The sequence below is a fragment of the Temnothorax nylanderi genome, unplaced genomic scaffold, assembly GCF_030848795.1.
Source record: "Temnothorax nylanderi isolate EJ_2023f unplaced genomic scaffold, tnyl_v1.0 TNYL_tig0015_pilon, whole genome shotgun sequence".
Classification (NCBI taxonomy): Eukaryota; Metazoa; Arthropoda; class Insecta; order Hymenoptera; family Formicidae; genus Temnothorax; species Temnothorax nylanderi.
Window position 1 is genome coordinate 273,045 of NW_027249077.1, and position 71,300 is coordinate 344,344.

Here is a 71,300-nt window from a genome sequence, read left to right on the forward strand (position 1 = left end):
GGTCGTGCGGGGGGTTCCACAGGGGTCGGTGCTGGGCCCACTCCTGTGGAACTTGGGGTACGAATTTGTACTCCGCGTCGCCCTCCTCCCGGGCTGTTGGCTGAACGTCTTCGCCGACGATACAGTCCTGGGAGTCGAGGGCGACAATTGGGAGGAGGCAATCGCACTGGCAAATGTCGCAGTGGCGACAGTAGTAGCCGCGATGCGTGAAGTGGGCCTAAAGGTGGCTCCCCAGAAGACCCAAGCGGTGTTCTTCCGCACTAGGGCAATGGGGAGCCCGCCAGAGGCCCACATCGAGGTGGAGGAAACCCGTATTTCCGTGGAGGCCGGTATGAAAGTACTAGGCCTCTGGTTGGATGGCACCTGGAATTTCGGCGAGCACTTTACTCGCCTAGCTCCCAGGGCTAAAGGAGTGGCCAACAGTCTGGCTAGGCTGATGCCGAACCTGGGGGGGGGCGAGTGGTAGGGCTCGTCGACTCTACGCCGCGACCGTGCATGCCGTGACACTCTACGGCGCACCGGTCTGGGCGACTGCAGCGGAGAAGTCGCGCCTTATCCGCATGAGGCTGCGACAAATCCAGCGTCCGCTGGCCCAGCGAGTGTCACGTGCATACAGCACGGTTTCGCATGCGGCGGCAACAGCCCTGGCGGGCCTCCCCCCGTTAGAGCTCGCGGCTCGCCAGTGCGCCGAAGTATATCGGCGTACAAAAGAGCTGCGAGCTGGGGGAGGACAGATAATGCCCAGGGCTGTTCAACTTATCAGAGTCCAGGAAAAGACGGTCCTCATTAGGAAATGGCAAGATTACCTCGCCAACTGCGAGTTCGGCCAGAGGACCGTCGATGCCATCCGGCCCTGTCTAGCGGAATGGCTAGACAGTCGGAGATACGGTGTGTCTTATCACGCAGTGCAGGTGCTCACCGGACACGGGTGTTTCGGTGTGTACCTGCACAGAATAGGTAAGGAGGCTACTACGGAGTGTCACCACTGCGACGAGGAGAGGGACACGGCGCAGCACACGCTCGAGCATTGCCCGGCGTGGGCAACGCAGCGCCGTGTCCTACAGGGGGAGGTCGGCAACGACCTCTCCCTCCCGGCCATAGTGGCGGCTATGGTCGGGGATGAAACGAGGTGGCGGGCATTCCTGGCCTTCTGCGGCAATGTAATGTCGCAGAAGGAGGCGAGCGAGAGGATCAGGAGGGGGGAAGTACGCCCCCCTTCGACCGACAGGGAAGAAGAGGAGGAGGAGGAGTGGACGCCGGGGCGACCGCCAAGAGTGTCGCCGCCGTCAGAAGAATGGCGGCGGCGACTGCGGCCTCGCGGCGGCGGCGGACCTCTCCTCTCCTAATAAGATAACACTGGGCGGATGTGACATGCACTAATCTGCGTTCGATACATCCGCCCAGCCTGCTGGTTGTTTACAACAGGTGTGGATCGTGCGGCAAGCATAAACATGCCGCACGGGTTCGTACCGTACCTCCGGACTGCCCGATGATAAAAGGCAGTCTGGAGGTTGGGAGGCTCGGCGTCCCGGCGGGGATGACGGGACGTCGAACTATCTTCCCTCAAAACATCGGGAGGAGTGGCGAGGTGGGTGGTCTCCACACCCCGTCACAACAGATAACAGGGCTCTTAGAGCCCGGAGCCTCACGGCTCCTAGGAGGCAGCCCAGTCAGGGCTCGGCGTTGGGGGACGTCGCGGACGCAATATTAATAAGTTCCCGGGCGTCTCCCTTAAACGTAGAGTTGGATACCCGTGGAGTTTTAGTGGGTAAGAATCCCACACTCCCCTCACTCCTCTCCCCGGAGGGTGAGGGGGTCTTCCCCTCTCAACCACCAGAGGGGGGCTACTGGTGGAAACCTGTCCGTCAGGACAGGGATTCCAGTAGCTTAGAAGATTTCTCCACGTAAAAAAAAAAAAAAAAAAGGTACCTGCGGCTTCCCGAACCAACGAAAAAGGATCGAAATTCGTCCCAGTGAGCGAGTAGCGACTGGCAGTTCACATGACAGAGGCGTAAGCGATCTACAGTGTTATTGTCCATAATTAATACTGCTCATTCTGTCCACAACTCTTCTGCGCAGTATCGGGCAATTCCTGTCGTCCAGAGCCGAATGCTCTCGTCCAGCTTGAGGCAGCCATCTCATGCAGTTTCCACACATGGGAGTAGCACTTCTATTTGTACAATTCTTTGTTTCGTGACGTCCAGTACAGTGTCCGCAGATAGCCTCGAAGCGACAGTCCTTCGCGAAGTGCCCAAAAGCGAGGCATTTATAACATTGGAGTACCCTAACGTGGTCCGAGATTCCGCAGGCGAAGTATCCAATATAAGCGAATTTGTTCTTAAGTAGGAAAGTACGAATGTCCGGAGTAACTTCTATAACGCAGTTAGTAGTGCGCCTATCGTTTCTCTGAGGGTACGTATAGATAACCTTGACCGAGTTAGCGTCAAAAGATTTAAGATTCAAGGCAATTAAGTCCGATTTTATCTCGTCCCTTGACATGCTACAGGGCACGCCACGTATTAACAGTCTCGGATTTATTTTGCCCTCCTGCTCGAGTTTGAGCCCAGCTCTTTCAAGTTCAGAGGAATTCGTAATCTTAGGCAGGTCTACAGATAGCGCTTCTATTCGCACTCCGTTGTTTCTGGCAGAAGAGACAATATTGACTCTAAGATTATATTCAGCCGGCTTAATAATTTTTTGGAGCGTATCTTTGGTTTCCCTGGACGTTTTGAATCTCCCCGCGAAGTCCTCCCTGGGAGTAACGATTAAATTCGTAGTTTTTGGTCTTATAATGGGAGGGCCGCGAGCCGCCCTCACCCACGACTGCTCAGAGGCAGCCACAGCCGCATAGGAGGGCATAGAGGGGGGCCCGGATAACTCGCTCGCGCACGCAACGGGGCCTTCGCCAGGCGTACAAGATGCAAATTTATCGCAAGTGTTTCGCACGACATCGCCGACAATGACTCTAAGTCTCTCCTCGAAATTCTTATGCAGGATATCATTTTCTAACAAGCTCAGATATGCAGCGGACAGCTCAACAAAAGCCTCCTTGCAGGCGCGAAAGGCTGTTTCGATGAGAGTTCTTTTTTCTAGAGTCTCTTTACTGGAGAGAAGGAGCTTAGAGACACCGTCGTGATGTGAATTTATAATTTTTCTGAGGGAATTAACCCTAGACGCATTCATATATGAATTTAGTGTTACATCCGACGTTGTTGATGATTCCGATGTCGATGGTATACGTCGTGTAGTGCCCTTAGACTTGTTTGTGTTGTCATTTAGCGCCGCGACTTCCAACAGGTCCGTCATCCCGCCCGCGAGAGCCAATCAACACCAAAGACGCATGCGCACGTCGCTCAGATGGCCGGAGAAGAAACGAGATCCAGGCAAGAATCCGTAAGATCCGCAGAGGACAAATATTCGGCGGATCTCAATCCCGTGGATAAAAGTCAAAGGATAGGCAAGCGAAGAGGCCTTGCAACTTACACTCTGCAAAAAAGGAAGGCCCCGAGGGGCATAGGGCGGCAGAAAATTCACACCGAAATCAGAGCGATATTAGACACGTCTATGTATACTCACGTCGCGCAGAGAGAGAGAGAGAGAGAGAGAGAGAGAGAGAGAGAGAGAGAGAGAGAGAGAGAGAGAGAGAGAGAAGAGAGAGAGAGAGAGAGAGAGAGAGAGAGAGAGAGAGAGAGAGAGAGAGAGACTATTTGCGTGTCTTATTACATATGTCCTCCGGGGCGAAGCCCGGGTAACCAGCTAGTTATTGTATAATGTGAGTGAGTATGAGTAGTTTAATTTAACATAGGTAGGTCCTTCTATTCCGATCAATTATCTACCTGAAGAAGTCATGTTTTCCCTACAGGAAGGCATGCCTTCAGGTTGTGGGTGGCTAGGGGTAGAGATAAGATCGGAAGAAAGATGTGACGTTTTAGCGAAAGCAAAATGGTAGCATCTGAGAAGAAATGTAGTGGAATGAATGAAGAATATAGAGTGTTTAATATTTATGTATGTATATGCATGTATTCATTTTGTATTTTATTGTATTTGTGTTTTATATGTATTATTCATAGTGTTTATTTCATTGTATATTTCAATTGTAATGTATGAATCTGTGTGTGCTTGTGTATAAGTGATGTGTGGGACACATATGTGTATTGCATCATTTTTTTTAACCACACCGGATATTTAATATTTCTTGATATTTTGATATCCGACAGTCCGCAGTCTGTTTAAAGTGGGTCGGAAAAATGTAATGCATTGCATGTATGTATTTATAGAAAAAAATATGTTTAAAATATCAATATAGGTAAAATAATAATAAAATAATATTAGTTATTAATTACATTTGCATTAAATTTTATATATATTATAAAATTGTATATGAAATATGTAGGGGAGACCGGGTCTAGACCGCTAACGGGGTAAATCCGCCAAATCAAATATCTCGGAACCTGTATATTGTGCGAACTCGCTATTAACATTGTAAACGCTGCTTATGGTACCCATGTGACCAACGGAGTTTCGGTAGGTTACCTGCCGTGTTATGATTTTTACGAGGGCAAACGTGTTTTCGGAAGGTGAAAGTGAAATTTTCTGCAATAATATTTGCTCTCCAAATCTCGAGGTACGTGATTATAAAGAGTAATGCATGCTGAACACGAATGCAGTGTAGTTTTTTCATTATCGTTAATGTCTAATATTTCGTGGGCGATCAAACCTGAAACTTATGTTTGGGGCTTATCCGCTAGTAAGCACCCGGGGCTGGTCCGCTAGTCTCGTCACTGTGGCGCGCCGGGCGCACGACTTCAGCTCACGGCGATTTCAGGTTAGATTTCCCTCGAGCGGCGTGATTCTGTCTTCCCTTGCACGTGCGTCAGTTTGTGTAGGAGGGAAATGGTACGCACGTATCGTCGCAAAACGGGTGTTTTGGCCGACCGAAAAGATGGCGGACCGTTGTTTTCGAGATCGCTCGCGCTCACGGCACGTCGGCGAGGTACGGCGAGACACGGCACGGCTCTGAGATCCCGCGATTTCCGCGCGAGAGTTGACATGCCGCGCGCACGGTAGATCGTCGTTGTTGGTCGTTGTGTCAGTGACAGTCGCGCGTGCGACCGCATCGTCCAGCGTTCGCCGCATCGTCTCGGCGTCATTGTCGCCGCCGTTGTAGTGGTGGTGGTGTCGGTGGTGGTCATCGTCGTCGTCGTCGTCGTCGTCGTCGTGGTCGTGGCCGTCGTCGTCGTCGTCGTCGGCGCGTCGAGGAATCGGCGCGAGGACGCCGTCGAGTCGGTAAAATGGTCGCGCTCCACCGCGAGCTTTTCTAACCCCCCTGTCGCTATTTATCGCTCACCCGCGAGAAACGCGGCTTGGTCAGGTTGCTCGAGGGTCCGCGCTGATCCTATGGCACCGGAACGCCGTCACGCGTGTTCCCCGTGGTTGCCCGCGTTGACAATGTGACGTGCCGTTGGGGAGTTTACGATTTGGTTAACCTCTGTATTCACGTGCCTAAATTGTTTTATGGAATAGGTAAAACAATTATTTTTTAATAATGTTTCGCATAAAAATTTTTAATAAATTTTTATATTTTTCTCTTAAAAAACAATTATTAAAATGTATCCTATCATTTTTCAGGATTAGATGTACGTATATGTATTGAAAATGCAGTGTAACGGATTAACCCCGGGAGGGTGGCGGTTCAACCCCGGCATTTTTGAGATTTCAATTTTCGCACCGTTGTCGTTTTTGCTTTATACCGGTTAAACAAAGCAACGTAGATAAAAATTTCCTGTATAAATTTTGTAGCTAAAGGTTCACTCTTTACAGTGGTATACCACATTTAACTACAATTATTTATTTTGTTGTTAAAAATTGGCACCGAAAAAAAACTAACGGTCTAGCCCCGGTCTCCCCTATATATGTTTTATATATGAAATTTTAAATAAAATATATTAATGTACGTATATTTAATATTTAATATAATACAATTTATTTTAGTGAAAATTTAAAGTAACATACATGTATTATTAATATTAATAATTTATATTACTTATTTTAAATAATTTTAGTATTATACATATTTAATATTTATGTAGGGGAGACCGGGGCTAAAAAGTCTACGGGGTAAATACGTCTAATCAAATATCTCGGAACCTGTATATTGTGCGAACTCGCTATTAACATTGTAAACGCTGCTTATGGTACCCATGTGACCAACGGAGTTTCGGCAGGTTACCTGCCGTGTTATGATTTTTACGAGGGCAAACGTGTTTTCGGAAGGTGAAAGTGAAATTTTCTGCGCGTGGAAATTTTGTAATATCTGCAATAATATTTGCTCTCCAAATCTCGAGGTACGTGATTATAAAGAGTAATGCATGCTGAACACGAATCCAGTGTAGTTTTTTCATTATCTTTGATGTCTAATATTTCATGGGCGATCAAACCTGAAACTTGTGTTTGGGGCTAATCAGTCTACAAGCACCCGGGGCTAATCGGGCTAATCTCGTCACTGTGGCGCGCCGGGCGCACGACTTCAGCTCACGGCGATTTCAGGTTAGGTTTCCCTCGAGCGTAATTCTGTCTTCCCTTGCACGTGCGTCAGTTTGTGTAAGAGGGAAATGGTACGCACGTATCGTCGCAAAACGGGTGTTTTGGCCGACCGAAAAGATGGCGGACCGTTGTTTTCGAGATCGCTCGCGCTCACGGCACGTCGGCGAGGTACGGCGAGGCACGGCACGGCTCTGAGATCCCGCGATTTCCGCGCGAGAGTTGACATGCCGCGCGCGCGGTAGATCGTCCCGACACCCGGCCGCGGTAAATTGTCGTTGTTGGTCGTTAAGTCAGTGACAGTCGCGCGTGCGACCGCATCGTCCAGCGTTCGCCGCATCGTCTCGGCGTCATTGTCGCCGCCGTTGTAGTGGTGGTGGTGTCGGTGGTGGTCATCGTCGTCGTCGTCGTCGTCGTCGTCGTCGTCGTCGTCGTCGTCGTCGTCGTGGTCGTGGCCGTTGTCGTCGTGGTGGTCGTGGCCGTCGTCGTCGTGGTGGTCGTGGTCGTGGCCGTCGTCGTCGTCGTCGTCGTCGTCGGCGCGTCGAGGAATCGGCGCGAGGACGCCGTCGAGTCGGTAAAATGGTCGCGCTCCACCGCGAGCTTTTCTAACCCCCCTGTCGCTATTTACCGCTCCCCTGCGAGAAACGCGGCTTGGTTAGGTTGCTCGAGGGTCCGCGCTGATCCTATGGCACCGGAACGCCGTCACGCGTGTTCCCCGTGGTTGCCCGCGTTGACAATGTGACGTGCCGTTGGGGAGTTTACGATTTGGTTAACCTCTGTATTCACGTGCCTAAATTGTTTTATGGAATAGGTAAAACAATTATTTTTTAATAATGTTTCGCATAAAAATTTTAAATAAATTTTTATATTTTTCTCTTAAAAAACAATTATTAAAATGTATCCTATCATTTTTCAGGATTAGATGTACGTATATGTATTGAAAATGCAGTGTGATCGATTAGCCCCGGCATTTTTGAGATTTCAATTTTTCCACCGTTGTCGTTTTTGCTCTATACCGGTTAAACAAAGCAACGTAGATAAAAATTTCCTTAATAAATTTTGTAGCTAAAGGTTCACTCTTTACAGTGGTATACCACATTTAACTAAAATTATTTATTTTGTTGTTAAAAATCGGCACCGAAAAAAACCAGACTGTTTAGCCCCGGTCTCCCCTATATTACTTTAAATTATTTTTTATTTCAACAATTTAATAATATTATATACATATAATTAATTACAACTTTTCGAGTGATGTTAAACTTAACTGTAATTTATATTATTTAAAAGTAGAGAAATAACTTAAAAAATATATTTTTCTCAATATAGAAAATATAGAAAATACAATACTGTTCTCAAATTATTGAGAACATTAGAATTATTATTTCTCTATATAGTTTTAAGCAATAGAAATAACAATTTAATAACATTATTCAAAAACTTGCAATTCACTTTACTATATATTATAGGCTGAGTTCGGAAACTTAACTCGAGTACCTTTATGTTTCATTTTATCCTTGTTTAACATTCAGTGAACAATAAGGATAACATGATACACGGAGGCTCAAGTGATGTCTCCGAACACAGCTATAAGGTATATGCACGCGTATGTACAGTTTAAAGTACCGCCAATTCTCCCACTACTTATTTTAGTTCATATCTCTGGCTGCATGTCATAGACGGCGCTGAAAGTGTCCCCCACTTTTCCAAGAGGGGAGTTTGGACCCACTCGGAAGCACTTGCGCGCGACAAGAAGCGACGCGATGCGGTAACGCCGGTAACCAATAAACTTCTGAGGAGTGGGGGTCGATTATGCATTTTGAAATGAGATGAAAATCACAAAAGTAAGAAAACCCTAAGAGCAAAAAGTCGACTTTAAGTCGACTTGAAGTCGACTTCTACCGAAACTGACTTGGCAGAAAAGTCGACATTTTTAAGGACGAAAGTCGACTTTAAGTCGACTTGAAGTCGGCGAATGTCGCAAAAACCACCGACTTAAAGTCGACTTCCCGTCATGATGAAAAGTCGACTTCCCGTCATGACGAAAAGTCGACTTCCCGCCAACTTTTAAAGTCGATAAAATAAACCGCCGCGTACGTCTGGAGGTCGATTGTGTATCTTGAAACGAAGTAAAAATAACAAAAGTTAACAGATTTTATTAGATTTTGATAAATAAAATCGTAGATACGCTAATGAATTTTCTCACTTTTGTAATTTTTACCTCATTATTTCAAGATACACAATCGACCCCTTGCTGGAGGGCTAAAACTGATGCATTTCGATTTTTTTTCATATATAAAATAATTTAATTATCTAAAAAACTGTATAATTACAATCCTAATGTTTTATTCTTAATTACAAAGGCGGCCATATCTGTGCCACTTCTGCGTGCGCGGATTCCGGCAGCCACTTCTGGTAAGCTGACAATAACAGAACTAAAATTAAAACATTCCAGCGTTAATCGCGAAACAATATGCAAAATTAGCTATATAAATATATATCATATTATTATCATAATGTTGTAAATATATAATAATATTATATATATATATATATATTATAAATATATAATATCCACAGACTTTTATACTAGACCACTAACATCTATGGACGCACTGCCGAAAAGCTGATGCGAGTGCAAGGTGCAAGTGTTAGTGAAGGGTGCGGCCATATTGAATTAACAATAAGTCACTATCGGGTGTTCAGTTGCTCATGATGTGCGTTTATCTGCATTCGTTATTACAGTACATAACGAAGCAGGCGAATGTTTTTGTGTTAAATATTGGTACATGTTATCAATAAGTTTGTAAGTCATGCCTTCGACGTGTAGCGTACTTGGATGCCGAAATCGAACCACTACTCCTGTAGTATTAAACCCTTTCTTTTGGACATTCTGTACATGCCAGACTATTGTATAGAAATCTTGTATAAAACCACTTGTATAGAATAGTAATATAGCATATCTTGACTAAAATCAACATGGCGGCAAGCATCACGGGCGAGATGTCTGTCAGCGGTCTAGTATTGTATAGAAGTCTATGATAATATCTAAATATTATTTTATAAATTAAAATCTCACATTTTTTATCCGAACCCCAGATTTCTAGCAGTTTGTGTTTGGACACGACTCCCTGCGACTGCAGCGTTTGTACTATTGCTTGAGTGCGTGGTATCAACCTGAAAAAATCGTATTGAATTGATGTAATCTATTCGATGAATCAACGTGAAATCAAAAGGAGATAGAATAACGATTTACCTGGCCCATGACTTGGTGATGCTCCCAGGTGTCGTCAGCAGCGACGGGACAAATCGTTTCAGCTTAGGGCACACTTGACCCTCCAAGAAGAAATACGCTAACCACTTGACACCGTCCACGGATGCTCTATATCCATCGATGGTAGTGCCCATTCGGCCTTTCCGAATGTACCAGACACGCGGCAAATGATCTTCCCGGTTCATTGATTATATCTATAAATATCTTTATAAATAAGTAGGAAAAACATTATAAAGCAACAATTGTGATAAAAATACCTTGGCGGTGGATCAACCAATGGTTCACTAAGATGGCATAGCATGGGCGAATTTCGGCAATCATTCGGGTTCTATCACCGTGACACCTCGCATGTACATCTTAGTCGTTTCGTACACCTCTTTATAAACCACCTATTCCGGACTGATTTTCCGTAGAACGCACGAAGAATGCATGAACACAGGTTCCTTTATTTCTGGTGTTCTGAAAGATGATACAGAATGGAGAGGTCGCATTCAATAGGTCTTAATTATCGATGATAATTAATAACACACCATACCTAACCTGTAAGCATGTTTCCACTTGGCCTTATCCTGATCCTCTTTTACCTCGTCGGGCAAAACCTTTCTCGCGACTTGATCCGCCATACCTGCAAGAACTATCTGGCGTCTTATCGTGTCCTGTCTCGCGGCACGTATTCCTCGCACTCGCGTAAACTCTGGTCCACTCATCTGGTCCTCCAGCCTCCTCGAGATTCGCCGCCATATTGATGATGCATGACGCGCCGCTTGACTGTTTTCCGTCTTTTTATAAGTCGACTATTTAGAAGTCGACTTTTAGTCGACTTTCCGCCATTTTTAGAAGTCGACTATTTAGAAGTCGACTTTTAGTCGACTTTCCGCCATTTTTAGAAGTCGACTAGAAGTCGACTTATAAAAGTCGACTTGCCGTCGACTTTCCGTCAACTGTGCTCTTAGGGAATCCACTAGAACATTTACGATTTTATTTGTCGAAATCTAATAACCCTGGTGGAAAAATATCATAATTTTTCATATTATTATTAATCAAAATTTCTATAAAAATTTTCAGATTTTCTCAGAATACTCAGAATACTCAGAATTTTTCAGATTTTTTAATACAAATTGAAACGTTTTTTTAGAAAAACTAAAAAAACAAAAAAAAACAAAAAAAACAAATAAAATAAGAATAAAATATTTTTCGCCAATATATCTCTGTAGAAGTCTGATTAAATGTAAGAAAATCTGTGCAATTTATCAGAAATTTTCATACATATATGGATACTGAAATATTCCGAAAATCTTCATCCAATTATTTATGAAGAAATTGTATCTGAGAAATTTTATATATTTTTTTAGAATTTTATATAAGTCTCAATTCTTGCAAAATTTCTGAAAAAATATGAAAAATTTTTGATATTATTGAAGACCTTCATGCAGTATGTGGTCTTCAATAATACCACAATAAACGCGATCACGGAAGCTCCAAACTTCGAAATATATTGGGTGTTGGAATTAATTTTTTGGTTTTTCTAAGAGATGGCGTAACTAGAATATTCCACGCCGGTGCATACTGTTGCCAATCTTATATAAAAGTCTTGTTATTAAGCTTTAAGAATCAGTAGAAGCCATTTCGTTGAAGTGTGAGTAACAAGTTTTTTTGGTGCGTCAAAAATGTCGAGTTTCGAGCCATCGAAACGCAATTTGCGGGAAGCCATGCTTTTTTGCTTTCACCTAAAGAAAAAAGCTGTTGACTGTCATCGTTTGTTGCTGGAAGCTTATGGTGATTATACTCCGACGGTTCAAGCGGTTGAATACTGGTATCGACGATTTAAAATTGGTGATTTTGACTTGGAAGACACAGAGCGCCCTGGACAGCCAAAAAAGTTCAAAAATGAGAGATTGGAAACATTGTTGGATGAAACCGGAAACAACTCATTAAATTGAAGAGAGCATTAGAAGAAAGAAGACCACAATATGCTGAAAGACACGACAAGGTGATTTTCCAACACGACAATGCACGCGACCTCACATTGCAAAACCAGTCAAAAAATATTTGGAAACACTCCGATGGGAAGTTCTGCCCCACCCGCCGTGCTCTTCAGACATCGCTCCGTCTGATTACCACTTGTTCCAATCAATGACCCATGGCCTGTCTGAGCAGCGCTTCCACAGTTTCGAAGATGTCCAAAAATGGGTCGATTCATGGATAAGTCTCAAAAGATGAGTCTAAGAAAATAACTGAGTAGATCAAATTGTCTCATTATTACTCACATAGCAAAATATAATTCTGATCCAGTTTCTGTCTCAGAAAGAACATAAAATGTACTAGTGCATTTTGCCATCTCTGCACTGTGTGATATCTCGGAGGTATCACAAAAAATATTAGAGCCATGTATCTCACAAGCTCGTCTTTTATCCTAGTGCGTAAGGATTTTTGCTTACGAGAAGGTACTGGGGTATGTATGAGCATGTTACTAGCGCTCGCTTGAGCGAAAATTTTTTAAGTCCCTTCACGACATGTTGCTTTCGCGCTGCGGTCGTTATCTCCGGTGCAGCCCGAGCAAGTTTTCTAAGTTCCCTTGCGGCGTGTGGCTTTCGCCGGGACGAATCGGTACGGCATCCAAGTCCTCTTGGATTGTTTTATTGGCTACGAATAAACTTAATTGAGTTGATCTTTATAAAATATAAGAGCTAACTGTAAATCGGCCATATATTCGTATGCAAATGTTGCAGAGATATCTTTTTCAAAGATATAATGTGATATCGCGTAATGATATCCTGCAGACATTCTGTGAATATCTGAAAATAAGATATCTCAGATTTGACTTAAAATTGTAAGCATAAAGATATCTGGCTATTACTACGTTTACGCGAGCGTTACTTCTGTAGTAACTTACGATATATCACTCGTTTACGCGGAATAAATTATCGTAAGTTACTACAAAATCCCGTTTACGCAAAGGAAAATCCCGTTTACGCGAAGGAATTATCGTAAGTTACTACAGAAGTAACGCTCGCGTAAACGTAGTATATGTCTCAGATATATTTTGCTGTGTGGATAATGTAGTCATTTTGATGTCAACGTGATTAATCGAGTTTTTCCCGCATAACACTCAATTATATTATCTAAAAATTTATTTCCACCTTTTCCTATAATGTTTCATCACGCACAACGTCAATCTACATGGTGTCAATTTTTCGTCATATTGATCTATTCCTTTGACGCAATGACGACAAACGACAGTTTTGACGTCATATTGACGTCATTTTGACTGGGCTGTTTTCACTGGGTATATAAACATCAATTTAGAACTGTTTTATAAATATCTATTTATAACAATATTTTTCATCAACATGGTAATTTTCTTTGCTTTCTACGTTTTTTCTATGTTCATATCGGAAAGACGTTATATATTGCCAGTTACGGTCGATTTAAATTACTTTAATTGTTATGGTAATTTTCTAATTGGTCGGACACTGGGGGTGTTTACGATAACTAATCGGATCTCTGATCGGACTGAGCAGTGGCACTCAACCGCTAGACTTTCTAAATTTCCCTAGACTAATCCGGATCAATGATCCCTGTCTCACAGCACTGATCCACTGATCCCATGGTGGAAGAAAGCTTGACGGAGAAAGAAGACATTATAATTTTATTGAAAGGTAATCTCTCAGGTAATCCTCTTTATTTGTCATAAATAATTGTACGAAATATAAAATAAAGTTAGTAATAGTAATTTTAAATGTATTTATTTTAATATTTTTTGTCTAAACATTGGATTCCTTTTCATAAAATTAATCTATTCCAAAGTTTGAGGTTATATTGGAAAAGCGTAAAATTAATAAAAAAAAAAACATTTTATTAATTATTAGATAGATAAAAACTGATGATTGATGATTGATGACTGATGATTGATCGATGGCTGGACATCGCCTATAACGCATGAAGGTAGTTCGGAAGACACTATACTGTAGTAAGTTATAAATGTAGATAAAAATATGCAATCTGTAATTATTCATGTTACAATATGAAAATAAGAATTTATTTATATCTTTGCAGAAAATATTGAATATATCCGTCGTGCGCAGACACTCGGCGACGGTGTACAAACGAGTGCGGAGCTGATCTGCGCAGTTTGCGACAAGACTGACAAGCTGTCGAGGTGCTCGCGTTGCTAAGTCGTCTTCTACTGCACCAAGGAGCACCAGAAACGCGACGGGAAACGCGTCTAATTCTAAAGAAATATGTGATTATATTAAGTAAATAAGCCATTGGTACTATCTGAATAAATATTGTCTTGGATCTAATTTTTTTTTCCAGTGTATACTTCAATGATAAAATCATCAATAATATAAGTCTCAATGAATTAGGTATGTAAAAGTGAAAAATATACTATTATAAATGTTTATGTTTATTAAATATTATTTATTGCAGACTGGTGCAATTTGTTTTACGTTGTGATTAAACCAAAGATATGTTAATTTACATACATTTTCAATTGCTATATTGTATTTCATACATTATACATAAATATGTATCTTTTTGTTTAATATAATAAAAATTATAAATACATACATTGTTTGATTTGTATTTATGTATTTTCTAACAAACTGATAGAATTGCTAGCAACATATTCTACCGGATTCGAGTTAGCGGATTTAGTTTCTAAATTATAAAAATCGATATTTGCTGATTTTTTCTTACTAGTTAAAATTTAAAAAATTTTAAGTCTGTATAAAAAAATTACATATTTTAACACTGTGGAAATATTATAATTATATAAACAATGATCTTTTTACAGTAAATAACGGAGATTATAACAATATATTAATACTATTATAATTCAAGATTTATAGTTGAATATCAAAACACATTAGTAATGACGTAAACCATACAAAGTATAGTAATTTGAAAAATTGATTGGACATTAATAATAAAGTACATGTTATTTAATCAATAGATAAACATATATTTAAAGAGTAGTAATATATTATTACACGTATATGTAAACAGTTTTCTTTTATATACATCTTATATAAAAACACAATAGGTTTTAAACATTTTTATTTACATATACATATAATGCATTTTATTACATTTTTTTATAATTCATAGAGAATAAATGTTATGAAAATCTATAAAAATGATTTTTTATAGTAGACAATTCATATCTTACACTTTTAATTTTATAATAAACAAGAAAGTAGTTCTGAATAAAAGATATATCGTGATCTGTTATACAATATAAAATAATTTCAAAAATAATCGTTAGTTTTTATATATAAAAAAGATTTGTTTTTTGTATGTGTGTGTATGAAATAATAATTATAATTAAAATAATAACTGTGCAATAATGTCTCTTTTTTCATCAGCATTTACTGCATAAATCTGATTATTGTTATTATTTCTATTTTCTATTTCTAACATATCAAATGGTTCATCCTCATTATCGATGCAAATATTGTGCAAGATGCAACATGCAAGTATAACTAGTGGTATCATTTCTGTGTTGTACATATATACATATTTTAGTTTTCTAAATCGTCCTTTCAGCATTCCAAATGCTCTTTCAATTATAACACGAGTTTTCGATAATTTTGTATTATAATTATGTTGCATATTGTTTAAGTGACCATTATCACGGTATGGAGTGAGCATATAATATGATAATGGGTACGCAGAATCAGCTAAAAGATGACTATGTTGTGGAAAATATCTATCTCTATCATGATCTATCGGTATTTTTAATATCACTTAGCCGCCAAACTCGGGCATCGTGAACACTGCCACAAATTCCCGTAAAAACGTCAGTAAATTTCATTTTATGATTACAAATACCTTGCAGTAATATAGAATGGAATCCTTTCCTATTTATGTAACTGTTTGGATATTCAGTAGGAGCACTAATAGGAATGTGGCAGCCATCAATGACGCCTACCACACATGCAAATTACTAATAGCAGCAAATTCTTGTTGTATGTTCATTAATTCATGAACTTCTGGCCATTTAATATAATTTTGAACATATTGCTCTAGCGTGTAAGCCACATTAAAAACACATCTCCATATAGTATCTTTAGACACTCCAAATTTAGACTTAGCAACGCGAGCACCTCGACAGCTTGTCAGTCTTGTCGCAAACCACGCAGATCAGCTCCGCACTCGGTTGTACACCGTCGCCGAGTGTCTGCGCACGACGGATATATTCAATATTTTCTGCAAAGATATAAATAAATTCTTATTTTCATATTGTAACATGAATAATTACAGATTGCATATTTTTATCTACATTTATAACTTACTACAGTATAGTGTCTTCCGAACTACCTTCATGCGTTATAGGCGATGTCCAGCCATCGATCAATCATCAGTCATCAATCATCAATCATCAGTTTTTATCTATCTAATAATTAATAAAATGTTTTTTTTTTTATTAATTTTACGCTTTTCCAATATAACCTCAAACTTTGGAATAGATTAATTTTATGAAAAGGAATCCAATGTTTAGACAAAAAATATTAAAATAAATACATTTAAAATTACTATTACTAACTTTATTTTATATTTCGTACAATTATTTATGACAAATAAAGAGGATTACCTGAGAGATTACCTTTCAATAAAATTATAATGTCTTCTTTCTCCGTCAAGCTTTCTTCCACCATGGGATCAGTGGATCAGTGCTGTGAGACAGGGATCATTGATCCGGATTAGTCTAGGGAAATTTAGAAAGTCTAGCGGTTGAGTGCCACTGCTCAGTCCGATCAGAGATCCGATTAGTTATCGTAAACACCCTGGGACAAGTTATGTCCGGATACTGGGCCATAACCTATTTCAGCTGTCCAGCCACTGGTAGGAGTTCAGTTCTAGCCGCCATACGAGTTGGACGTGTTTCCTGTCCTCGCCTTGAGTAGAGTTTCGACCTCTCTCTTTCCTACCGTGGTGCATGATATTGATAGGCTTTGTGTGCTTGAGACCGTGGTTTTCTTTGGGGTTGCTCCTATAATTAATAGCTTTTTGCGCTCCCCTCTCGAAGGGGGAGCTTTTGATTTCTGCTTACTTAATAGGTTTTTATGGTGGATCCTACGGATACACTTTCGAAGCTCGGTAACCCGCGAGCCTCTGATGACGAGGCACTGAGAAGGTCGCACAAGAGGATTAAGACTGGTGTCTCGGAACAGGTGTTCGATACGACTGTAAAACAGATAATGGAAGAAGTCCTCGCGACGGATCCCGAGGGACGGTTGCCGAGAAGCCGAAGGAACTCGTTGGCTAAAAAACAGAGGGAAGATAAACTCAATAAGAGGACGCAATATCTCCCCTTCTCAGAGCGATAATCTTGGTGACGATATGGAGATAGAATATAGTAACGTAGTGATTAATGTTGACTCCCACGCAAGCGACCTTTTGATAAAACAAGCTGCTGTGGACGATAGTAATAGGAATATTGACGACAACATATCTGCGCTCCTGGATTCTAATTGCGACGACACTGTACCCGCTTTTCGTCCACGTGATCCACCCGTGACTTTACCTATGGACAAGGACAAGGAGACATACATTGTGTGCGACGGCGAACTGAAAAAATGTACATATCAACATGCCCGTCCCGTGATCACTAGATACGACAGTAGGTTCCGTGGTAAGGCTAAAATCACAATGAGACTTTCCCCCGACCAGACTACTGCCAGAAAAGGTAAGAACCTAATCAAAATATGAATGATTCTGACGGTCAATCGTATCTGTCCGACTACAGTAGAGATGCTTAATCATTTTACCGCAGAAGCGGAATTCTCAGACTATGTAGAGGCCAATCTGGCGTTAGAGACAAGTGAGAAAATTCCCAATAAGCTAAAAGCTTTTATGGAGCAGCGGTCAATGATTAGTAGAGGAGTCATTGCGGATTGGCCCTCATCGATCGTAGATCTATGGTCGGTAATTCAGAACAGATCGGGCATTATTGGTTTTGAGCGTATGTATCGACGAAAATGGGATAACACTGAGAAGAAAACTGTTTTATCGGAAACGGACAATATTATAATTACCTTTAAAGGAGTTGGTATTAGAGATCTGAATATATTTATTTACCAACAACGTGGGCTTGAAGGTTAGACCTTTCGTACCGCAGACCAGGCAATGCTTCAATTGCTACAGGTTCGGCCACACCAAAACTTCATGTAAGAGTGAAACATATTGTGTCGTATGCGGCGACAAGTCACACGGTCAATGTGAGAGGCCGATTAAATGTCGTAATTGTGGCGGTCCTTATAAATCCACATTTAGAAGCTGCCCAATTTTCGAAAAGAACAAACAAATTAATATCGTTATGGCACATAAAAATGTATCTTTTTACAGTGCTAAACGTATTGTGGAGGGAGAGAGTCGTCCCCCCGCTTCATCTGTTGATTTGTTGACGAGTTCGGGGTCTTGGCCGAGGCTTCCGGCCTCTGGTGGAGCTTCTTACGCTGATATGGTTAACGGTAATACAAATAAGGATCATCGATCGTCGGGTGCGGCCTCGACTCGTCTCACGGAGACCGTTTCTCCCCCTGGTCGTTCGACGGATTCCGGGCGTAGAAAGCCCAGGGGGATCCCGGATAGGCATATTCAAGATTATAAACAATTTGATTTACGAGCCAGTGAAATTTGTAAAGAAAAGCAGGGTATTCTGTTATCATCGGCTAAAAATGGAGCTGCTTGGTCACAGTCCCTGACTGGGGTGGTGGGGGCGGCTCCACCCTCGAACCATTCATCACAAGAGCGTCGGGACGACTGGCGCAAATTTAGAGAGCTGTGGTCTAGTCTGCTTCAACTCATGCACAGTATTCCGGAGGCGCGGTTACTTTTTGACGCTTCCCCGGGCGATTGCCCGTGGGATAGGGGTAAGCCTTCTCAAGATGAAAGTTCTGATAAGGGAGATCCTGACGTACCTGCATGTGATCGGGTTTCGCCGGCTATCAATGGTAGGCCTAGGTCTCCCTCCTCGCAATAACATTCAATCTTTTATTATGGAATTGTCGAGGATATGGGAGCAGTAGATACGAGTTAACTAAGCATGTTATTGATTTTGATATAGTGATTCTCACGGAAACCAGATGCACAGATACTAATCGTATATACTTTTCAGGCTTTAAAACTCTACAAAGTAAGAATTTGTTGAATAGCGGCGGTGTTGCGATATCTGTTCGTAATCATATTGAATTTGAGGCTATTCCCTGTTCTGATACGGCCCCGTCTGGGTACGATACTGTTGGTATCAGAACAAAGAACTTGGACAACAACTTTAACATCTTCGCGGTCTACAGACATCCACGAGGTACCATTAAGTCGTGTGATATAAGATCTCTATATGAACAAGTGCATGATAGTGAGGACACTATTATACTGGGAGATTTCAACGCACACAACACGGCCTGGAATAGCGATCTTACCAAGCCTGGCGGAGAGATTTTGTATGACACGATGTTAGATATGGGCTACATATGTGTAAATATCGACACCAGATCAAGAATTGGACATCGAGGACAACGGGACTCCAACCTCGATCTCATGTTTGGATCTGTGAGGGTAATGGACAAGGTCGAATATCGACAACTTGATGAGACTTGGGGTAGTGACCACTACCCCATTTCATTTATTTTTGACAACCATATCCTCCCTTACAAAAAGACCACGAACAGAATTTCCTCGAAAAAAACGGACTGGTCGTTGTTCCAGAGGTTTGTAGATGATGTCATTAAATCGGATCTCCTTCCGCACATTGACTCATTTAAGAAATATGTGAATAACTATTATGAAAAATTCACCACTATTCTTAGAACTGCAGTTGACTATGCCTCTGGCAGACGGGAGTGATGCGGAGCGGGCAGGACGCCGCCCTGCTGGGCGTAAGGTTGCCCATAAATGGTGGGACGCCGAATGCGATCGGGCAATACAGGATAGAAAAAAAGCTCTGTCCACTTTTAAGCGACGTAAGAATATCCATTCATGGGTGGAATACAAACGTCTGTGCGCCCTTGCCAGAAGGACTATCGCTTTGAAAAAAAAGAAGAGTTTTGAAGATTTCTGCGCGGGAATCAACCGTTTTACCAGTTTGAGTTATGTGTGGAATACAATTAGAATCCTTAAGAATGCAAAACAAAATGTCCAATGGAACTGTTGGCACACGAAGAACAGGGAGGAGGAAATTAAGAAGTCGATCGATAAACTTGCTCCTCCTTTTGCCGGTGTTGACCCATCATTTGAGTTGGATGACCAGCTGGATGACTCGCCGCTTAGTGCTCCATTCCAACGTGCTGAACTGGATCGAGCGATCAGCATGATTAAGAGGAACTCTGCCCCGGGCCTCGATAGCATCGAGTACAAAATGATAAAGGAGCTGCCGGATTCTGGCCTCACGTGTTTACTTCAACTGTTTAATGAAATTTGGAGATCGAACTCATTGCCGAAGGAGTGGTCACAGTATCAGGTTGTTTTTATTGACAAGCCTGGCAAGGAAAAAGTTCGTCCGATTTCGTTGTCTCCTTGTGTGGGCAAGCTATGTGAGCGGATGATCAACGAGCGCCTTACATGGTGGGCCGAAAATGAGGATAAGTACAGCCCTTCTCAAAATGGCTTTCGCAGGGGTAAATCTTGCGCCGATAACCTGGTCAAGATTACGTCGGATATCCGTGCTTGCCTGTGTTCAGGTGAGTACACGCTTGCTGCGTTTCTCGACGTGTCATCGGCTTATGACAACGTGGACTTTCGCACTATGATCGATACCTTGATAGCGCTCGACTGTCCTATAGGTATTGTCAGATTCGTCCGTAAATGGCTATACCTGAGATTGGTCCGTTTCATTGTTAATTCGCAGGAATTCATTGAACGTCTAGTCTATGTGGGACTCCCGCAGGGCGCTGTCCTCAGCCCGGCGTTGTACTCCCTCTACACGGGGAGACTATGTTCTGACCTACCTGAGGGTGTACTCTCTTGTGAATTCGCTGATGATATTGGTCTGTATATATCTGGCCCGAACAGACGGCGTAATCGATCCCTGCTTCAGCAAGCGGTTAATTTGATTGCGGAAAGACTACGTGACATCGGACTGGACCTGGAGCCCCAGAAGACTGTTTTGGTAGAGTTTAACAAATATGGCCTGTGCGACAAAACCCAAAGCATAACGGTATAGGGCTGTGAGGTTTATAATAGTGAGGAGTCAAAGTTCCTGGGCATATGGATGGATAATGGACTAAAATTCTCCCACCAGGTACAAGAAGTGAGAGGTAAAGTTGATAGAGCCAATGCTGTCGTGAGATATTTAAGTAGTGTATCGAAAGGACTGGAAGTCAATACAGCTCTCATGCTGTATAAAAGCCTCGTAAGATCGGTCACTGACTATGGTTGTTTTGTCTATCATCCTAGAGATGCTGCCTCGCAACTTAGATTAGAAAGGACACAATATAAGGGCATTAGGACCGCTTTGGGCTATAGAAACAGCACCCCAAACAACGTTATCATTGCTGAGGCAAAAGTTAGATTATTGAGGGATCGAGCGGAGATGCTTGCCAGGAACTATATTTACAGGACCATTGCACACAACACGGATGGTTTTTGTGATAGACTTCAGAAGCTGTATGACCGAGAGGTCTATGTACGATACCGGCAACCGACATATACGATGTCTCTGATGTCTCGAATGTGGAGGAACAGTACGTTTGTGAGACCTTCCATTGGCCCACCGAGAAAATATGAGATATTCCAGGGAACGTTCGGGGCTCACTCCTTCGTCCCTACGATAGATTTCTCCTTTGGATTGATTAGAAAATCAGACAATAAATATACGGATGAATTAATGATCAACGATATAATCTCTAAATATGAGTTAAATGAGACCTCTGAGATCATATTTACTGATGGATCGTATGACTCGGAATGTTGCGCCACAGGTGCCAGTTTAGTGATTGATGGACAGGAAACCGCTTATAAAATTAGCTTACCCAAAACGTGCTCATCGTACACGGCTGAGGTCTTCGCTATTAACGCCGCACTAAGACTAATGACTGCTCAACGAGAATCTAGAGACGAGCACGTCATCATTCTGTCTGACTGTAGATCAGCGCTTTCGGCGATTCGCAACAATTTATTGTCTGTTCATAAAAATCGATATGCGACTGAGGCTAGATTACTTATTTACTCCCTCGAAAGGGAATATGGTAGAAGAATTATATTAATCTGAATCCCCTCTCACGTGGGTATAGCGGGCAACGAGCGGGCGGACGAGCTGGCTAGGGAGGCGGCTCGCGAGCCCCCTGATGCGAGTATCGAGGTCCCGATCGGTGACCTGATGGCTATAGCTAGAGAAGAGACCTGGTGTGCCACACAGACCTCTATAAAGCGTGACTCTGCCTATAAGGGTACCTTCTACTTTAATACTTTTTATGACGAGAAGGCCCGTAGGCCCTGGTTCAGTAAGGTCGAAGCCAAGAGATATTTCGTAACGTTTATTAACAGAGTGAGAGCAAATCACTTTAATTTGGGATCCTCCCTATATAGAAAGGGATATGTGGACTCACAGCGGTGTGACTGCGGATATGAGTGTGAGGAGTTGAGACACGTTTTGCTGCGCTGCTGTAAGTACGATGACCTTAGGATCAAAATGGATGAGGACCTTAGAGCCGCGGGTTACCTTGCGGAGATTGATATTTATAGCTTGATCAAGGGCAAGAATTGGAAACTGCTCTATTTTATCTTTGATTTCTTTAAGAAAATTGGAAAGGTGGTATAGAGTTTATGCACTGGTTTCCTTTATTCCTATTGGATTGGTCTACATTGTGTGTGTCAGATTGTCTTTGGACAGAAGACATCTATACTCCCTCACCCGAGGGAATTCCAAAAACCCCCCCAGCCACTGGTACATTGACATGCCATTACTTATGTAAATATTTAATGAATAATCGATATATGAGTTGAAATAATTTTTTTTTGTTTAAGAGAATCTTAAGTTTTCGAATAAATACAAATTATTTATATTAAAGATCTTTCTAATATTATAAATTGTATTATTTGTGACGAATTATGCTTAAACGTCCGGTCACTGGGACATTTACCTTACGCAACGTAACTCTGGTCTTGGCTTGTTTTAGCCAATCTTTAATGACTATTTCGATTAAGTGTGTTGACACCGAAGGAATTGCTTTGCGCACAGAATCTAAAAAAAGAATAGCTAAATTAATAACATTAAAATTAAAAACATTTTTATTTTTATTTATTTATAAAATTAACACTTAAAATAAAATTAAATAAAACAGTATAAATTTATTTAATTGTAATCAAATAAAACATACCAAGAATCAAATTTTTTGATTTAAGTTCTTTAAAGGGCCTTTTTAGAGCTCTTTTTCCCCCCCAGTTGAAATTCATCGCAAATTTTGAAGTTATGAGATTTTTCATTATTTTTCTAGTAATTCCCGCTGCAGTATGACCTCCAACACGATTAAATTTCAATATCTTAAAACAGACACATTATTAAATTAATAAAGTTTCCACTAAACTCAAATTAGGCCAAAAAATGTAACACTTACCATGTTTTTATAATTTTCAGTGATAGAAAGATACTGCTCAAATTCATCAAGTTGTGTTTCATTATCAATTGGCAGCGTTGGGACATTTGTTTCTTGAAAAACCTCTAATCTTTGAGGTCTTAAAAGGCTCAATATTTCAGTCAAATCAGGTATAATAATATTATTCTGAATGTAATCGAGCTTTCTAAGTTTTTCCAAAATTAATAATTCCAATGATTCTGTTATAAAAAAATAACAGTTTAATTAATATAATTTTATTAAGAATGGTTTTGATTAACTTATGGATTAAAGAAAAAATATATTAAGAATAAACTAATTTTTGGCAGCATGTTGGTATAATGAAAAAATAATATATTTACTAATTTGTTATTTCTAATAAGTTAATTAAATTCACCGTCGACCTGAAGAATCGGTGCTCCATCTTATAGTTGTTATTGCGATAAGAATATTACCACAGCCCCAGTGCAGTGGTCGAATTGGCACGACACCCGCACGGTATACGGGAGGTTCCAGGTTCAAACCCTGGCTGGGGTAATATTTTTTCGCAATAAAAATTTAAACTATTCAACTTAGAAATTACATCAACTGACCAAAACCCATGGTCGAAATTAATAATGTCTCGATTTGATCCGAAAAAGTGCTGTGTGAATCCGACAAACCAAGTTGGCTCACAGTTTTTCTATGTTCATATCGGAAAGACTTTATATATTGCCAGTTACGGTCGATTTAAACTACTTTAATTGTTAATTAAATTCGTTCTAAATTGTAAATAATTACTCTGAATTGAATATTTATAATATAGGTTAATTAAATTGATTATCAATAATTTTAAAGAATTGTAGAGCATCTTCCATCATTAACATTATTGACTGTATTAAATCTGACATAATTTATTCTAACTTTTGATTCGAATATTTATATAAAATACTTATACATATTATATTTAAAAAAATACTTATAGATTCAGCACATTTTCTAGTTGTACATTTTTAAATTTCATATAAAAGAAGCAATGTCAATTATAAAATTAGAGACTTTTTATTTTTATACTTTTTTCGTATTTTAATTTTAAAGATAATGATTGAAAGAGAACATTCTAAACTTCTAATTATGACTAAATATACAATCACTAGTAAAATATTATAATTTTACAAAAGAACTAACCTGAATTTCTAGAAGGGGTAGGTATATTAGAGATAGTAAAATCTTCATTTTCTGTATCACTCCTTACACGTGAAACTGAATTTTTTGTACCATTTATAGAAGTAGTAGGTACAACAGAGTTAGTAAAATTTTCGTAGTCTTTATCATTCCTTACACGTGAAACTGAATTTTCCTTTCTGTGACCAACTGTACCATTTATAGAAGTAGTAGGTACAACATTTTCATTTTCTCTAATATTTCTTACACGTGATAACTGTTCTCTCTGGCTAACAGAGTTTTCTCTGGCTAAAGTACATTTATCAGGTGATCTAATAATTTTAGGAGGAGACCTTAGTCTACTTTTATTTTTGTTTTGTTTTGGTTTGTTTGAAGCAAGACTCTCGTCACTTAAAGAATGAATTCTATTATGTATTCTTTTTCTTTTATTTCTGTGTTCATTATCATTATTTTCTTCCGAATCAAGATGGGAGGTATATTCAGCTTTTGACAAGTGAGAGCGAGCTTCTTGATATGTATCTGCAATTAAATAATGTGTACTACAAACTGTATATATTTATCCAATATAAAGTTACCAATATAAAGTTTATCTTTCAGAATTAACTATTGTGATTTGTTATAAATATATTTCAAAATTATAAGATTTTTTATGATTTCCCAAATAAGTAAAATTATATTTCTAATGAAAAATTGACTTATTTCCAGAAAATAGTATATATAAAGTAATAAAAATAATTTATAAAATTTGTTAAAAATGTATTTACTGTATTTATGTAATACTCTGACAGCATATTCGGTCCATGTGTTTGGATTAGGAATTTCAATTGACAAAACAGCTTTTTTGACTCTGTCGGTGCTTTTGTAATAAGGCCAAAAACATTTAGTTTCTCTTTCATTCATCCATTTTATTGGTATAACCTCTGTCTCTGCGGTTTCAATAAATTCAGCTACGCAATACATATTTCTGAAATAAATACAAATAAATACAATATATTATAAACATATAAAGCCATTATATTAAACTCACGAATGCCTTATTAATTATATTGAAAAAATAATTGCTTTTGTTTACCTTAAATTTATTAATCAAGACAAGTTAATTACTTAATTCCAATATTTTAAAACTTTCTTCTTATATATTTTTTCTTATATATATAGGGGAGACCGGGGCTAAACCGTCCGTTTTTTTTCGGTGCCGATTTTTAACAACAAAATAAATAATTGTAGTTAAATGTGGTATACCACTGTAAAGAGTGAACCTTTAGCTACAAAATTTATATAAAAAATTTTTGTCTACGTCGCTTTGTTTAACCGGTATAGAGCAAAAACGACAACGGTGGAAAAATTGAAATCTCAAAAATGCCGGGGTTGAACCATCCCCCCCCGGGGCTAATCCGTCAAACTGCATTTTCAATACATATACATACATCTAATCCTGAAAAATGATAGGGGAACACGCGTGACGGCGTTCCGGTGCCATAGGATCAGCGCGGGCCCTCGAGCAACCTAACCAAGCCGCGTTTCTCGCGGGGGAGCGATAAATAGCGACGTTAGAAAAGCTCGCGGTGGAGCGCGACCATTTTACCGACTTGACGGCGTCCTCGCGCCGATTCCTCGACGCGCCGACGACGACGGCCACGACCACCACCACCACCACCACCACCACGACGACGACGACAATGACGCCGAGACGATGCGGCGAACGCTGGACGATGCGGTCGCACGCGCGACGGTCACTGACACAACGACCAACAACGACGATCTACCGCGCACGCGGCATGTCAACTCTCGCGCGGAAATCGCGGGATCTCAGAGCCGTGCCGTGCCTCGCCGTACCTCGCCGACGTGCCGTGAGCGCAAGCGATCTCGAAAACAACGGTCCGCCATCTTTTTGGTCGGCCAAAACACCCGTTTTGCGACGATACGTGCGTACCATTTCCCTCCTATACAAACTGACGCACGTGCAAGGGAAGACAGAATCACGCTCAAGGGAAACCTAACCTGAAATCGTCGTGAGCTGAAGTCGTGCGCCCGGCGCGCCACAGTGACGAGATTAGCCGGATTAGCCCCGGGTGCTTACAGACGGATTAGCCCCAAACACAAGTTTCAGGTTTGATCGCCCACGAAATATTAGACATCAACGATAATGAAAAAACTACACTGGATTCGTGTTCAGCATGCATTACTCTTTATAATCACGTACCTCGAGATTTGGAGAGCAAATATTATTGCAGATATTACAAAATTTCCACGCGCAGAAAATTTCACTTTCACCTTCCGAAAACACGTTTGCCCTAGTAAAAATCATAACCTGCCGAAACTCCGTTGGTCACATGGGTACCATAAGCAGCGTTTACAATGTTAATAGCGAGTTCGCACAATATACAGGTTCCGAGATATTTGATTAGACGTATTTACCCCGTGGACGTTTTAGCCCCGGTCTCCTCTATTAAATATGAAGAATTCATAATAAAGATTGCTAGTTTATAAATTTCACATACTCTAATGTAATATAATTTAATAACAGAAATAAAACAAGTAATAATCTGAAAGTCTTAAAAAAGCAACTTAAGACAGTTTACTCAAAGTGTAATAATGGAAATATAATATATGTATCAATTTCAGATTGATTTTCTGGTAGAGCAATTATAATTTTCTTTTCACATTTTTTAAATCGTACACATAAAGTGTTGGGTTTAAATTAGAAACTTTAAAAACATGAAAAACGGATGAATTGCATGGATAGTTATAAAAGTTCTTCTTTTCTTTATACTCGTTGACAACTATATAATATTTTGTGTCAACTTCATCAAATAAAATGTTTCTAATTCTAACAATATTTCCATTATTTAGTTCTATATGACTATTATTGTCTGATATTGATAAAATATAAGATGGTGTTATTATTTTAATATATATATATATATATATATTATATAGGGTGGTCCTTATTTTTCGACTTTTAAATTCATTCTGCGACACCCGCCAGAATGTTTCCAATTCGCAAAAAAATAATCCCTGCCAAAGCTCAGCTCGATCGGATAATGGAAACCCGTGCCCCCGGATTTTTAAACATTTGAGTTCTCTTTGTATTAAGGTGATGCTGGAGCCGTCTGTATAACCGACAAAATTATACCATTTTCTATGTTATCGACTATATCTGTCCTTGTATAGACAAAGATATAGACAAGGATAGCACGCTACATTGCACGCACACATACGCACGATGCACACCGACATCATACTTTTATATTACGCTTCCAAATCTTGATTTGGGGGATTTATCGATGTTTTTCTTGTTGTGCAATTCAGGGAAGCTTATTTTCGCGTTCGTATCAATGGTATATCTCTTATATGAAACACATCTTGTGATGAGCTGACAGCTCGCCGCAACTCGAGACGCCATATTAGGATAAAAGTAGATAAGGAAATCTGTACTTCCGTAATTTTTTCTCGTTTTCTATGTAAAATCGAAGTTTCTCTGAATCATTGATGTATGTATTGCAAATATGTATTGGAAAAGGAATTTTAATTCTGTCAAATTAATACGACGCTATACGTGACGGCAAAAAATGCCGGTAAAACAGACGACTCCAGCATTACCTTAAGGAGGTTGGTTGCGTCCCGCTGCGGGGCAGGCGGCGCGGCAGGGGGAAAGCATACAGGTTAGATTTTCGTCGCGTGAAATAAACGAATTTTAGCAAATAAATATGTGGAATGCATTCAATTGTTGTTTCTTAAGGTTTAAAAAGAGTTGTTTGTACAATTGAAACCCAAATACGTTATTATCCACGTTAAAATGTGGCAATAATAAATGTGGTCCTGTTTTATTTTTACAATTTCTTGATAACTATAAAAACAAATCATTTCAGTCTTCGAGAAAGTTCTTCCTAAATATGTAAAGAATTATTTGCACCTATTTTCATTAAATTCTTATCATTTTTAATATACTTTCGAGAGTTACATTACAGGTTAGGTAACATTTTTGCTGTGTCGTCCATGTATAAGAGAGAGACAAGAGTATAATTTCAATAATTAATTACTCGACAATCATACAGACAATTGTCTTCAACTTTGGCATGGACGACAGATTCCCATAGACGAATATCCTCCATAAATTTGAACTAATTTTTATCAAATTGATTTGAGCAACCACCCTCCTTAAACTGTTTATTTTATCAACATTGGTTTTTAACCTTTGTTGTGCACCGGGGGTAGGAGATACCCCAGCGTATTTTCAAACGCGTTTTTCTAATACGTACAATGCGAATCGGGACCTGTGCTGCCATCTACCTATAGTCTAGGAATAACACTTCAAGATCCTATAGGGGAGACCGGGGCTAAACCGCCAACGGGGTTGAACCGCCAAATCAAATATCTCGGAACCTGTATATTGTGCGAACTCGCTATTAACATTGTAAACGCTGCTTATGGTACCCATGTGACCAACGGAGTTTCGGCAGGTTACCTGCCGTGTTATGATTTTTACGAGGGCAAACGTGTTTTCGGAAGGTAAAAGTGAAATTTTCTGCGCGTGGAAATATTGTAATATCTGCAATAATGTTTGCTCTCCAAATCTCGAGGTACGTGATTATAAAGAGTAATGCATGCTGAACACGAATCCAGTGTAGTTTTTTCATTATCGTTGATGTCTAATATTTCGTGGGCGATCAAACCTGAAACTTATGTTTGGGGCTTATCCGCCAGTAAGCACCCGGGGCTGGTCCGCCAGTCTCGTCACTGTGGCGCGCCGGGCGCACGACTTCAGCTCACGGCAATTTCAGGTTAGGTTTCCCTCGAGCGTGATTCTGTCTTCCCTTGCACGTGCGTCAGTTTGTGTAGGAGGGAAATGGTACGCACGTATCGTCGCAAAACGGGTGTTTTGGCCGACCGAAAAGATGGCGGACCGTTGTTTTCGAGATCGCTCACGCTCACGGCACGTCGGCGAGATACGGCGAGGCACGGCACGGCTCTGAGATCCCGCGATTTCCGCGCGAGAGTTGACATGCCGCGCGCGCTGTAGATCGTCCCGACTCCCGACCGCAGTAAATCGTCGTTGTGTCAGTGACAGTCGCGCGTGCGACCGCATCGTCCAGCGTTCGCCGCATCGTCTCGGCGTCATTGTCGCCGCCGTTGTAGTGGTGGTGGTGTCGGTGGTGGTCATCGTCGTCGTCGTCGTCGTTGTCGTCGTCGTGGTGGTCGTGGCCGTTGTCGTCGTGGTGGTCGTGGCCGTCGTCGTCGTGGTGGTCGTGGCCGTCGTCGTCGTGGTGGTCATGGCCGTCGTCGTCGTCGTCGGCGGCGCGTCGAGGAATCGGCGCGAGGACGCCGTCGAGTCGGTAAAATGGTCGCGCTCCACCGCGAGCTTTTCTAACCCCCCTGTCGCTATTTATCGCTCCCCCGCGAGAAACGCGGCTTGGTTAGGTTGCTCGAGGGTCCGCGCTGATCCTATGGCACCGGAACGCCGTCACGCGTATTCCCCGTGGTTGCCCGCGTTGACAATGTGACGTGCCGTTGGGGAGTTTACGATTTGGTCAACCTCTGTATTCACGTGCCTAAATTGTTTTATGGAATAGGTAAAACAATTATTTTTTAATAATGTTTTGCATAAAAATTTTAAATAAATTTTTATATTTTTCTCTTAAAAAACAATTATTAAAATGTATCCTATCATTTTTCAGGATTAGATGTACGTATATGTATTGAAAATGCAGTGTGGCGGATTAGCCCCGGGGGGTGGCGGTTCAACCCCGGCATTTTTGAGATTTCAATTTTTCCACCGTTGTCGTTTTTGCTCTATACCGGTTAAACAAAGCAACATAGATAAAAATTTCCTATATAAATTTTGTAGCTAAAGGTTCACTCTTTACAGTGGTATACCACATTTAACTAAAATTATTTATTTTCTTGTTAAAAATCGGCACCGAAAAAAAACTGGCGGTTTAGCCCCGGTCTCCCCTACATAGTTTTGCCCGCCCGGCTTTAGTCTGCTCTTGGCTCTCATTTTTTTTAAAAACGCGTGACTTCATATAGCAAAATAAATATATTTTTTTCAACTCCGTTATAAACTAATATTTTTCCTTGAAAGTGTAGTATTTCAAGAAAGTAATCCCGCAAAAATTATTAAAAAATATTAAAAATTAAATTTTTTATGCATTTTTATAGTGAAAAGTCCATTTTTCGGTTTTTTTAGTTAACATACCATTTATAATTCTTTTATGTTGCAAAATATTAATGAAACCTATTAGACCTTATTTTGGAAGCTTTGAACAATAGCTAGCAATTTTGTTTGAGTCAAAATAACAAATTGTACGTCTGTAATAAACGTTTTAAGTGACTGGGGTATGACATCCCCCCTGTGCATAATACGTAATTTCGAAGAGGTGTGCACAACAAAGGTTAAAGCGTATTTTCCACAAAAATCGGCCTAAAGCACTTTTCTTTTTTTAACATGTGTGTCTTGCTTTTCTGCATCGTTTGAGACCTTATACGTCTCATTTAAACAATTAGGTAAATTGTTAATAACTAAAAAATAAAAATAAATAGTTATTGCATTTATTGCTTGATCTGGAAAAAATTATGTATGGGCTACAAAAGTTATAATAGTATGTTTAGAGCCAAAAGAAGAACGAAAATTAAAAGATTACTCTATATAAAATACTCAGTTGTAAAACTTTAAACGCGTTTTTCTCGAAACTACAATTTTGTAGCTGGGCGCTCGCGTATCTCGGCCAATTTTTATCCGAATAATTTGAAATTTGGACAGAATGTTTATAACAAAATTGTCTTCAGTTAAGCGTACGATTTTTTTATTGGACAATTAGTTTTTGAAAAACAATTAAAAGAGTGAAAAATTTTTGGTTAAAGGAGGAGGGTCCCTAAGGCCTGTTTTTGGCACTCTTCAAAATTGGACCAAAATGGCTGGAATCACTTCCTTATAACCTTGGAAGTAATATTTAGTCAATTCCAGCCTAAACGGAAGTATTTAGAGTGTATACTTCAAGTATACATGGTGCATCAGCGTGCCCGTATCAAGCATTTCTTTGGAAAACTAAGCGTTTTTGAGAAAAATGTTTCAGATAAAAGTTGTATGGTTTCAAGGTGGACATAAGATGGTGTCATTGGTTTGACCTTGAATAGTCATTTGAAGGTCACGTGAATGTCGATTTCAATATTTTATATAGAACTATTTTTACATATCTTGTAGCTTATCTTAAGAGCTTTCCAAAACACTATCGTAGATCACGTAAAAACACTTATGACAAATACTTCTGAAAAAAATGACTGACGTATTTTCTGCCGCAAGGCTAAATACGAAGTTTTGAAAAGAACTGTTTTAAGAACTGTATGCACCTTTTTAAGCAACTACGATCCCTTAAGCTTTTAATTCAATAGACCAGGTTCTGCTTATGTCCATGGCCTAATATCGGACCCTATCTCACATCTTAATGTCAGAGATACACAAAATGCGTGTATGCGTGTACCCAGGGACCTGGTTACGATAAAAATAAAACTAGTTCTTGTCAGAGCTGCTTCTCGAGATTTTCTTATTACGCAAAAAGATATCTTGTTATTTTTGAGTTTTTCTTCTTTATTTTTTCTCCTTCTTTAGTTTTTAATATGGAAAATTATTCAGATTTGTTCTACAGTGAATTGCAATTCATAATTAGGTGTTTCCAATATGGCAGAAAATATTAATGTTCCTGCAAACGAAACAATAACTATTCCTTTTAGTAGACCATCTATGACACATAAATGCATTATCTGCAAAGCTAAGTCGCCGCTTGTTGTTGTACCTTCCCTGGCTAAACTTCGGGTTTTTGTTAAGCGTGGATTGATAATTCACGAAAGGGCACGATGTTGCAAGAAACATTTAAAAGGCAGTTTTTTTAACGTCACTGATTCAAATCGTATTAAAGCAGTTTCTGATACAAGTACATTAAGTGCATCACAGATAACTGATCTGCTAAATGACCTTCGTGCTTGTGTGGAGAGAGGGTTCTTAGATTTTGAAAATCCTGGAGCATTGAGTGATATTGATTATCACCGACTTACCGGAATATCTGGCGCAAACTTCGACAATCTTTTCAGTTATGTGAAAAGTGAAATCCGTAGTACGCTTGCAAGAAGTGCACGTACTTGTATTGCAATTCTTCTTATGAAACTTAGAACTGGACTATCCCACTCAATTCTTTCAACCCTCTTTGGTTTGCCTAGAAGAACAATAGGTAAGGCAATTCACTCTGCTAGAAAAGCACTTTTGAAGTGCTTTGTTCCTATGCATCTCGGTTTGGATCACATAACGAGAGACGATTTCATAAAAGAGCATACTAGGAATTTGGCTAAGGATTTATTTGCAGAAGGCAAAGATGTAGCAATCTTAGTAGCAGATGGGACATATGTTTACATCGAAAAAAGTAGCAATTACTCTTTTCAACGAAGGACTTACTCTCTACATAAAGGAAGACCTCTAGTCAAGCCTATGATGATGGTCAGTACCACTGGGTATATTTTAGAAGTATTTGGCCCTTACTTTGCGGATGGGAAAAACAATGATGTAAGTATACTGAACAATTTGGTGAAGCAGACACGTTCTCGCCTTTTGCAATGGATAAATCCTGAAGATGTGCTGATTGTTGACAGAGGATTTCGTGATGTGATTATGACTTTGGAGGAGTATGGATTAATTCCAAAAATGCCAAACTTTTTACAACAAGGAAGTCAACATGATACTTTGAGTGCAAATGAATCCCGACTTGTGACCGCGATACGTTGGGTTGTTGAAGCTGTAAACGGGCTACTGAAAACGTGGAAAATGCTTGCTCAAGTTATCCCCAATAGTCAAATTCCCTATATTGATGACTTTGTAAGGATTGTGGCTGCACTTTGTAATGCTTATAGACCGCCAAGAGTGGAAGCATCATCACCAGATGATGAAATAATTGCGCAAAGAATGCTTGCTCGAAGTAAGAAAACGAATGATCTCCAAAAATATATAGAGGACAATGGATGGATTAGAAGGTCAGTTATTTGGAGAAAAATTGAAGCGACTTCAATTGCAGATTTTCCACGTTTGACATTGGATGATCTTCACAAAATCACCATTGGAGTATACCAACTAAAACAAGCATCATCTTATGCTAGAGAACATATGTCGGATGATGGTAATTACATTCTCTATGTGCACCAAGAAGAATCGGACATTTTAAGAGTCAAATTGCAATCACGGCATACATCCTCAAAACAATACCAACTTTGGATTCGGTACGAAAGAGACAGTTTTGACCCTATAAGAGGCTGGTACTGCCAATGCAAAAATGGTGCGCGGACGGTAGGATGCTGCGCACACATTGCATCTGTATTGTGGTACCTAGGTTATGACAGGCATCAAGTAAATGCACCACGATATCACAGTGACGTGTACCCGGATTATTTGTTAGACGCAGCCACTTGGTCGGAGACCGAGGAATCAGAAGAAGAAGAAGATGAAGAAGAACAATAATTGAAGCACCCCAAATGGTGAGAGGCAAGGGGACTCACCTTAATCAAGCACCCCAAAAGGTGAGAGGCAAGGGGACTCACCTTAATCAAGCACCCCAAAAGGTGAGAGGCAAGGGGACTCACCTTAATCAAGCACCCCAAAAGGTGAGAGGCAAGGGGACTCACCTTAATCAAGCACCCCAAAAGGTGAGAGGCAAGGGGACTCACCTTAATCAAGCACCCCAAAAAATGAGAGGCAAGGGGACTCACCTTAATCAAGCACCCCAAAAGGTGAGAGGCAAGGGGACTCACCTTAATCAAGCACCCTAAAAGGTGAGAGGCAAGGGGACTCACCTTAATCAAGCACCCCAAAAGGTGAGAGGCAAGGGAACTCACCTTAATCAAGCACCCCAAAAAATGAGAGGCAAGGAGACTCACGTAAATCCAACACCCCACTCTACGTGGCTTCTTAAAGGAAGATTACGTTTACGATTTTACTGTTCACGTGTGGAGAATCAACAAGAATAAATAATATGATTTCAATCTCGGATCTCCTTAAGTAACGTTTCTACAAATCTATCTGTAAGAAGCCTCATAACTCGCAAAGTACTTAATGAAAAATGACTTAGTTATAAGTGTTTTGGAAAGCTCTCGAGATAAGCTACAAGATATGTAAAAATAGCAGGTTCTATATAAAATATTGAAATCGACATTCACGTGACCTTCAAATGACTATTCAAGGTCAAACCAATGACACCATCTTATGTCCCCCTTGAAACCATACAACTTTTATCTGAAACATTTTTCTCAAAAACGCTTAGTTTTCCAAAGAAATGCTTGATACGGGCACGCTGATGCACCATGTATACTTGAAGTATACACTCTAAATACTTCCGTTTAGGCTGAAATTGACTAAATATTACTTCCAAGGTTATAAGGAAGTGATTCCAGCCATTTTGGTCCAATTTTGAAGGGTGCCAAAAACAGGCCTTAGGGACCCTCCTCCTTTCGAACTTTTTTTTTAGAACTGCGCCATTTTGTTAAAGATTAATATTTCAAAAAATCCGTAATACGCTTAACTGAAACTACATTCGTACTTATAGTTTAAAATGACACCAAATTTTTTTATTTTAGACATCCCACTCTTTTTAGAGTAGAAGAATCAGAAGAGTCACTCCAAGTAAAGAGTTAATAAAAACATTTTTTTGAAAAGTGAAATTTCACTTCAGTTGGACTGGCTCACTCTAAAAGAATAAAATCTCACTAAAAAAAATCATGAAAATACTGCCAGTCCAACTGGAGTAAAATTTCACTTTTCAAAAAAATGTTTTTATTAACTCTTTACTTGGAGTGACTCTTCTGATTCTTCTACTCTAAAAAGAGTGCCATGTGTAATTCTAATCAAGCGAGGATTTCAGTTATTTTAGAGAGTGAGAATAGGGTTGTGTGGGGTGATGTGCAACATGGGGTGATGTGCAACATTTCCGATTCCTGGTCTGCATGTCGATATTTGACAGAACCGCATACTGCCATCTGTTTGTGTTGACAGTACCTTGTTTTAGATAAATAACTCGCGAGATAGCACGCACCCTGGTTTGCTGTACGAAAAGCGAGTTAAATTTCTCGAGCTGAATGTAATTTTTGCTTTTCACATTCATAGTGATTTCGTGAATTGATTTTAGTCATCTTATAGGTAAATATTTTTATATTGTTAGTTTTTCAAGTACTTTTGATAATCCAAAGCGATTTTGTGATTTTCTTACATTGTGTTGGTGTCACGCCAGTCCGCGCAAAATAGCGTGTTTGGGGTGATGTGCAACATGATGTGAAATGTGTCGACATGCAAGGTCGCAACTATTTTACTTGTGACAACTGCGATTCAGATGACGAAAAATAAAGTTTTTTGCGTTTTTCCTTTCATTATATTAATTTTTAAGCGATAAATAAATAAGAAATCAAATAAAAAATAATTTTTTTTCAGGTCGATTACAACACAGTGAAATTTTTTGTTTACCAGATTTCGATTAATTTGTATTTAAGAAGCCCAAATTTAACATTTAAGTCGATTGATGTCGATATTCATGCATTTTTTACCTTAATTTTACATGTGTTGCACATCACCCCAAGAAAATTTGAAAATGCTAAAACAGACGTTTTTGAAAACTCGAAAAATTTTTAGGAAAAATTTAAAATTTTGAAAATCTAATTACGCAGAATTTTAGTATTTTCCTTCCTCTACATTATACAGCCATGATATATTCAAGAATTTGATTTTTGGATATGTTTTCCGAGCAACGAGTGAAAGTGTTGCACATCACTCCACATAACCCTAATTATTTCATTTAATAATTTTTGTCTAATTTTTAAAATTGAAAATGGCAGATTTAATATGGCTGATTAAGATCCGCCCTTTTGAATTTTGAAAATCCAATGGTGGATTCGTAATCGGCGATTTCAAAAACCCCCACCTACCAAGTTTCATTTCATTAGCAATATTTTTCAAAATTTTGTCCGCCATATTGGATCCGCCATCTTAAATTTTAAAAAACTGATAACAGATTTGTAATCAGCGACCTCAAAAACCTCTAGATATAAATTTTCATGAAAAATGGATAACGTTTTCATAATTGTTCTTCACTTTTCCCAAATTTTGAGGATGATCTGACTGAATTCGGTAATTTAGCCACGCACCATTCGAAAGCTTACATTTTTCTGTAAATTTTAAGAATTTTTTGAAAATTTTTAGATTAAATATGAAATGGGCAGCATGGGGGTAACGTTGAGAAAGAATGACCCATATATATTTTTTATGTATTACACATATCTTTTTCAACATTAGTAAACTGCAACATTAGTAAAATAGCAATTTACTAATGTTGGAAAAGATATGTGTAATATAGAATAATATATATATGTATTATATAATTGTACCTCCACGTAGCGCATCCTGGGTAGTGCTAAAGCAGCCCGCAACTTTTATTTGACTTTAGTTATGTTTTGAAACTCATAAAAATCATCTCATGTTTCAATTTTGACAACAAAATTCAAAAACAAAGCAATTTCAAATTTTAACATAAAAATGGCGATAACTCGAAAACAACGCATTTTCGGACCTATGTTTGTATCAACTTTCTTTTTTGTTTTTGGTTCCCCATTCATCTCCCGAGCGATTTACCTCGACTTACGGAACATCCTGTATATATATATGTCTGAGACCATCCGTACACCCCTTTTCTTTCAAAAACTAAGCATTTTAGAGAAAAACGTTTTAGACAAAAATTGTATGGTTTTGAGGGGAACATAAGATGGTGTCATTGGTTTGACCTTGGGTGGCATCGTTAAGGTCAGGTCAAGGACACCTTCAGTTTCTTAAATGGAACCCCCAATTTTTTATTACATATTCTTATAGCTTATGTCGAGAGCTTTCCAAAACACTATAATTAAGTATTTTTTCATTAAGTACTTTTCGAGTTATAAGGCTTGAAAGTTACAGTATTGTGACATAATATTTTGTTAAGTATTTATAATTCAAATTCCTTACTTTTTATTTTTGCAAACAATACGAATCAATTAATGTAAAGAAAACACAATTTTCTTAAAGAAAAACTTGTTGTGTAAGAGCGTTGTGGAATAGATGCGGAATAGGTGCGGAATATGTGCGAAATATGTGCGGAACATATGCGAAATAGGTGCGGAATATGTGCGGAATATGTGTGGAATAGGGGCGGAATAGGTGCGGAATAGGTACGTAATAGGTGCGGAACAGGTGCGGAATAAGTTGCGAAATGTATTGCGGTCAGTGACTGCGGAACATTGGTTACAGACATATAAAAAATTTGAATTCAGTGAACTTTGCTAACACGGCTCTCACTTACTAGAGACCCTCTATCACTTACTCGTGATGAGTGCCATCTAGCGGCACGGTAGGCCAAACCGACAACACTTTTTTAAGATTTTGCGAAGAAGAAGAAGACGACGACGACGTATCTGAATGACATAAATTGGACAGAAAAATAGAAGCATATATGCATATCTATCTCATCAAGTGCATATCTGTGCATCAATGTTGTATCATATAATCAGAAAAATCTATTTTCTTCTCCAATATTTAAATCTTTCGATAATATTGACTTATTAAAAAAATTCAGTAATTTATTTCTGGAGAAGTGTTCTCCTTCCTGTAAAAGATACGCTGTAGCGTCTCACTTCCTTATTATGAAAGGAGGATGTATTGCTTCTGTATCTTGTTAATCGCTCCTGTATCTTGTTAATCGCTTACGAAAGGATGTATCTCTCTTATATCTTGTTAAAAAATATCTTGTTAATAAATTATTATATACTTGGCGTGAGACGCTACCGCGTCTCTTGATGTTCACTCGTCTTAGTTTAAATAGCATTCTGCATTTTGCTATTTAACAAACATTGATAGACCAATGCTTGAAAAAAGGCAATAGAACATGTAAATATTTTAATTTGCATTAGCGTAGTAATACATACACAAAAAGTCGATGATTCTACTAACGTGAGCAATCGCGCCTGTTGTAATCGTTGCTGCAATTGTTGCTGCTTTATCTTGTGCTTGATGTTGGAGCAGAATGGGACGAGACACTTGGTCTCTTGGCAGCCTTTCGCATGGTAACGACACAACGCAATCAGCTGTTTACATATAGGACAGTCGCCATTGGTCTTTCTCCTCTTGCAATACTTTGCATGCATCACCTCTCGCTTCATCTTCTGGCAACTCGATAGACGACAGTTAGCATTTCTGCACTGGCAGGCATGCACCAATGATTGAATGCATCTCTGTATAGATAAATTCTCCTACGTTGCAGAAACGAAAAAGATATGAGCACATTATAGGTTTATCCTAATTACAACATGGATATTTTTAGAATAAGCTGACAAGTAACCTGTGGATTTATTTGTTTCTTATCCGCAGGTGAAGAGCCATTATCCAAAGCAAAGCCAAGTTTTTCCATCGGATGCGGATGACCGTCCTTATCTTTACAATTTACACATAAATCAAAATCCTGTAATAAAATCGCAATTATAGTAAGCATGAAAGTTATGAAAAGTGGCAAGAGTATTTTTCTCCAAAGCAATCTAATACATACGTTTAAACCAGGTACCATTGTACAAACTGTACAATGGTATCTGGTCTCCACGTGACTTTTACAGTTTTTGCAAGTGTAAAGCATGTTGAAGGAAAAACAAGGTGTGCTTCTCTCCTTCTTCTGTTTTTTGGCTCCTGCCTGTTGTCAGAGATCAATATAAAAAAAACGAGAAAGTAATCTGTACCTATATGCACGTGTGACAGGCACTATCGCGCAATAAAGATTTTTCCGAAGTATACCCCGATAACAAAAATCCTGATAGAAAACGATAGAAACCGATACGATTTTGAAAAAAAATCTTATCGTTTCCTATCGTAACCTATCGTGTTTCCAACAGAAGTGTTATCGTTACCTATTTTTTTTTTCATTCTCTGTTGAAAGCGGATTCAATCGTTGGCATACGACAGAAATCTTATAGTATTTTATTGTTTTCTATCGTTTTATTGGAATTTATCGAGAAGAAATGATTGAAAATCTATCATAATCAATTGTGTATTCATAATAAAGGAAACTCAAAGTTTTCTATCGACAACTACAATTACGAAAAAAAACCTATAATTATTAATCATGTATCAACGATAGATGATTCAAAATGTATCTTATCGTAAAGTTGCAACAGAAAACGTTTCGTGATTTATCGTAAAATCACGACGGTACGAGGAAATGGTTTTCCATCTTATAGTTATTTATCGTACATCAACGAGGTATACATCCAACATCGACGATTCAAAACGTATCTTGTCGTTAAGAATGTTCTGGATCGAGTTTGTCAAAATGCTTCGAAGTTGATGAAAATTTAATATCATATTCTGTATTCTCTTTCAAAGTTCGGGGCCAAATTTCAGATCGTTTCACAATTTAGATAAAAAGTTATCAATTTTTGAATATCCGAGTTTTATAGAAAAAAGTGTAAACATTAAAAAATGCTACCAATACAATGATATTTTACACACAAGTAGGTCATCACAAACAAAAACATAACAACAAAATTTGAAACAATTTACAAAAATATTGTTTGAAAATTTTTTTTCTAATTTTTAATAAAAATTTTGTTTAAAAAATTATTTTTAAAAAATATTATTTGTTGAATAGAAGAGATTTTAATATAAAATATATTTTGATGTCGAATACTTTTTTGGGGGGTATGCGAGGTTCCCTTGTTAGTTAAAAAAAAATTAACTTACCCAACCGTCCCAACCCTGTCTCTTCGTGATCTGAGATCTGAGCGGCTTGTGAACAATGTGAATTGTGAATTGTGAATGCCGACCAACACCGACCAATGCCCACGCCCACGTGCTTGTGCTTATAACTGCACGAAGAACATCCCCTCCCCTTCACCATCTATACCTTTCACTGAAAAAAAAAGTTTGTACCAATGCATGCAATACTTTTTAAATGAAAATTCATTAAAAATAGCTCATTTTTTCGGGCGTCACAGTGTAATAGCCCCTTAAGCAGTAAGCAAATCAGCCAATCACAGTCAAGAACTTAAGGCACGGCCACAGTATAAGCACGGCCCTAAGCGATAGCGAATCCATACCGTTGATTTAAGCCCCTTGCACAATGCCAGGCAACAGGCATAGGAACAGGGAATAGAAATCAGAAATCATGTATAAATGCAGAATAAAGCCCCTTGCACAATGCCAGGCAACAGGCAATAGGAACAGGAAATAACCAAAAAATCGTTAATTACAACCTAAAAAATTCGAATACTATGATTGGTTGGCAACAGGCAATAGGCACAGAATTTCCAACGTGATGGAAACTCTGTGTCTATTGCCTGTGTCACTGTTTATTCTGCATTTATACATGATTTCTGATTTCTATTCCCTGTTCCTATTGCCTGTTGCCTGGCATTGTGCAAGGGGCTTAAACAGTGACACAGGCAATAGACAGAGTTTCCGTCACGTTGGAAATTCTGTGCCTATTGCCTGTTGCCAACCAATCATAGCATTCGAATTTTTTAGGTTGTAATTAACGATTTTTTGGTTATTTCCTGTTCCTATTACCTGTTGCCTGGCATTGTGCAAGGGGCTTTACTTTAGGGTATGTTGCACTAGTTCAGAAGTGCAGAGAAAACGAACAGACCTTCTAACTTACTGCACCAGTGTACACTATTAGTTCAGCAGTGCGGCAATAGAAAACAGACCTCGAGACAGTTATGACACATATATGGCTGCGTTCGAAAACGTCACCCGAGTGCACACGAGTATACTTCCTTCTCTTTCTATCTCAGCGAGTTAGAAGGAGAAGGGAGTATACCCGTGTGTACCCGGGTGACGTTTCCGAACGCAGCCTATATGGTGCTTTTCGTGGTGACTGGTGGCTGGGTGGCTCCATCTTGTCTGCGTAAAACGAGTCGTGGGAGAGTTCCTTATCCATTTCGGTGGGAAGATTCGAAAACAAGATAATGTAGAAAAATTCAGCGAATAATTCGAACGTCAGTTCGATTTGAGGAGTGCGTAACACAGTGAGTCCACTACGTGATGAATTATTTAAGAAAACAAAACGCGGGCACAGAAATTAGTTAAGTGACGTCTAAAAAAAATTTCATTCGAATGTTAATAACTATGACGGATTAGTGAGCTATTTTGATGGAAATTGTCTACGTCAATAAGTTACTTATCTCCCGTTTGTTCTCAAGTTCCCAAATGTATATCGCGCATCATCGCGACATATCTTTTGGTGAACACGTGTGCTTATATAACCTCTAATACCCTAATCTCTCGCTATATATGGCCGCAGGGGGAAGTGATCCGCGCAATTCCTTGGGCCTAACGCACCTACGGCATACCGAGTTCACTACATCGCGGACATAAACACACAGTTACACGTACACTCATACATATACACAGTGTCATATAGCCCTAAGGTGGTGCTGAAGGCACTTAATTTCCCTCATCCGAGGGATCTAACCCAAAAAAAAATCTCTATCGTTCAAGTCACACCGATTTCGCGTATTCACGGGTCCCGGGTATTCTCGCGATGCTTCTGAAGCCCATCTCTCTTTTTCTCATATCTTATCATATTTCAATCCGGTATGCGATAATTTCACCTGATCAAGTTAATCCCCAATCCCCAGTGCGAGTTATGTCGTGTTACAAGTCGTTATGAGTATGATAATTTGTTTTATTTGAAAATAGATTTTTCTCTTTGGACGTAGTTACATCTATTCGCACGATTATCCCATCGTCGGAATTAGATGTTTACTTCAGGTTTATCGATAAGTGAGAAGCGTGGAATACTTTGATCTTTCTATCAGGCTAGCTCATCGTAAGGTGCAGTTAAAATAAGAGTAATGTGAGTAGGATGCTGCTTGTTTGCTGCTTATGTTTGTGCAGTTTGTTATCTTCGTTCCGTTATCAGTGCTATCCAATAGCATAAATTCTTGTGCAATTAATTGTTAATTATGGTCAATGGGTTATTTTTCTTTGGTTAAGAGAATTAAATACTGTAAAGTTCAGTTTTTATAGTTTGTATGTTATTTTCCTTCAATTAAAAGACTTAAATACTTGTAAAATTCAGTTTTTATACATTGAACAATATATATAATAAACCTATTAACATTATGAAGAGTTTGATCTCAAAAGTATATAATATTATTTTATGTAATTCTAAAATTTATATAATAACTTACACATATATACTAATTTAACTAAATTTGGATTATTAGTATATTAGATAGTTATTTATAAATATATATAAAATATAAAATTATGTATATTTATATTCTATATATAATTTATAAAATGATTTGATTAGTAATTCATATTTAAATTATAAAAAAAAAGACAGAGATTACAGTAATGCACTTGAGTAGGATGTAATTTAAAGTAGATTTTTCCAAGTGTTATATATATATATATATATATATATATATATATATATATATATATCTACATTTAATATGTGAGATAGTCCTCCTTTGTACATTTTCTGTTATTTGCTTGCTGTTTTTTTATATAATGCTATTATACATTAAGCTTGTGTTTTGCAGGTTGGGTGCTAACAATGAGGAAAACTATTACCTGGAAGTAGAAGAGACAGAAGAATATGCCATGACTTGTCTGGGAGCGTTAGTATTTGCGGATAAACATTCTCGACAATCATTGACCTCGGATGATTTATCTAAGAAGCAATTTGATTCTTTGTCACTTGCGTACGAAGATCTTTTCACCATGCCATATAACATCATACAAGATTACAGTCTTACTATACAACATTTAGATATCAGTAACAACATGTTCAGTAGGTAAGTAAATATCTGACATTAGTGACAGTAAGATTTGCGAAAGAGACAAAGTTATATTTGTTACATGATAATACGTTCAGTAAGGTTAAAACGAATTGCTTTGGCATTTCAGAAACTTGCAGTTTTTATCAGAGTTCGACAATTTAAGGTCTGTCAATTTGGATTACAATAAAATAGATGATATCACTGTATTTCCAAACATACCAAACCTCGAGCTTCTTTGGTTGAATCATAACTGTATAAAAAATCTATATCCCTTTATCAAGAATCTCCATAGAAGCGTACCGAACCTTAAATACTTGTCTCTTATGGGAAACGAAGCGGCACCTAGTTACCTTAACGGTGGAGATTTCTGTGATTATATTCGATATAGGTATTAGAAGATATTTCCTTTAATTTCATATTAGATCATAGAAATATAATTTCTCTTTAATTATTTGTCGCAATTGCGTTAAACTTCTAAACAGGTTGTACGTGCTATCTTGGTTCCCGCACTTGGTACACTTGGATGACAGAACTGTGACCGAGCAACAACTACTACAGGCTAAGAAACTATTTAGACGATCATTGCTCGAAGACTTTGTTGTAGTACCGGAATGCATTAAGGATCTGCATAATAAAATGGCTGTATGTTCCAAGCCATCAGCATCTGACAAACAAAGAGTACTGAATGGGACAAATTTGATTGTCTGAACAGTATTAAAGCACAGCTCGGAAGAAGTCCTGACAATGCTCTTTCAGCGACGAGATGAGATTATAATATTCTGTATTCCAGTAGAAACATGTGCCAATTACAAAAGCAATACACAAAGGCATTTTGTAGTGTTTTCATACAAAATATAACGTATATAAGCGCATTTAATAGTCACTTCTTATAACAGTTATATCAAAGATGCAGCTATACGAACAAATAACTTACATCTTATTTATAGATATACGTACGATGCATATCAATTTTTTATTGTGTTCCGCTTGCGTATTTATGTATATATATATACATGTATATTATAAACATGTAATATATATACATATATATTGTATATAAAACTCAAATTAGGTATTTGTGTCTTACTTACATTAACCCCTTCGTTGGCAGAGAGAATTCGACAAAAAGTGCCCAAAATGGCAGGAAAATTTTTTTATCCTGAAAATTTGTATTCTGGAGTTTTTGAGGGCGCTGATTACGAATCTGAACTTAAAATTCGAAAATTCAAAATGGCGGACCCAATATGGCGGACGAAAATACAAAAAACGGCTTGATTTGGATTTTGTATTTCTCGCTCCATGTTATTGGATTCGCCATTTTGAATTCCTTCATTTTAAGTTCAGCTTCGCACTCAGCGACCCCAAAAACCCCCGTGTAAGACTTGGATGCCAAATCTGAGCAAGTTAAATAGGAAAAAAAAGATTGACGCACTATTGCGTCAATGCCACACAGGGCACCGATTAATTTGACGCACTATTGCGTCAATGCCAACGAAGGGGTTCTTGTTTCATAAAGTAAATTGTATATAGGGGATTGCGTATGTTGAATGTTATTTTGTATTTTATATAGATTTAACATTTGTGTGTGTGTGTGTGTGTGCGTGCGTGCGTGCGTGCGTGCGTGCGTGCGTGCGTGCGTGCGTGCGTGCGTGCGTGCGTGTATACATACATGTGTGTATATATATATATATATATATATATATATACATATATATATATATATATATATATATATATATATATATATATGTACGATATGTATGTATGTATGTATGGACCCAGGATTTGGCATTTCCCATTATATATATATATATATATATATATATATATATATATATATATATATGATATATATGTATATATATGTATGGACTGGGTTTGACCCTCGATCTCTCGGATTTGGTCCGCGATTTTTTATGTTATTTCAACTTTAAAATGCACTCAGATTTTTTTTAGATTTTTTATAAATTTGATTTACTTATAATTTTTAAACTTCTTTAAATATTTGTGTATACATCTACTTGGAGCTGTCATGTATACACAAGTATTTAAAAAAGTTGGGGTACTATTGCAACATCATATTCTTGAGACCAAATCAAGTAAAAAAGTGCAGTACCACTTTCCTCTCTGAAAAACAATTATCAAGATATAAGCTAAATATTGTAAAAATTACCAAGTTTTCCTTGGTAAAATATCTCAAAAAGTATTAGGCAAATAAAAAAATGTTTCAGACAAAAGTTGTTTAAATTTATTGATAGAACAAGTTATCGAAATTAGAAGTTTAAAAAGATAATATACCATGCGAAATTAACCGGAAACCACGATCTGTATTTGAATGTAAAAGATGAAAAGCAACTGAATTTAGAACATTTTTGTATATACAGGACCTGTTGCTTTAAAATCAGTTCTTAATTATGATAAATAGGTTAATTTCTTAACTTTGCACGTAGCTATTACAATTTTGTCAAATTTAGAGCATATAGACTGTTATTCAAATTATGCAAAATTATTATTAAAATATTTTGTTAATACCTTCATCATTATGGCAAAGAAAATGCATCGATCCATATTCACAACTTATTACAGTGTGTGTGAAGCTGGCGTCTCATTTTGCGGAAACTCAAACTATTGAGAGTTCTGGCTTCCTTTTCGATAGTTCTAAAGTTCCTGATAGTTTAAACAAATGGTTCTGGCCATTATAGCCAAACAACGCGTCAGTGCAAACTGAGGCGCCAGGTTCACGCAGCGTCTCACTTTGTCCTGCGATAGTTTCCGGTACGGTATTTATCAGATTTTAAAAGATCAATAGTTCTACATGAGTTCTAGGAAGAGTTCTGGCGATAAACATTTTTTGACGTAGAACTACGTTTTTCTCGGGGGGTATGGGGAAATTTGGGGGGCACGATTGCAACGTTTTGATGTAGAACTACGTCTTTCTCCGTGGTAGGGAGGGTACCCACGGATGAAACAATTGAACGCGACTATGCAACGAAAACATGTCACACTTTGAACGTTTATATCTTCGAAACTAATAATCGTAGAGTAATCATTGACATCTCATTTTAAAGCTTAAGAAGTCCCATTTATGATAAAACAAGTCCGAACTCTCTATTTTTTACCGTTTAGATACAGTAGCGTTAGAAAGTTTAGTTAAATTTCTTGTAGATGCAACGAAAACATGTCACACTTTGAACGTTTATATCTTCGAAACTAATAATCGTAGAGTAATCATTGACTACGTTTACACGGCACCGTTAATCGGGTTTTATAACATCGGTAGTTCTTAGGCCGGTCAATCACAGCTATTCCATTCTTCTGAAGAATGATTGCGATTGGTCTTCCTGACAACTACCGATATTATAAAACCCGATTAACGGTGTCGTGTAAACGGAGTCATTGACATCTCAATTTAAAGCTTAAGAACTCCCGAGAGAGAGAGAGAGAGAGAGAGATATGATATGATATAATTTATTATGCCCAAGCATGACTAAAGGGCAAATATACATAATTACACAGTGTATTGCACTAGCAGACTAGAAATGCAATGAAACAAGGAAAACTGCAATATTGGATAGTACAAATAGAATAACTACGGTATAAAATAACGCACTTAAAACTAATATAACAAGTAAGAAATAAAACTAAGAACTAACGCACTTAAAGCTAATAATAAAAAAGAAATTGAGGAAAGACAGACCAAAGCATCACAGTTCGCTAGCAAGCAGAAACTTCCTAAGAAGATTCTTGAAGGAAGGGAATGAAGAAGCCGAAGTGATATTACAAGGAAGAGAATGCCAGAAATAGATCGAGGAAAGATGAAAAGAGTTTCTGTATGTGGTTGTTCTATGGGAAGAGAGAGAGAGAGAGAGAGAGAGAGAGAGAGAGAGAGAGAGAGAGAGAGAGAGGGAGGGAGGGGGAGAGAGAGAGAGAGGAAGGGAGAGAGAGGGAGAGAGAGAGAGAGAGAGGAGAGAGAGAGAGGAGAGAGAGAGAGAGAGAGAGAGAGAGAGAGAGAGAGAGAGAGAGAGAGAGAGAGAGAGAGAGAGAGAGAGAGAGAGAGAGGGAGAGAGAGAGAGAGAGAGAGAGAGAGAGAGAGAGGAGAGAGAGAGAGGAGAGAGAGAGAGAGAGAGGAGAGAGAGAGAGAGAGAGAGAGAGAGAGAGAGAGAGAGGAGAGAGAGAGAGAGAGAGAGAGAGGAGAGAGAGAGAGAGAGAGAGAGAGAGAGAGAGAGAGAGGAAGAGAGAGAGAGAGAGAGAGAGAGAGAGAGAGAGAGAGAGAGAGAGAGAGAGAGAGAGAGAGAGAGAGAGAGAGAGAGAGAGAGAGAGAGAGAGAGAGAGAGAGAGAGAGAGAGAGAGAGAGAGAGAGAGAGAGAGAGAGAGAGAGAGAGAGAGAGAGAGAGAGAGATAGATAGATTAAATTTATTATGCCCAAGAAAAACTATAGGGCAAATATTAACAATACAAAAAGAAAGCAAAATGTGCATGCTCTCTCTTACACAAATCGGTTAAGTGTAGAGCACAACCAGTAGCTTATTATAACAGTATACGCTGTAAAAGGACTAGAACTAACGCAACTTAAAAATAGGAACAACGTAAGTAGAATAAAACTAAAACTAATACTAAGAATAATAAGACGCTGCACAACTTACAAGCCGATAACAGGGAAAACGCCATCAAAAGCCCCGCACCAGCAATCGATATCATGCAACCTCACCCGCCAACAAATACGCCCTGAGAAGACTCTTGAAGGAGACAATTGAGGAAGCAGAGGTAATATTGCCTGGAAGAGAATGCCAAAAGTAAATAGATGAAAGATGAAAAGAGTTTCTATAGGTGGCAGTTCTATGGGAAGGAATATGAAAGGTTTGGGATGCGTCAAGACGACGATCAGATCTCCTCAATAGCGGATCAAGCAAAGCGAAATTGTCACGCAGATACGAGGGAGAGTGCATGCGAAGAATGCGAAACATTTGACAGCCAAGAAAGTATAACCTCCTGTTTTCGACTGTAAGCCACCCCAATTGTCGCCTGAACGGAGCAATATGTTCGTCACGCTTGAGATCAAATATAAAGCGAATGCAACAATTCACAAGTCTCTGTAATATGGTGTTCAATTCTCCAGTCAAACCGTGATAGACTAGGCAGCAGTAGTCAATGTGCGGCATAATTAAAGCTAATACCAGCCTTATCCTTAACCTAGTGGACAAGGAGTTTTTGTTAAACTTAAGCTTGTACAAAGAATAATGCACTTTTTGAGAGACATGCAAGATATGTTTTTTCCAAGATAGGTTAGTCGTAAAAATTACGCCCAAATTCTTAGCTTCGTTAACAAAGGGTAAAGGCGTATGGTTTACAATAATAGAAGGTAGACAATGGAGGTCAATATCATTGACATAAGCCTGACTACCAAAAATAAGTACCTTTGATTTTGCAGGATTGAGCTTAAGACCATTCAACGTAGCATAATCAAAAATAGCATTCGCATCCCTTGAAATCAACTCAAGACCATGAAGAATGTCGGCGCGAGTACATTGTAGATATATTTGTACATCATCAGCGAATATCATATGATAAACAAAAGACAGGATTCCACCTATATCATTGATATAAAGAGCAAATAAAAGTGGGCCAAGTACAGAGCCCTGAGGGACACCAGTCGACGTGAAAAGCCACTCAGAAAAGTTACCCTCATTATCGAACACAGCTTGAGAGCGGCCAGTCAGGTAAGAAAAAATCCACGCGAGAACCTCATCAGAAAAACCGATTTCTTTCAGTTTGATAAGCAAACGAAGATGTGGGACCGTGTCAAACGCTTTACTAAAGTCGAACAGAATCATGATTGTAATGAGTCTTTTATCAATTCCATTCTAATGTCATCACAGACACGTAAAAGAGCAGATTGCGTATTGAAACCGGAACGATACGCAGACTGTCTGGGATTAAGCAGGTTATGTTCATTCAAATAGTCAGTGATTTGTGAGGCCACCATGCGTTCAAGAATTTTGACATTTCAGGAAGGTTAGCAATAGGTCGCGTATCAGACGGTGACAGTGGAGTGCGAATCTTTGAGAGTGGGCGAATCAACGCACGTTTCCATGATGAAGGAAATATGGAAGCTTCAAGTGAACGATTAAAAGAGGAATGAGCCACTGAGAAATAACGGGCCAAGCAATGCGAAGAACATAAAGCGGGATGCCATCATAGCCAGACGCGTAGGAGTGAAGAGGTCCATTAAAGATGAGCTTATAAACCGAGTCAAGCTGTATAGTAGAGAAAACAAATTCAGGACGTTGAGAAGTACAAGAAACTGAGGTGATGGCAGAGATAAAGTCGGCATATGTGCAAGGCAATAACGTACCAGACACAGAGACATAGTAAGAGTTAAGTTGATCAGGTGTGAAAAAGCGGAGAGGAGAAACAGACGTAGATTTAACTAGTCCCAAACGAGCAAGTTCTCTCCACATTTTAGCAGAATCAGTAATATTGGCAAGGGAAGCCAAGTGAAACTCACTTTTAGCACGTTTTATGTCATTGTTAAGCTGGTTGCGAAAATGACGGTATCTAGCATAGCCCAGTAGACTGCTTGAACGCCTGGCCTGCTTGTACAACTGATTGCGAGTACGGAGCCGGGATCTCAGTTCGTCCGTAAGCCATCGAACAGGAGGCTTCCTGATCACGGATGCACGAGCAGGAGCAAATACATCAAGTGCTTCAAGTAAGGTACCAGACAGCCAGGCGCAAAGCTCGTCAACATTAGAAGGGAAGCCAGCCAGAGTCTGAACGTTGACAGCAATAGCATCAAGATGTTCAAGGAACGCAGAGGCGTCAATGCTCCTGTAACCACGTCGCAGAATAGATTGATCCAAGTCAAACTTACGATCAAGTGAGTACGACAATTCAAGTAAATCATGACCTGCGATGAATGGACTCAAGGATTTGGCATATGCAAGAACCTTATCACTATCATCAACAACTAGAACATCGAGCCACGAGTCAGAAGTAGCTGTATGAAAAGTAGCATCAGAGTTGACGATGGTCAAGGATAAGCCAGACATTAGCTCGCGCAAGTAGTTCGCCTCATAACAGTCGGTCAAAAGATTGCAATTTAGATCGCCGCCAATTATAATATTTTTATATATATGAGAGACACCAGTAAGTGATTCAACAAATTCATTTAAAAGACTGCCCTTAGGTCTCCTATATACTGACACGAACAACACCGCTTCATCACTCGGCAACCGAATTTCAATCATAATATATTCCGGAGGCATTAAACTCAATCCCGATAGAGGTTGCAATTAACCTGACTTTTAATGAATCATGCACGTAGCAAGCAACGGCCGCCGCCCACACGCCCCACCGGTTCATGACGAACCAGAAAGCTAGCCATCCAAAGCCACAAGATCGTCCGACACACCCGCATGAAGCCCCGTTTTCAGATACAGAAATTATGTGATGAGAATTAGTACTAAAATGTAAGCGAATAAAGAGAGAGAGAGAGAGAGAGAGAGAGAGAGAGAGAGAGAGGAGGAGAGAGGGAGAGAGGGAGAAGGGAGAGAGGGAGAGAGGGAGAGAGAGGGAGGAGAGGGAGAAGAGAGGGAGAGGAGAGGGGGAGAGATGGAGAGCGAGGAGAGTCGGAGGAGAGAGCGTGAGAGAGATGGGAGAGAAGAGGAGAGAGGAGAGGGAGGAGGGAGAGGGAAGGTTGGAGGAGAGGGTGAGGGAGAGAGGAGAGCGAGATGAGGGAGAGGAGAGAGAGAGGGAGTAGAGAGGAGAAAAAGGGAGAAGAGAGAGAGGAGAGAGAGAGGGAGAGGGAGAGAGAGAGGGAGAGAGAGAGGGAGAGAGAGAGGGAGAGAGAGAGAGAGAGAGAGAGAGAGAGAGAGAGAGAGAGAGAGAGAGAGAGAGAGAGAGAGAGAGAGAGAGAGAGAGAGAGAGAGAGAGAGAGAGAGAGAGAGAATACTTTATATAGATTGGCGAAATTTGCAACAAATTGGGGAGAACTGGAATATCGCAATGAGTTCTTATATCTTTAGTTCCCTTTTGAAATGTAAGTAAAATTAATATAGACGAAAAATATAACAATATTTAAAGTTTCGAAAAATATCGTTTTTCAGATATTGATTGATATGTTAACTGTGAGACAGCTATAACGAGAAAAGAACAAACGATCATACAATTCTTTCAAAAAAAAACATCATAAAGTGTACAGCGAGTTTGGACAAAGATTAACATGCGAGCATTCTGTAAGCTTTATTATTCAAGTAGCGTGGGCATTCTAACTTGAATTATATGAGTATCTTATGTTTTTTGACATAAAAGTAAATATAGAAAAATATTTATTGTTTTATTTCTTTAAAATAAATTTATGTTTGAAAAAATCAAACTAGCACAGTAAACAACTGTGCCGCAAACACGTAGAACTACGTCTACTGCACAGTATGGGCACAGCAACAACTGTGCCGCAATCAACACGTAGCACTACGTCAACTGTCAATGATGATGATTGACGTGATCAAGGAAGGCCAAGGCCCACACCGGGATGTAGCGCCGAGTTCATCATCAGTGACAGTTGACGTAGTTCTACGTTGTTGCTTAAAAAATAAACGAAAATATAAATCAAACAGGCACAGTAACAACTGTGCCGCAAACACGTAGAACTACGTCAACTGTCACTGATGATGAACTCGGCGCTACATCCCGGTGTGGGCCTTGGCCTTCCTTGATCACGTCAATCATCATCATTGACAGTTGACGTAGTGCTACGTGTTGATTGCGGCACAGTTGTTGCTGTGCCCATACTGTGCAGTAGACGTAGTTCTACGTGTTTGCGGCACAGTTGTTTACTGTGCTAGTTTGATTTCTTGCAACGTTTTCTTGCAACGTTTTCATGCAACGTTTTCTTTTTCTCGAAAAGTATTAAAGAAAAATATACTGCATTATATAGTTTTGGAAAGCTTTTGATGTAAGCTAAATGTTTTCGGGGTTAATTTTTCGATACCGATTTTTTTTAAACCTTCTTGAAAAGTATTAAAGGAAAATATACTTTATTACATAGTTTTTGAAAGCTCTCGATGTAAGCTAAATGTTTTTGCAATTTAATAAATAAATAAATGAATAAATGAATGGATGAATGGATTTAATAAATAAATGAATGAATGGATGAATGGATGAATGGATGAATGGTGAATGGATAAATGGGTGAATGGATGAATGGATTTAATAAATGAATGAATGGATGAATGGATGAATGGATGAATGGGTGAATGGATGAATGAATGAATGGATAAATGGATGAATGGATGAATGGGTGAATGGATTTAATAAATAAATAAATGAATGAATGAATGAATGGATGGATGAATGGATGAATGGATGAATGGATGAATGGATGAATGGGTGAATGGATGAATGGGTGAATTGATGAATGGATTTAATAAATAAATTAATGAATGAATGAATGGATGAATGGATGAATGGATGAATGGGTGAATGAATGAATGGATTTAATAAATAAATTAATGAATAAATGAATGGATGAATGAATGAGTGAATGAATGGATGAATGGATGAATGGGTGAATGAATGAATGGATTTAATAAATAAATGAATGAATGGATGAATGGATGAATGAATGAGTGAATGAATGGATGAATGGATGAATGGGTGAATGGATGAATGGATTTAATAAATAAATAAATAAATGAATGAATGAATGGAATGGGTGAATGGATGAATGGATGAATGCCCTGGCGAAAATAGAAAGTTTCATAAGCGTTTGTTAAGCGTTTACGTGAGCGTTTGCGGGAGTTTGTTGAGCGTTTAGAATCGGTCAGTAAAACGTTTAAAAAGCAGAAATTGCAACGCTTTAGCGTTTGAAAGACGTTTGTAAAGCGTTTTGAAAGTTTGCACAACATTTTTACAGCGTTTGCACAGCGTTTACGGGAGTTTGTTGAGCGTTTGAAAACGGCCAGTAATCCGTTTGAAAAGCGTTTGAAAAGCGGAAATTGCATCGCTTTAGGGTTCTTCTTGCGGTCGAAGAATAATTAACTGTGATTGGCCAATTCTTACGACTTACGACCTACAATACATCCATTGTAGACCGGGCCTAAAACATTTAGAGATCCTCTGTTAATAAGTCGAAAGCGTTTGCTTTCATCATTGGAAACTGCGTGCAGCCTCTATTGAGCGTTTAACAGGCGTTTACTCTTGTCGTTAGAAGAAACGGCGGAAAGAGCGTTAAATGTTAAAATCTGCTTTTCGCCTCGCAGAGGGTCTGCTTATATTCGCGGCTGGATGTATTTTAAATGCGAGAAAGATGCGCTGCCTAGCGGCATTGTTAGAAGAACGTTTGTTGAACGGAAGGAAAACGCTTGTCTTACGGCGCCGGATAAAGCGTTTCTTAAGCGTTCTCAAACCGTTTGCACAAACGCCCTACAATTCGCCGCATTAGAAGAGCATTTGCTGAGCAAAGGGAAAACGCTTGTCTTACGGCGTTGGGAAAAGCGTTTGATAAACGTTTGTAAAGTCTGACAGCAAACTCTCTATACGAAGTTGTATCAGCGTTCACTAAGCGTTCTCTGAAAAGCGTTGGCTTAGCATTACAGAATTTTCACGAAACGTTTTATACAGCGTTTGATAAGCGTTCCGAAAGCGTTTACAACCCAACAGCGTTGTGTAAGTGTTCTTACAACGTTTGAAAGCGTATAAACGCTCAGAAAATCCTCACCAAACGTTTGTCAACGCTCTATAAGGCTTTTTATTTTCGCCAGGGTGGGTGAATGGATGAATGGATTTAATAAATGAATGAATGAATGGATGAATGAATGAATGGATGAATGGATGAATGGGTGAATGGACGAATGGATTTAATAAATAAATAAATGAATGAATGGATGAATGAATGAATGGATGAACAGCCTTTGCCCGGGAGTCGTTTTTCTTAAAACGACTTCTACCTCTACTTTATATACTTTTGGTAAAAATTCGGTCAAATAGTTTAAGAGTGCATAAAGAAAAATATACTTTATTATATAGTTTTAGAAAGTTCTGGATGTAAGCTACATGATTCTTCAATTTAAAAAATAGATAGATAAATAAATAAATAAATAAATAAATAATAAATAAATAAATAAATAAATAAATAATAAACAAATAAATAAATAAATAAAAAGTAAACTAACCAATTAACCAACCAACCAACCAACCAACCAACCAACCAACCAATCAACCAATTAATCAATCAATCAATATTTTTTAAACCTTCTCGAAAAGTATTAAAGGAAAATATACTTTATTATATAGTTTTTGAAAGCTCTCGATGTAAGCTAAATGTTTTTGCAATTTAATAAATAAATAAATGAATAAATGAATGGATGAATGGATTTAATAAATAAATAAATGAATGAATGAATGGATGAATGGATGAATGGTGAATGGATAAATGGGTGAATGGATGAATGGATGTAATAAATAAATAAATGAATGAATGGATGAATGGATGAATGGATGAATGGATGAATGGATAAATGGGTGAATGGATGAAAACCAATCAACCAATTAATCAATCAATCAATAATTCAATAAATCAATCAGTCAATCAATCAAGCAATCAATCAATCAATCAATCAATCAATCAATAATTCAATAAATCAATAAAACAATAAATTAATAAATCAATCAATCAATGAATCAATAAATAAATCAAACAATAAATAAATAAATAAATAAATAAATAAATCAATCAATCAATCAATAAATTAATAAATTAATAAAACAATAAATCAATAAATCAATAAATAAATCAATCAATGAATCAATAAATAAGTCAAACAATAAATAAATAAATCAAAAAATTAAAACAACAATAAATAAATATATCAATAAATAAATCAATCAATAATTCAATAAATCAATAAAACAATATATAAATAAATCAATAAATAAATCAATTAATGAATCAATAAATAAATCAAACAATAAATAAATAAATCAAAAAATCAAAGAAATAATAAATATATAAATAAATAAATAAATAAAACATTAAATCAAAAAATTAATAAATAAATATATCAATAAATACTTTAAATTTTATCTTTAATTTTCAATTTAAAACAATAAAAATTAAGTTACTAGTTTCACGTATTATATGCCAATTTTAAAAACGGTGTTGTTCAAAACTGAATATTTTAAGAGTAATTTATTTAAAGCCATTTGTACGAATATGGATAAGGAAGATTTGTGCCCTCAATCTGATGAACGGAATGAATTTTTGAAAAGTAAATTAAATTAAATTAATTAATTATTTCTAACTAAATTTTAATAAAAAGCTTCGATTTTTTGATGTAATATAAATATTGTTGAACCATAAACTATAAAGTTGTATAATGTATCTTTGTATAATTTATTTATTTATTTCTCTGTTTTAAAATTTAGTTATGGATGATGGAATGGATGAAGTTTTGCTGATCGCTATGTTAGAATATGAAAGGGAGCAAGCAGAAAATGCTAAACGGAAGACTAAGGAAAAGGGAACTGAAAAGCGTTTATCGTAAAAAAAATTTTAAAGATGTATATTTGTTGTCTTTGTATAAATATCGTTATAAATAATTATTCTCTGTATAGGAAGCGAAAGCGGAACGAAAAAGATGAGGATGAACAAAATTTACAGCAGAAGAAAGATTAAAAAGAAAATAAATGTTAAAATGTTAATGCTACAAAAATAAAAAAATATTTATTAATTTTAAATTAAATAAATAAAATTTTATTTAAAAAATATATCTTTCTTTAAATAATTTAGTATACAAGATCTCGAATATATCGTATTCATTAATTCAATAATTATTAATAGTGATTCGTATCTCGTTCGCCTGTCTTATGTGTGGCATGTTTCATATTAATGTGTCAAATTGCGAGGGTTTGTTTCGCAATTGACATTAACGTTATTAAGAGAAAGACGTGAGATTTAAAATTTATTGAGATAGAGAGAGAGAGTGTGTGTAAGAAGACAAATTTGAGGAAGACGTTAGGAAAGGACAAAGTAAGTAGAAAAGTTAGTGGAGAGATCTTTAAATAATAATCGTAAGAATAATAGCATAAATTACGTTATTTCGAATGCGTTTGCGGGTAAATTTCTTATTGGTTAGGTAAGTGGAATAATATACATTTTTAAAGAATAATGCTGCATTCGGAAACGTCACCCGGGTACACACGGGTATACTCCCTTCTCCTTCTAACTCACTGAGATAGAAAGAGAAGGGAGTATACCCATGTGTACCCGGGTTCTTCTTTTTCTATCTCAGTGAGTTAGAAGGAGAAGGGAGTATACTCGTGTGCATTCAGGAGACGTTTCCAAACGCAGCCTAAGAGATTAGTAAAGTAATAGTTGGAACGTATATGTGTGAGAGTGAGAGATTGTACGTAGACACATATATTTTAGGAAAAGAAGAATAAGATGTGAAGAAAATCAAACAGAATTAGGATAGTACATTACGTATATAATTCAGTGTTTCTTATTTTAATCTAATACAGTTTTCTGTTTTTCACAAAAATTTAGATAATCGAATTAGATTTGAAGAAGAAAAGTTAAACTATTCTCGACTAGAAAAGTGAGAGAGAAAGATAATCTTTGAAAGTTGAATTATTCGAGGAACTGTAGTGTCTTAGTAAGAAGAAGAGGAAAAGAAAGAGCTTGCTGACTGGTAAAGTTATAAAGTATAAGCTATTTAGTGTATTCTTTTTTACATGATATTAAATATATATAAATGTTTTATTAAAAAAAGGAAACATTTGCAAAAATCAGAAAAAAATCACAAAACATTAGTCTACATTATAGTTAACGATTGAATAGTCATTTTAAGAAGCAACAATTTTTATAAATAAATGAATAAATAAATAAATAGATAAATAAATAAATAGATAAATAAATAAATAGATAAATAAATAAATAGATAAATAAATAAATAAATAAATAAATAAATAAATAAATAAATAAATAAATAAATAAATGAAATGAGTTATTTATTATATCAAAATAAATGAGTTATTCATTATTAAAAAAAATTATATATAAATATATATAGATTATATGTGATTATATGTGAAAGATATATAGATTATATGTGATTATATGTGAAAGATCGAATCGGGATATATGTGCCATCTACACACAGAAAAATATCGTTCTACAGCCAAGAAAAGCAATTACTCATTTTATTTTATTTGGTTTGAGTAATAGTTTTCTTCAACAAAGAATATTTTCTTAATATTAGTTTTAAGATATACTTATCATAAGTATTAGAAAAGCTTATTATCATGTGCTTAAAAGAAGAATTTATTCTTCTTTCAAGTATATTCTGAAACTTTATCTAAGAAAAGCAACATAAGCTTGATTTGAATATTTACTGATTCTTTAGGTAAGAATATGAAATACTTGGCTGTATAGAACAGGGGGGTTTTTTCGTGGCGTCCTCGGCTGAGGACTAGTAGGTGCCTTGTGCCCGAAGGCAATTGGCACAGAAAGTCTAAACCTAATACTCGACGAAAGCACTATATCACTTTGCCCGTATACTTTAAGAAATTAAAAATAATGTACAAAACGTCCCAGTTTTTAGATTGAATAAGGCGGTAAATATCGATTTCCTCCGTATAGCCTGCAGCTCTCAATTCCATATCCATTTTGACTCTCCGATCGTCATACTTATGACATCTCAGCAGCACATGATGTATATCCTCACATTCATAACCACATTCACATCTGTCGCTGTCAATATATCCTTTCCTCTTGAGAGATGAGCCGAGATTATAATGGTTGGCTCTCAACCTATTGATCAGAGTGACAAAGTATCTTTCCGCATTAACTTTACTAAACCATGGTTTCATAGCCCTGGTAAAAATTACCGTTAGAAACAGTTAGAAACAGATAGAATTTCTGATTGTATGTAACGGAATCCTATCCGCTGTAACTGCAAGCTTGTCTAGCTCTATCCGTTTCTGTAAGCAGCACTATTGTATCTGCAAATACAGACAGAAAATGTAACGACGTATAACTGTATCTAATGGAAATCTATCGGCATACAGCATCTATAAGCTTTTGCAATAGAAAAACTTGTCTGTTTCTGTCCGCATTCTGTACGCATCAGATGCTGACGGTATCTATCCGTAATTGCGGATACCGCATCCATCTGCATCTGTACGCAATGTCGACCTACAAGAATTTGTCTGCAGCTACGAATACGAATCCTGTCTGTTTCTGTCCGCATTCTGTACGCATCAGATGCTGACGGTATCTATCCGTAATTCCGGATACCGCATCCATCTGCATCTGTACGCAATGTCGACTTATAGGAATTTGTCTGCAACTACGGATGCGAATCCTGTCTGTTTTTGTCCGCATTCTGTACGCATCAGATGCTGACGGTATCTATCCGTAATTGCGGATACCGCATCCATCTGCATCTGTACGCAATGTCGACCTACAGGAATTTATCTGCAACTACGGATACGAATCCTGTCTGTTTCTATCCGCAGTCTGTACGCATCAGATGCTGACGGTATCTATCCGTAATTGCGGATACCGCATCCATCTGCATCTGTACGCAATGTCGACCTATAGGAATTTGTCTGCAACTACGGATACGAATCCTGTATGTTTCTGTCCGCATTCTGTACGCATCAAATGCTGACGGTATCTATCCGTAATTGCGGATACCGCATCCATCTGCATCTTCGCGACGACGCCGCTAGGCGGCGCATGATGGAAAGCGTTTCTCACATTTAAAATACAACCAGCCGTAATATATAAGCAGGCGTTCTGTCAGGCGACAACCAGAAAAATTACAGTGTCGTAACTAAAGGAATCCCTTCTCCTGGCGTTTAAAGGTAGAATCTACCTGATAACTACAAACCTCCCACAATGTACATGTATTTGCAGTAATAAGAAATAAATAAAATGCATTTGCAGTTAGAAACGGATAGAGCGGGCAAATCATAATTGCATGCAAATGCAGATAGATATCCTGCCTGGTTTTGCAATCAGATGCGGATAGACATTCAAAATTGGCTACGTATAAAAACGAATAGGATTCATAATTCGTCTGCGCATAGGTTCAGATAGAAGTTCCGTTCCGTTAGGAATCAGTTAGATGCAGTTAGCCTTCCTCACCGTATTTGCGTACACAGTCTTATAGAATCTGCAACACTTTTCATCTGCTTCTATCCGTAATTGCAGGGAAAGAAACGCATAGTAAAACAGTCAGAAACGGATAGAATGCACGTTCTATCCGTTTCTAACGGTAATTTTTACCAGGGAGCCAAACGGTCATAGAACAGATCAAAATAGAAGGTGCCCTTGTGCAACGAGTCACGGATGATCGACAATTGAGTAGCGTCCCACGTCTCCCTCCTCGCGCCCAACAACAGATCCCCCACCGGAACCAAAATGGAGGGGTCGGCCCCCTCCTCGGCCGCCTCCTTGGCCAGCCCGTCGGCTATCTCGTTACCCACAATTCCCACATGAGCTGGGATCCAAACGAGTAAAACTCTCTTACCACAATGCCTTTCCAAATTGTAAATAAGTATTCTAGCTTCCGTTATATACTTATTTTTATGCACGTTGAGGTGATTATTATTTATTGACTTGACGACCGATTGACAATCTGACAGAATGATAATTTCATTATTCCTCCTGTCACGTTGGGCCCACATCAGTTGAAGAGCAGCACAGACAGCAAAAGCCTCAGCAGTAAATGAAGAGCAAAGTCGGGGAAGGCTCATCTTATAGGCCACGTCCTGGTCACAGATCACAATCCCCGCTCCCGTAGATCTTGACGAGTCACTAAACGAACCATCAGTATAAATAATTTCGGGATCCGGATTCAAATTATAACACTCAATGACTTTACGGATGAGAGTCTGATCCGAGAACTTCTCACTTTTTCTTTCTGCGCCGATAGATAGATCAACAGTAGGTTTAAAAGTGTGCGCCCCAAAGGAGCCCTGAAAGACTTCAAATTTTCTTGTCGGCCCAATGTGCTGCCTATACCGACTAGCCCTCCTCCAAATCTCCGACAACAGAGAGGGTTTATAGGTAGGTTGCCTGTAACGAACAAAATTCTCCCCCTCCAGCAGACCCTGCAATTTGGCACACAATCCATTACGATTATAAGCAATGGCTTTATTTACAAAGTTTGTGCCCAACAGCACCGCCCGGTCCCTCAAATGTCTGACCTTGGCCTCAGCCACAATCACGTTATTAGGAGTGGAGTTCCTGTATCCTAGCGCCGTACGAATGCCCATATACTGGGCTCTCTCCAGTTTGAGCTGTAACGGAGAATCTCTGGGAAAAAAGACAAAATTCCCATAGTCCGTAATGGATCTTACTAGGCTCTTATATAACATTAGGGCAGTGTTCACCTCCATGCCCTTGGACACCCTACACAAGTATCTAATAATTGAGTTGGCACGGTTTACTTTGCCTCTTAGCTCCTGTACTTGGCGGTCGAATCTCAGTCTATTATCCAACCATATGCCCAGAAATTTGGCCGCTCCGCAATTGAAGACCTCGCAGTCGCCGATGCGGATACCCAACCGTCTGTCTATATATCCGCTCCTGGAGAACTCCACGAGAACAGTCTTTTTAGGTTCAAGTTCCAAGCCCATCCCGCGAAGCCGCTCAGCAATGATATTCACCGCTCGCTGAAGAAGAAGTCGATTACGCTCGCGGTTGGGCCCACGTATGTATAACCCGATGTCATCAGCGAATTCCACTGCCTCAACCCCCTCCGGGAGGTCAGCACAGAGACCCTGCGTGAATAGGGAATACAAAGCCGGGCTCAAGACAGCACCCTGCGGAAGCCCTCTGAAAACGTATCGATCCACAAACTCGCGGGTGTTAATGATAAATCGTACCTTTCTGCGGTATAGCCAGTTACCAATAAATCTCACTATACCGGGAGGGCAACCAAGTGCGATCAACTTGTCCAGCATGATTCGATAATCAACACAGTCGTACGCCGACGAGACATCGAGGAACGCAGCAAGCGTATACTCGCCCACACACATGGCAGCCCTGATGTCCGCAACAATCCTGACCAGATTATCCGCGCAGGATCTCCCTCTGCGAAAACCGCTCTGAGATGGACTAAACCTCTCCTCCCGCTCGGCCCACCATATCAATCTCTCGTTGATCATTCTCTCCATGAGCTTTCCAATACAGGAAGACAGAGAGATCGGGCGTACCTTCTCACGACCGATCTTGTCGATGAAAATCACCTGGTAATCCAGCCAGTCACGGGGAAGCATACCAGTAAACCATACGATGTTAAAAATTTCCAAGAGACACACCCTCGCGGCCTCAGGGAGAACCCTGATCATTTTATATTCCATGCCGTCGAGACCAGGGGCAGAGTCCCTCCTAATCATATCAACAGCCCTGTCAAACTCCGCACGAGAGAAAGGCATCTCCAACTCGTCGTCTCCGCAGCCCTCTCCAAACTCAGTGGCAGGCTCCACGCCCACAAAGGGAGGGGCCAAGCTGTCGATTGAAGACCTAATTACGTCCTCTCTGTTCTTCGTGGGCCAGGCATTCCACTCCAAGTTCTTCCTAGCATTCTTCATGATGCGCATTGTTTTCCAAACATAGGAGAGACTGGTGAATCTGTTGATGTCTGCGCAAAATTTCTCAAAGCTGGCCTTCTTCTTAAGTTTAAGAGTACGTCTCGCAATAGCAGAAGATTTCTTATAGGCTAACCAGTCATGGAGACTCTTAGATTTCTTGAAAGCAGCCAAGGTAGCTCTCCTATCCTGAATGACCTCATCGCACTCGGCATCCCACCATTTGTGCGATCGCTTTCTTTTATTTGGATCCTCTAGAGTGGGGGGGGCCCCCCCTCGCCTACCAGAGGCAACCGCAACCGCATTCTTGATAATGTCGATAAACTGGGTGTAATATTTTTCGAAGTCCTCCCCAAAAAATTTCCGACACGGGAAGAGGGTGGTCATAACCTCCCTCTCAACTAGATCACTGAAGCGAGCCCAATCCGTCCTCTTGGTCGACAGTCTATTCGTAACTTTCCTATAAATCATAGGGTGATTGTCAAAGAAGAAAGAAATGGGATAATGATCACTATCCCATGTGTCATCCAGCTGGCGATATGAAATTTCACCAGCAATACGGTCCGTACCAAATAGCAAATCCAAATTCGAATCTCTCTGACCCCTGGCGCCATCGCGCCACTCCGGGAGCACGTGTCAATATTCACACACAGGAAGCCTTCGTCATCCATAAGATCATGCAATAGATCACCCTTACCGTCAGTGGTCGGGCAGTTCCACAGAACGTTGTGGGCGTTAAAGTCTCCAAGAAAGACGGTATCCAAGTCACTTCCGCTAACAGCATCGAAAATAGGCCACAGATCCCGTCTGGCCATAGGCTCGCTAGGGTGCCTGTAGATAGCAATAATATTGAAATTGCGAGTAAGGTTTTTAGTCTTCACACATACAACATCATAACCCACCGGGAGAGCACCCGGGAGGGGAATAACATCAAATTCTAGGTGCTTACGAAGGGACACAGACACCCCTCCGCTGCCAAGTCTGTTCTTGCTACTCACTGTTCTGTAATTCGAAAAGGAAACCCGATTTAAGCCAGAGCATCTAGTCTCCGTCAAAACGACAATGTCGTACTCCAAAACGTGCTCAGATAATTCCTCCTTGCAGCTGCGGTAACCCCGGCAATTCCAAAGTAGAAGTTGGAATTATGTCGATGGGAGGGGGTCAGGCCCGAGGGGCTTTTCACTCAAGAAATTTGGAAATCAAAGTACTTGGACTGCGGCATTTGCAATGAAATTTCTATTGACTCCCATGTTGATTTCTAAGATTTCTTCGGGATTACCAGTGATTTCCACGGGATTACCAGTGATTTCGAGCCGGGCTCGACTCGGGCGAGGTCGGGACAAATCGGTTTTTTTTTTTTGATTACTTATATTCGTACGAATCAAGTAAGATGTTAAGAACGTAAAGCAATTCAAATTTTTTAAATATGTACGAAATTAAAAATAGTTTTCCATGATAGTTTTTAGATTGTTTTTATTCTTAAATAAATCTCAAATATATATTTACTCAAATATATATTATAAACGTTACGAAACAATTAAAACTGATTTAAATAAAGATAAATATTAATAGATATTTGGAGAATTCCTTATTAAAATGAATGAAATTTAGAAATTGAATAAAAATATTAGTTTATTAATTGTCTAAACAAATTATTAGTCTCATCTTAGATAATTACTATTAGAATTAAACGTTAAAAGTAAATGGTTATTTTGATGAAACAAAAGTAATTACAATTCTACAAGAAAAAAATATTGTTTTAAAAAAATACATGTTTTAAAAACTGGAATGAAAAATGATTCAGTGTCGAACATTATAGTCGTAATTGTTTTGGTATGAAATTATAAGGTTCGTTTAATGTTTTAAAAAGTATATTAAAACGAATGTTTCTACACAACTTATCTGCAAAATGTATTTAAATCATGTAACTGCGTACTACATAATACATTACAGTTTGAACTACATAAAATACTTTTAGTACTTTTTAATAACAGAAGCATTAATTTGTGATTCATAATAATCTTAAATAATACTCGAAATAATACATAAAATTACACAAAGAAAAATTTTTAATACTATTTATTTGATAGAATCCGATAGAATCTTCACATTTTTCAAATAACAATTATTACTGTGTCTGGAATTAACAGCCATATTATACAGTCTTTTTACTTATACCATAAATTTTTTAAAACTGATTAACAATATATTTGGCATCACCTATATAAATAAAATAAAATAAAATAAAATAAAATAAAATAAATAAAAAATAAAGCAACATTACATTACTACTTTTTTTTTCTTAAAACAATTCTTTGATTCTTATAAATATGTTTCTTGAAAGTGCCAAACCTACGTCAGTAATGACAGGCGCAGATGTTGTTAATATCAGTTAATATCAGTTAATATCAGTTTGTGTTTGTTTTGAGACCATTACAACACGAGGTTTTACAATATTCATACTATCCTACAAAGATAAACAATATTTAGAAAATATGTATATAAATACAATTTTTATTAGACTGTACAAATATATTTGAATTTTCGCATTTGTAAAATTTTACTAGAATTGACATATGAATAACACTATTTTAAAAGTATTTAATAGATTACACGGAGAAAAATGTTAGGTTTTGACGAGCGAATATTAGCCTGTGACATCAATATTGTAGTGCTGGAATGGACATAGTCATCAGGTAGCCTTACTGTTATGCTGCTTATGCTTTAGGAAGACAATTCCACCATGCTAAATCCTATTCTTATGGCACATGTACGCGTCTTTGTCTTACATATGGCAACAATGCATTTCCAAAGTTGTTTACTTTTCTCAATTCGTCGCATAATCTCGCGCATAACCTCTATTGTTATCTATAGAGGTTATAACCTCTATTTATATAGCGACGCCTCAAGCACAGGTGCCAAGTGTACGCTAATGCCGAAAGTGTTAGTTCTGTCCTAGCCTAACGTTGTGCTGTAAGAAACTAAAGTTTAGACTACAACTTATGTTACCACAGCATAAGGCATTTTCCTGCAATACAGTAGCGAAAACTTAACCCACTCTAAATGTGACTCTATGAGAATGCAATTTCGTCAGCACTACGTGTTGGGCTCCGCGTCAACAAATTTTTTTTTCCGTGTAATCTTTATAACAACTGAATTTCATTACGAAACATGAAAAACAAATATTTTTATTCTACACACAGTTTCACGACAAAATTCACAACAAACTTATGTACTTTAGTAAAAAAAATTAAATATTATTTCTACTTACGAAGGGTTATTACTTTATTTTGATAAACTTTATTTTAATCTCGAACTCGGACTATCTCGGATTATACTTCGCCCTCGACTTCGCCTCTTGTCAGCTGAGGCCGACAAGATTCGAGTTAGCACGAAAGAGATCCGAAGTAATGCGCGAATCAGTATGAGTTGGTGTGAGTGCGTGACACTGAGAAAACTTTTATAAGATTTCCACTTTGATTTCTATGTGATTTCTATCCATGGCTGACAGATTTCTGAATGATTCTGTTGATTACTAAGATTTCTAAAAGATTTTCTTAACGTTAAAACAAGGAAATCCACGATTTCTCAAGTGAAAAGCCCCTCGCGCTCTGCTACACTCCTTATTGTTGTTTTATTTGCTGCAAACCTATACATGACAAAGTGATTTATTACACAGTATTGTTTAAGATTTTATGTATTTATAATATACAAATACATAAGAAATGTAATGTACCATAAGAAAACTAAAATATGTTCTTTTGGTGTTTTCTTCTTTCTTCCATGAAGATTCTTAGGATAATACTCACTTCTTTCAAATAAATAAATAATATGTTCACATGTTTCTCGTGATAATCTGAAATGGGCTTCAAACTAAAATTTTTCATGAAATAATAAGTAATTTACATTAGACTTCAACAAATTTTAATTATATACAAATACCTCTTTCTCACTTAATTGATCAACGACATTGGTAATATAGTGATTTATTCGAGGTTTTTTTCTGTCTTTTAATAACCATATATATTGTATTTCTTCATCAGAACTATCTGAGTATTAAGAGGACTGCAATCTTGTAGTCCTGTAATCCTGTAATATTTTCCTGTAATCCGAGCGTATAGTACGAAAATATTACAGTATATTACAATACTTCAGTCTGTAATTTTGTGTAATACTTTTATGTAGTTCCTGTAATATAATTTTCTGTAATCCGCTGTAGTTTCTTTCCGTAAGGGCGTGACCGGGGCACGTTGTCACATCAAATGTAATTGCATGCAAAATGTTATCCAAACTGTATTCAACGTAAATATCAATATATTATAGTGCGCTGCAATGTAAAAAAGTAAAATCCTTTACATCAGAAACATTTATTTTATTTCAAAAAAGTACAAAAAGCACGAAGTTTTCGTCTTAATCTAAATACAAGAATTCCACTTGAATGCGCAACTTATTGATCGTTAACAGCAAGACGAATTACTTCTAGATCGACTATTGCGGCTCTCGCAGTTTTCCGTTTGTAGGAGCGCACCATATCCCAATTACACCTATGACATTAAAATTCGTGACAACGTGCCCCGAGGGCATTTTTTTACTCCAAACAGCCTCATGGCCGACACGTTTGAGATATTCATAAGGTTAGGTATTGCACGCGGTAGGTAAAAGTACATACTTTAAGATAATATAAAGGTCTATTCTGAAAAAACATAAGCTTCATGTCCAGTACGTTGAATATTAGACAATAAAATTTTACTTACGGTCGCAAAAAACTTTCAAGTTGATTTTACGTCAACACGGCTGGAGCAATCTCAACACTGTAAACACACCAAAGATGGGCATACACTAACACGTTTTGGGAATGACGGGTGCTGCCCTCTGGTTATTAGTTTTTTAAATAAAGCCGATGTGACAACGTGCCCCGTGTGACAACGTGCCCCGGTCTACCCTACTCTATCCATGAAAAAAAATTAAGCTTGATATGCGGAAATTAGAGCAATTGCGTAGATTTTTTTAGACAGAAATCAGTAACCCCTTTATTATTAGCAATTTTTTTAATTCTATTATATTCTTTAGTCTTTTCTACCCCTATTTCATATATAATTCTTTAAGATTTGATTGATTAGTTCTTGAGTTATAGATAAATGTGTACATACATACACACATACACACATATGGACATTTATTTTTAATGCGATTTTCCGACGTTTTAGAACATTCAGAACACATTGGCATCAAAAACTAAAAAAACCATTTTTTTCTCCGGTCTTTTCTACCCCTATTTCATATATAATTCTTTAAGATTTGGTTGATTAGACCTAGCTTTATACGCGATCAAAGGTCCATACACGAGATTTACGAAAACAAAGCTTCCTCTATGAGGAAGCAAAAATGAATAAATAATGCTTATCAGAACTCTTTAGAAAACGTTAGAATACGTTCAGAACTACCCGAGAATTATAATAGAACTCACAGAACTGTCGAAAATCGGCCAGCGTTTCATATAGGTATCCGTAAATGCGGCTTTCTCGGCTATAAAAATTATTTAAAAAAAAAAATGTTTATCGCCAGAACTTTTCCTAGAACTCATGTAGAACTACAGATCTTTTAAAATCTGTCAAATACCGTACCGGAAACTTTCGCAGGACAAAGTGAAACGCTGCGTGAACCTGGCGTCTCAGTTTGCACTGACGCGTTTTTTGGCTTTAACTATATAACCAGAACTATTTGTTTAAACTATCAGGAGGAACTCTAGAACTATTAAAAAGGAAACTAGAACTCTCAAGTTTGTGAGTTTCCGCAAAATAAGACCCCAGCTTCACACACACTGTAATAAGTTGTGAATGTGGATCGATGCATTTTCCTCGGCATTTTCTTTGCCATATAGAATGATGAAGGTATTAACAAAATATTTTAATAATGATTTTGCATAATTTGAATAACAGTCCATATGTTCTGAATTTGACAAATTTGACAAAATTGTAATAGCTACGTGCAAAGTTAAGAAATTAATGTACTTATCATAATTACGAACTGATTTTAAAGTAACAGGTCCTGTATACAAAAATGTCCTAAATTCTGTTGCTTTCCATCTTTCACATTTAAATACAGATCGTGGTATCCGGTTAATTTTATTTTGTTGCTTCCCATTTGTTTGCACTCAAGAATATTCTTTTTGCGGTTTTGAAAGTAGCGTTAATCAACCTAGAAATTTGCAAAGAATGTAGAGAAACATTTGTCTGAACATGCTGGAAATGAACCATGAAGGGGCCCTGATCACCGCCTCGATAGCGTTTAACTACTTGATTTGATTTAGAAGGGGGGAGGGGAACTGACGCCGCGCGCGCGCGGGGAAAGCCCCGCTGGATTCTCCCTTGCTAGATTTCTCAACGCATGGGTTAAGGCCTTCGCAAGAAACCTTAACCTTGTCGTCGTCTGCGCTGTTCGCGTTAGCCGAACTTCGCTTATGCCCCGTCCGTGTCCATAGTATAGTTTAAACTTTAAACCTTACCATTTCTTTTAATTTTTTCAAATCGATACCTTAATAATCGCATGACCGCCCGTGATTTCAAATCACGATTGTTTGTCAAGGAATTGATTGCAAAGCAAATTGTGAGAAAATGTTTATTTAAAATGCAATACATTCAATATAAAAATATGATCTATTAATCTGTTTTATAGTTAAACTAGTGTACATTCGTTATATTTAAAATAGTTTAGTAAAATATATGTTTGAAAGGCGAGAAGAATAAAAAAAATTTTAACGCAGTCCGATACAACAATAAAAAAACAAACTTATTACATTCCGATATTATGTACATTACATACATATCGCATCTCAAAAAGAATACTGTCACAATTAAAGAAATTTCAATTTTAAGTTAAGTCCATACCCACACAGCAAAATATATCTGAGATATAGCCAGATATCTTTATGCCTACAATTTTAAGTCAAATCTGAGATATCTTATTTTCAAATATTCACAGAATATCTGCAGGACATCATTACTCGATATCACATTATATCTTTGAAAAAGACTCTGCAACATTTGCATTCGAATATATGGTCGATTTATAGTTAGCGCTTATATTTTATAAGGATCAACTCAAGTTTATTCGTAGCCAATAAAACAATCCGATAGGACTTGGACGCCGTACCGATTCGTCCTGGCGAAAGCCAGACGCCGCGAGGGTACTTAGAAAATTTTCACTCGGGCGGCGCCGGAGGTAACGACCGCGGCGCGAAAGCAACTCGCCGCGAGGGGACTTAGAAAACTTTTGCTGGGGCTGCGCCAGAGGTAACGACCGTGGCGCGAAAGCAACATGCCGCGAGGAGATTCAGAAAATTTTCGCTCGGGCGAGCGCTAGTAACATGCGCTGCCGCGACGCGGCTACATGCGCCAGTATATCTTCTCGTAAGCAAAAATCCTTACGCACTAGGATAAAAGACGAACCTAATACTTTGCTCTAATATTTTTCGTGATACCTCCGAGATATCATACAGTGCAGAGATGGCAAAATGCAAAATATTGGAATAGTATCGAAGCATAATTTTGAATTTATTGCGAATTCTTATGAAAAGAACTTTTTTTATATTTGAAGAAAGACTCAGAGTTGGTGACATATAAATGAATTTCTTTTGAACTCTTAAGAATCATTTTAGAACAGAGAATAAATACGGAAAAACTATTAATTTCATAAATCGAGAATTTAAAAAGAATTCTTTTCTTCTTGCTATTTGGGTTGTATATAACATATCTGCTTTTAAATAAGGCATAGATATCCGACATATATGCAGAATCAGATATCACATCTGAGATAAAATTATCATGGCTTTTTATAATCTTGGAGATGTCTCTGAGATATTCTCATGATATATCTTGCGCAATCAGATATTCCGTCATTCAGATATCTTCTAGATATCTTGGTGATATATTTTGCTGTGTTGGTAAAAGTATACCTAATAAGGCTAATATTTTATGTATTGTCGGGCTTATTGATTGGCTATAAGATAGACTAGAGGATTTCTAGGAACTCGATAATTTCTTTATCCTGCAGCCAATTAACATGCTTAAAAAATTTGTTGTACGACACATGAAATATCAGCCATTCAAATTGAATCAAATGTGATTTTTGCTTCTATTCACCAAAGAATTTTTTCTCCGGTACCTCTAGTTGTGGGGTAGGAAGAGAGGCTCATCTCTTTTTGTATAACGGTGTAGTACGATATGTATGACCATGGCTCTCTGGAGCATAATCCTCCCAGAGAGAGAGATCTACCTGCGGGAGCTCGTCGCATCTTCTAAGCGGATTTCTGAAATTTACGTAATTAAGAATCGTTTCTCTCTTTCACATACCTTGATTCAAACTAAACGACAAAAATGAGACAGCAACTAAACTTACGCAGCCAACTAAACTTACAATTCGGAGATTTGTTGAAATCCTGATCTTTGCACATGCTGAATGTTGTCTCCGTTGTCGCAGAGTAGTCGCGATATACTTGACTTCCGTAATTCGTTCAATTGTTCTGCATATGAAACACATTTAAAATGTTTATATTATATATATACATATACGATCGGGATTGTCCCGATTGCGCACATTAACAATCGGACACGACAATATTTCCCGATCGAACACAGTCCCGTTCGCACACAGACCCGATCGGACACAATCCCGATCGGACACAGTCGCTATCGGACACATTTATCGGACTCATTCGCAATCAACTTCTTAATAAACACAACAACGATATTTATTGTACCTATAGTAAATGCTATTTTCGAGTCTTCCGTTTCGAACCAGTAACGATCACCGATTCGCGTTTGTTTAAACTGTCTTAACATAATGCACAAGAACGTCGGTCCAGCTAGCGCTCCATTAACATGATTCTCCAAGGATCCACCGACAGTCAGCTCGACGTCATCTGGGCTAATGTACAACGTGGCGAGTTTTTGTATATCCTACGATTTTTAAATTTATTTTTAATTAAAGATGCATTTATGTAGAGAGATTTGTTTTACTCACCGAAAGAGATATATAGTCAGCAAAATCATTGAAAGTTCTCGCTCGTGATAGTCCGCAATATTCGCGATAATCATTGTATGAAGCGAGCCCATGATCGCGATCCCTTTGGATGTCTATTGCTCTTAGGTCAGACCCGAGGATCTTTCCTCTTCTGAACAAGAACTGTGTAATCTACAAGCGACTATTGTTACTAACAGAAACCTTATTTTATTAAATGCCCTAATCAGGGTGACTTCTTTTCTTTGTCTTTGTCTCTGTTGACAATTGTTTTATTTTTACTTTGAATTTGATTTTTCGACTTATAGATACCTCTTTATCGA

At 38.2% G+C, this 71,300-nt stretch overlaps 5 protein-coding genes, 1 long non-coding RNA gene and 1 pseudogene across 22 annotated transcripts in view; 3 read left to right on the top strand and 4 right to left on the bottom strand.

The window, feature by feature from the left end:
- The first annotated feature begins 737 nt into the window (after positions 1-737).
- Positions 738-1,346, top strand: LOC139768369 (uncharacterized). Its single transcript, XM_071698488.1, has one exon. The coding sequence runs from the start codon at positions 738-740 to the stop codon at positions 1,344-1,346; it is 609 nt and encodes a 202-aa protein (XP_071554589.1).
- A 7,473-nt stretch (positions 1,347-8,819) lies between these two features.
- On the bottom strand, positions 8,820-11,553 carry LOC139768213 (probable ATP-dependent RNA helicase DHX37). Of its 6 annotated transcripts, XR_011717305.1 has the most exons (6): positions 11,539-11,553; positions 10,347-10,772; positions 10,069-10,270; positions 9,794-10,005; positions 9,617-9,714; positions 8,820-8,972 (listed from the first exon to the last, which is right to left on the bottom strand). XR_011717305.1 is itself a non-coding variant. In XM_071698172.1 (5 exons), exons 3-5 carry the CDS (start codon positions 9,994-9,996, stop codon positions 8,893-8,895), a joined length of 366 nt encoding a protein of 121 aa, XP_071554273.1. In that variant the 5' UTR covers positions 9,997-10,005; positions 10,069-10,270; positions 10,347-10,762; the 3' UTR covers positions 8,820-8,892. The 6 variants fall into 6 exon arrangements, 2 of the variants coding, with proteins under 2 accessions (XP_071554273.1, XP_071554272.1); XR_011717306.1 differs by lacking the exon at positions 11,539-11,553 and having other exon boundaries at positions 9,140-9,714; positions 10,347-10,775; XR_011717308.1 differs by lacking the exon at positions 11,539-11,553 and having other exon boundaries at positions 10,352-10,764.
- Positions 11,554-13,023: 1,470 nt separating this feature from the next.
- LOC139768214 (uncharacterized) lies at positions 13,024-14,382 on the top strand. 2 transcript variants are annotated; one of them, XR_011717311.1, is made up of 4 exons: positions 13,024-13,482; positions 13,681-13,781; positions 13,868-14,178; positions 14,243-14,382. It is a non-coding gene; the product is annotated as an uncharacterized lncRNA (long non-coding RNA). The 2 variants fall into 2 exon arrangements; XR_011717309.1 differs by lacking the exon at positions 14,243-14,382 and having other exon boundaries at positions 13,063-13,482; positions 13,868-14,241.
- Positions 14,383-14,855: 473 nt separating this feature from the next.
- On the bottom strand, positions 14,856-15,952 carry LOC139768370 (putative nuclease HARBI1; annotated as a pseudogene).
- Positions 15,953-22,571: 6,619 nt separating this feature from the next.
- On the bottom strand, positions 22,572-41,336 carry LOC139768215 (uncharacterized). 4 transcript variants are annotated; one of them, XM_071698173.1, is made up of 10 exons: positions 41,211-41,336; positions 40,307-40,475; positions 39,123-39,260; positions 38,919-39,038; positions 38,531-38,829; positions 25,296-25,495; positions 24,535-25,050; positions 23,371-23,588; positions 23,134-23,296; positions 22,572-22,997 (listed from the first exon to the last, which is right to left on the bottom strand). In XM_071698173.1, exons 3-10 carry the CDS (start codon positions 39,204-39,206, stop codon positions 22,849-22,851), a joined length of 1,749 nt encoding a protein of 582 aa, XP_071554274.1. In that variant the 5' UTR covers positions 39,207-39,260; positions 40,307-40,475; positions 41,211-41,336; the 3' UTR covers positions 22,572-22,848. The 4 variants fall into 4 exon arrangements, with proteins under 4 accessions (XP_071554274.1, XP_071554276.1, XP_071554277.1 ...); XM_071698175.1 differs by lacking the exon at positions 39,123-39,260; XM_071698176.1 differs by lacking the exons at positions 38,919-39,038; positions 39,123-39,260.
- Positions 41,337-41,452: 116 nt separating this feature from the next.
- LOC139768216 (leucine-rich melanocyte differentiation-associated protein) lies at positions 41,453-45,596 on the top strand. 6 transcript variants are annotated; one of them, XM_071698178.1, is made up of 5 exons: positions 41,453-41,592; positions 42,266-42,422; positions 43,120-43,374; positions 43,487-43,747; positions 43,842-45,596. In XM_071698178.1, coding segments are annotated over exons 2-5 (744 nt in total). In that variant the 5' UTR covers positions 41,453-41,592; positions 42,266-42,420; the 3' UTR covers positions 44,068-45,596. The 6 variants fall into 6 exon arrangements, with proteins under 6 accessions (XP_071554279.1, XP_071554281.1, XP_071554282.1 ...); XM_071698180.1 differs by having other exon boundaries at positions 41,457-41,592; positions 42,286-42,422; XM_071698177.1 differs by lacking the exon at positions 41,453-41,592 and adding an exon at positions 41,684-42,160.
- A 22,967-nt stretch (positions 45,597-68,563) lies between these two features.
- The window catches only part of LOC139768218 (peroxidase), a 16,147-nt gene continuing 13,410 nt past the window's right edge, over positions 68,564-71,300 (bottom strand). For all 3 annotated transcript variants that reach the window (XM_071698183.1, XM_071698185.1, XM_071698184.1), the window contains exons 10-14: positions 71,290-71,300; positions 70,981-71,151; positions 70,718-70,916; positions 70,375-70,480; positions 68,564-70,267 (exon numbers count right to left, since the gene is read on the bottom strand). The exon at positions 71,290-71,300 is cut by the window's right edge and continues 146 nt beyond it. In XM_071698183.1, the coding sequence (XP_071554284.1) occupies positions 70,150-70,267; positions 70,375-70,480; positions 70,718-70,916; positions 70,981-71,151; positions 71,290-71,300 (605 nt within the window). In that variant the 3' untranslated portion in view covers positions 68,564-70,149. The remainder of the gene's footprint in view (positions 70,268-70,374; positions 70,481-70,717; positions 70,917-70,980; positions 71,152-71,289) is intronic.

What these genes read in the sequence shown, in the direction of transcription:
- LOC139768369 (XM_071698488.1), top strand. Translation starts at nt 738, where the DNA reads ATGCCCAGGGCTGTTCAACTTATCAGAGTCCAGGAAAAGACGGTCCTC.
- LOC139768213 (XM_071698171.1), bottom strand. Translation starts at nt 9,996, where the DNA reads ATGAACCGGGAAGATCATTTGCCGCGTGTCTGGTACATTCGGAAAGGC. An exon ending in ATCACCAAGTCATGGGCCAG is followed by an intron (nt 9,715 to 9,793) that starts GTAAATCGTTAT and finishes CGATTTTTTCAG; the next exon opens with GTTGATACCACGCACTCAAG. An exon ending in CTGGGGTTCGGATAAAAAAT is followed by an intron (nt 8,973 to 9,616) that starts GTGAGATTTTAA and finishes TTTTAATTTTAG; the next exon opens with TTCTGTTATTGTCAGCTTAC.
- LOC139768215 (XM_071698173.1), bottom strand. Translation starts at nt 39,206, where the DNA reads ATGCTTTACACTTGCAAAAACTGTAAAAGTCACGTGGAGACCAGATAC. An exon ending in CAGAGTATTACATAAATACA is followed by an intron (nt 25,051 to 25,295) that starts GTAAATACATTT and finishes ATTTAATTGCAG; the next exon opens with ATACATATCAAGAAGCTCGC. An exon ending in CTGAAAATTATAAAAACATG is followed by an intron (nt 23,297 to 23,370) that starts GTAAGTGTTACA and finishes GTCTGTTTTAAG; the next exon opens with ATATTGAAATTTAATCGTGT.
- LOC139768216 (XM_071698178.1), top strand. An exon ending in AGTAACAACATGTTCAGTAG is followed by an intron (nt 43,375 to 43,486) that starts GTAAGTAAATAT and finishes TTGGCATTTCAG; the next exon opens with AAACTTGCAGTTTTTATCAG. An exon ending in TGTGATTATATTCGATATAG is followed by an intron (nt 43,748 to 43,841) that starts GTATTAGAAGAT and finishes ACTTCTAAACAG; the next exon opens with GTTGTACGTGCTATCTTGGT.